Raw genomic sequence first — 72,089 nt, forward strand, 5'->3', positions numbered from 1 at the left:
TATTGATGGGACGTTGGTCAGGAAGATGCCAAGCCTTCATGGGACAAAGGTAATGGTTTGCCCATGTGAAGGTCTCTCTTCGTGGGGTCTCCAAACACATGAGGATCTATGGAAGTAAATCCGTTGCTGTGCACACTCCACAAAATGACAGTTTAAAATGCAGAATGTACATACATCCTGATTTTATGGGGATCTGACAAGTTCCTCCTGTGTACCTCCTGGAGAGCGTTCTCAGTGGAGGCAGAGGGTAGAGGATTAACACCTGAGTTCATATCATTTCCTCAGCATCCTGTCCAGTCAAAGAAAGAGATAAGCACAGATTCAAGCCAGACAGAGTCAGGATTTTAAGACACCGCTTGCCCACCTGTCAATCACAGAGATGGGAAATCAATGTTGGCAGGTCATTGTAAAAAAAAACAAACACTGATCTTTGTTTGCTTTGCAGAAATGACCCTGACAGTCTTCTAGTGAAGACTGTGCTTTCTCCCACTGCCAAAATCACCACTTTTGCCAGCTGCAGAATATGTGAAGGGAGCTGAGTGAATTGGGCTCTGTAGTCAGCAATGGCAGAGAGAAATTCACCTCTACGCTTGAGGAGAAGAGTCATTGCCACACTTTGTTGAAATGAGTGCTTGATTGCAGCAGACTGTGACTTACCCCGTCGCATGCCTGACGCTGTGCATGTGCAGGGAGCGGAGAGTGCACCACTTCTTCCAGAGCGACATAAGCCGAGTTTCCATTGAACTTTCTTGCCTTTAATTTTTATCGATGCACAGACTTTTCCATCTCAGCCAAATGTGTTCTAATTTTTGTTGAAAATTGAAAATAAAATGACACTTTTTGTCAGAAAGACTGTCTGTGGTTATTGATTGACACCACTCAGCCACCCTGTCCCCCGTGTAGCCTACTTAAGTCCCAGAAAACAGGCTCAGTGAGTGTATTCAAAGCAAAACTCAAAATATGTTGAATAATTGCTTAGAGAGAGATCATTAGTTTGCTGGATGAGTCCTGTTGTGGAGAGCAGAATACTTAACATGACGAACATGCTCGGCATTCTGCCTGCACTACCTGACAGAATGACAAAGAAAATGGTATCCATTATGTATGACTTCATCTGGAGAAATAAAGGCATAATCAGCGTGACAGTGAAGTCCTTCACAGAGGGAGGCGTGAATGGAGCCGGCGTACCAACAATGACTGGTGAAGTCTAATTAAGTTGAACCGGTCACAGACTAATAATAATAATAGAAGCATCTTGGTTAAGAGGCATTCTTTTTTCTTTGTCTTTGTCTTGCCTTTATTTCATAGTGCAGCTGTAGAGAGCCAGGAGGCGCTGTTTTGCTATGGACTCTTCAAATGGTTGTTTTTATTCTGCATGTTTTCATAGACGTTGTTCAGTCAGATTTCATGTGGCTGTCAGGGCTGATATGGAGGAAATGATCATGAGAGGAAGAAATACAAGTCAAAGTCCAGATGTGCAGAAAAAGTAATCATTCTTCAGAAAAATGGTCCCTGTGACTGACACATTTTTATGAAATTATTAGATTGTTAATGTTGATGCAATGTGGAAGTAGCGCTTTACTGTTGCAGCTGGTTGAGGCGGAGCGAGTTTGAACTACTTTATAGTTGGGTTGCTTAGTTCAGTGGTTCCAAACCTGGAGGTCAAACCCCCTCCTCAGGCTCATGACATTAATCTATGGGGCCATGACATGATTAATAGAGCTGGAATGAAGAAGAAGAAGAAGAAGAAGAAGAAGAAGAAGAAGAAGAAGAAGAAAGCATTTACAGCACACATCTGTATGAATTAGGTAATTAATTAGTTTTTGCTTTTTGTGAAATATTGTGTATTTTAGCTCTTTGGGCCTCAAACAGTTATTTAAATGAAACCACATGACATCTGAAATGTGAAATGAGGACCAGACACTGCTTTATTGTAATGATTCACAAGCCAAAAAGGTTTGGAAACTGCTAGTTTAATCTTCAACCATGTGTTGTATTTTATGAGTGTATCATACATGTATGTTTTTTATGTAGGATCTTAACAAGCACAGTAAACAATGACAACAGCAGTGAGCGGCATTTGTGTCAGACTGAAAAGCTTATTGCTGATATATTTTATTTCACAGACCTAAAATGTCCCTTTGTATTATTAGTAATGAAATACCTCTCAGGCTGTCAAAGGAAGCAGTTCAGAAGAGAAGATGGCCCAGCTCTGTACACTTAAAACGAAAGACTCTGATGCAGTGTAAGGAGCTGTTAAATCCACACACAGCATTTTGACCTGTCGCAGTAAGAAAAGCACAGGTGTGAATAATAAAACACATGACGTTTGAATTCCATCTAGCTGCTTCATTTTCTGGCTCCTGCTGCCATGGCTTACTGGGACACCTGAATAGAACAAGCTCCTTAATGTCATTAGTAATACTGGTGCTTTTTCTGCTATAACAAGTCACATACTCTGCTGTCAAAGAGGTCCTGTCCATATAGGATTATCATGGGATTTTAGAACAGTGTTTATGTTTAGGCAAAGAAGAAAATTTCATTAAAAAATGATCAAATATAATTGTACTATGATGCATAAGGCTTATAGCTAATCATAACAGAAGCTGAAACTGGATGATGTCTTCTTTGTGCTTTTCAGAAGTTGATCCTCTATAAAACAAGACTGCAGACTGACTGAAAAAGGAGCACGCAAACAATAACCAGGAGGAGAGAAGACATGTTTTGGTGTCAAAATCAGCTTCTAAGTATTCAAAAGCAGTGCAAAAACAACAGGCTACTAAGCAAAACCAGACCTGCAAAGGCTTGCTTTAACAACATATGACACTGACTACTGTAATGGAATAAAACCCTCATATCAATCCTCAGATCACATCATTGGTTTTAAGAGGATCTAAATGGAAATCGAAATCACAGCAAAGTGACATTACTGTTTATTCACCATTTTTCCCTCTTAATCTTTATGGAAACTGAGATTTTCTCTGGCTATGAAATGTACCTATAAATAAAGCTCTGCCAGAGGTAATTTACACTTTCGAAATAAGAGCGCTGTCCATAATATAAAGCCTGGTTCTGACCCAGTGGAGAGGAAGCTCAAAACAGAGAGGAGGATGCAAGTCTGAGCACCTAATGATATAAAAGTGGAAATGAAAACAGAGGATCCTCCTGCTATAAAAATTCTGTTTGAAAGTCTTTATTTTATTGGGGGATAAACTTTGGTTTTTAATTCGGCTCCAAACTGCTTTTCTTTGCAGGATCACGTGAGACCTATCACCCACCATAACATGATGTCTCCACTGGCTGCTACAACCAAACTTTCAGCCTCTCTTGCATCACTTTCTTGTCAAACTCCATTTTAAGTGACGCATTGTGTTTTGGAGAGGGTGCAAACAGGCTGTGTCCAGCTCTCTGGCGCCATCTAGTGTTGTACGATGTCTTACAAGGATTTTTGTTCGCATGATACGTAACTATGAGATCTAACCACAAGGTGGCAGTAGTGTATAAGAATGAAACACCCCTTCATAGCTGCGACTACCTTGTAAAGACCTGTTTTTATAATCTAGGTACGTTGTTGAGGCTCCTGTAAGTTATGCAGATATTCTTTTATTTATACTTTTCACAGTTTTACTCTGGCATTCCAACAAAGAGCTGCTGCTCTCTGTCTTCCTTTCTATCTGTGTAGATAGAAACAGTTAAATAGACTTACTATTAAATAGTGGTTTTGCCCCTGAAGACATCCCCACCTCACAACTCAACACAAGTTATGACTGATATTAGTCAAACAAATGTGCATCAGGCCTCAATGGTAAAAGGGAACAGTATGTGCAACATTGCACTCTCAAATATTATGAACTGCATGACATGGCGTGTGTGTGTGTGTCTCTCTCTCTCTCTCTCTCTCTCTGTGTGTGTGCACGGTGTATTAAGTCATCATGGTGACTGCTAGCACAAAACATTGAGGAAAAAAGGGGTTTTTCGTTCTTTAGTTCTGAGATGTGGCCACAGCGGTTACACAGTGTCTAATCTCTAAATATTTAACCCGGAAACATACTTAGAAAAATAACAGCACACAAGCAGACATTCAAAGTTCAAATATCTGCTGATGCAACTTTGGGGGGAAAACAGGGAAATGGCCAGCTTCATGTATGTACGTTTCTGGTGTTATAACAGTTATTCTATGAAGAATGTATTATGATAACCACAGGTTTGGAGATGTCAATCACTCAGTGTGAGTGTATGCCCAAACTTCTTACTCCCACTACACTAATGATACGCCACCCACCACTGAGCTGTGAGTCACTCCAACAGAAGGACTCATTATTTTGTACATAACTAGTTACAACCACATAGATACATTTTTGATCCATTACTCAGCTGTATCAAGTTCAAAGCTGTGCTGCCTGCTCACGTGACCTGATACAATCTGCAAATCATTGACTTTTATATGGTAGTGATGAATGGTGAGGTGTCGTAAGTTTTCCCGAAGTTCAATTTTCCTCTTTAATAATAAGATAGTGGGACAAGTCCATGCAGTGTGAGGACAAGCTGTCTGTCTGCCCCATGCATGTGAGTGATTACTTGGCCAGGGCAGTTCTGAGGGAAGCTGATGTTTAGCTAAGATAAGCTGTAAAAGCACCTGGCACAGCCACAAATGCCCCTACTTAGAATCTAAAAAGGGAAGTTCCATAACTTCCTGGATATGGCTGCCATACTGAGGGACGTCTCAATGGCTTCAAGAGATTATGGCATTTTTCCTTTTTTAAAGTCATTTTTGTACTAGATGTTTTGGTTTTAATATATATAGTTTAACAGAGACTTGGTGATCCTCCTGCTGCACCTCCACACTGACAGCAGCCTGTTGAGCTGGTTTGGGCACCTGGTAAGGATGCCACACAGCTGCAGACGTGATCAGAGGCAGAGTCAGGACCAGGACCAGGACCAGTGCTGGATGATGTATTCTGATACTTAACTGTCGCAAAAGTGGCAAAACCGGAGAGTAAATATACTCCATGATGAATAAAACGCCTGAAATCAAAATGTTACTCCAGTAATAGTATCTAAGTAGTAATAAAATGTACTAAGCTTCTAAAATGGGTTTGTAATTCAATCACAGATGAATGTGCAAGTAGCATTTTACTGTTGTATCTGGTCAAGTTGGAGATACTTTTGACAATAATACATGTATTTTTATATATCATTTATATTGAATTATAATATTTTGTGCTTTTGAATATATTATATTAGTTGTTGGGGAGTTCAGTCTTTAACTACATGCATTATTTCATGAGATCACTTTATGTTTTGTAGGTAAAGCATGAACACATTCCTCCCAGACATTTGGTGAAGTCGAAGTAAAGTAACATCAAATGGAAATACTCAAGTAAAGTTCAAGTCTGTCAGAATTGTACTTCAGGACAGTACTTGAGAAAATGTACTTAGTTACATTCTACTGTCCAGGACATGCAGAGGGTGTTATTTCTCCCCATGACTCACACCATGAATGCCATATGTTTATTAGATAAGTGGATTTTTATTCCAGATGAGATAACTTTCCCGTATTTGATTTGATCTGATAAAACTCACCTGCTCGTAGCAGAGTCCACATTTTTTGTAATACTTTTTTTGTTTTTGCTACATTGCTGTGTTATTATATGCTGCTTTTTGTTCCGCCACATATCAACTTGAAACAGAAAAGGCAACATTCACGAATGATTGAAGGACCTTCCATCAAAAATTGGCAATCAGATTTGAACATCTCACTATCTTTAAGTAGTTCCACTGCATGGGAGGTAATTATTAACCTAAACAATACTCTGAAGGGACTTTCCTGATTTGTTTCATATTGTTCTTTGAGCTGATATAGTTTTTTACACTGCACTGAGTGTTGGATTACATCTCAACTTGTAAGGTTAAGATAAACTTGCACAATCAGAGCAAGGCTGTGATGACAGAATACTAAGACTGGCTGCTGGAGAGTCTTTCTTCCCCTCTTACTTATTCCATTTGCCACTTATTCAACAATAGCAGCTGTGCAAGCACTTTGCAGCTCTTTCCTCTCTGTTTGTTTCAGGCCCTCTCAGCTCAAGTCTGGATCCTCTTCATGGGGTCCGTACAGCCAGCGCTGTCCTCCCAGAGAGACAGAGAGGGAAGGAGAAAGAGAGAGAGACAGAGAGAGAGAGTCATTAAGTGAAAGGTGAAAGTGAAGCCACAGCCTCCAGAGCTGATTTATTTTCTCTGCAGGTCCAGGCGTGTTTCAGGTCTTTAAGGCTTGGCATGTATACACAGGTCAAGACCCAACAGCACTGGAGCCTGGCACGCATGCATCCACACACACACACACACACACACACACACACACACACACACACACACACACACACACACACACACACACACACGATGTTTTCATCACTTGTGGGGACATTACATAGACTTACATTCATTTCCTGGAGACTTACCCTAACCCTAACCTTAACCACTACCTACCTGTTCCTAACCCTATACCTAACCTAACCTTACCTAACCTGCAACCCTATCCTCAGCCTTTACCCTAAAATGAATGATTTAAATTGTGGGGACCTGTATTTTGTCCCCACAAGTAAGGTGAGTCCCCACATGTGACTGTGTAAACAAGTTTTTGTCCCCACAACGTGAGTAATACATGGGGACACATACACACACACACACACACACACACACACACACACACACACACACACACACACACACACAATTCACTCCTTCCCCCCAATCACTTCACTTTCAGCTACTTTCACCCCCTCTGGCCGACTACCTCCTATAACGACTGCTACCTACAATCGCATTCCTTCGTTTGACTCTCGCCTTTAATGCTGGCACAGTGTTTTGAATACGAGTTTATTTGGAAATGCCATCACACACAAACACACACACACCCACATACCACACAACACCCAACATGGCCCATGAGAGGTCACACATAAAGGACTTTGAAGTTGTGGAGGTCACCAGAAAGAAGTTTTTCCCGTCTTACCACTTCTCATAGAAAACACAGAGGGCATGGTCATGTTTAGTGCCCCGAGCAGTACAGCTCTGCAGGTCAAGTCACCAAAATATGCTGAACATACACCAGCTGCCACACTTTGACATAAAAAGGGTTTCAGCGCAAAGGCCACTGCATCAAATGTTGGGATTAAGTGCCTCACTGAAGTAACATTATGATTAAAGTGACAGAAGGCAAACTTTCTGCTGAGCAGCTCACAGTTTATTTCATTGGTTCCCACATGTTTTGGAACTAGGGCACTCCTTGAAGAGACTGACGTTTTCATGGCAACCCTCATTCTTCATGTCAGTTTCAGTATTTTTTGTCTTTCATCCTTTAACTTTTGCATTAAAGTTTGTGCCTGAGGTTGCCAATGTGCAACATGTTGTAATACAGGTATACTGTTAGGTCACACCAGGGGTGTTTAGGTCACATAAGTTATTGAAGTGTTGGATGATTGATTGTCTGTATCTGTGATTCACTTCCTGTTTGTGTTGGATCAGAAAACACATTTTGAGTGCACCTTTTTAAATATAGTTATTTTGATCTTTTCTTGTCTATTTCTTTCATTTAAATATGTTTGATGATTGCTGCCTTGGTTTTATGTGGTCAATCCAAAAATGTCAATAAAAAATGGAGTAGTTCATCCTTCAGTCACCTGCTGTGAGAGGCAATGCTGTCAGCACAGTGGTCATTCAGACACATTGTGGCCTTGACCTGACATCCCCCTTCTCTGTCTCTGTCTCTCTGTTCAAATCCCTTCAGCTGAATGAATTGTTGTTTGCATGACGTTTTGAGTTTAAAAATATGATGCCGAAGCACGGCCATCATTTTTAACTGCTGACAGAAAGATGAGTGTCTGATGAAAATATTTAGAGTCAATGGCTGCAAAAAATATCCACAACTATTTAAATAAGGCCAAAAAACAGGGCATATTCAGCATATGGGAAACAAATAACATCTAAACTGAGAGTTAACATTTGCTCGTCTGAAAAAGAGATGGATGAAATATTTGAACTAAATATATGTGTAATGGCATTTTCCCTGCCTGTGGCTATACTATCATTAGTGTAATCATCATAATCCCAGATTTGAGTGTTGTGGCCTTGCCAAAAGTGAACTTGTTGGGAAGCCATAAACGATGGGACATAGTGCTTAAAGGGAAATTTAATACCTAATTTTTGAGATATAATCTGTCTGTGTTTTGCAGGAATTAATTTCTATTGAAAGTGTGTAAACTGACTGTTTGTCTACCAACTGAGTCTGCCCCATCTGCTCCTGCCTCATTTAACAAGTACAGCCCACCCTCTTCACTGATATGTAACTGTAGTCTATGAGGAATATCTAGCTGAACGAACATAGTTAGCGTTTCTATTCTCTAAGACTTTTCCTGAACCTGGCGACATGCCAGCAGGTTAAGCCCTGGGGACCTCTAGAGGAAAGTGTGTGTACCATAGTGTCCTCTGTGAAAGGCCTCAGGCACCCTCTCCTGTTATGCGCACAGTGAGATACAATCTGACTTGACATGTTTAGAGTTAGAGGACTTTAGCGCTGCCGCGTGTCTCTTCTAATGTGGCCTTTAAAAGCAATAATAGCATAATTAGAAATGGAATGTCACTTGTTCAAATGCAGATGTGACCACGAATTCACACATCTCAGGGGATCCACAGATGAATCACCCATGCCCCAAGTGGAGTGGAGTGAAGCTACTGAGGGCAACAGCAGCCGAAGCCCTTGAAGTGTAGTGAAAGCAGTGGAGATAGGATCAGCTCTGAAACCCAGCCCACAGGCTAAACTGACGAATGAGCCTCGCAGTGAGAAATAACTGTTGCCCTCATGGACAGATGGCTCCATCTTTCTCTTTCGCCCCCCCCCCCCCCCCCCCGTTTCACACAGTCTTTGAGGCCACTTATCTGACTCCACAGTACAGTTACGGCACCAATGTGCCCAAGTGCCTCATTATGAACAATCTCGAGCCTGAGCTCTCCCCTCTTTTGAAAACCTCTTTGCATCAGCTATCTACATTAAGCCACACTTTGCATCACTCACAACACACATTCACAGATCAGCAGCACACAAAAGTCTAGTCTCATAGTGGAGTGAAGGACATGTTGGAGCTGCCATGAAGCCTGGTGTGATGATGTGAGTGTGGGCTTTTTCTCTGCTCTGCGTCTTCCACTGCTTAACGTTTAGCATGATGCTCAGGCCAGTGTTAGGGTTTTAGGGAAACAAGGTTAACCCACATTTCATCTGCAGTCAGAAGCTTCTAAATGCATTTTGGGCTCATACAAACCTTTATGTTTCCAACTTGTCAAAGATACCATCCAACTTTGGAATGTTTTTCTCTGTATTGGCAGTTGTTTGCTTCCTCACCATCATTGACTGTGGAAATGGAAATGTATAGATGGAAAAATGGGCTTAATTCCACCAACGGACAACTAGTTTGAATTGTTTGTCACTGACAAATAACGTGTCATTTGCTATCATTGTAATCCAGAAAAAATAAAAGATATGCGCATCAGTATATATGAAAAAAAAATAAGGGAATAATTCATTTCGGCACTGAAACATGCAGACGTGTCTGAGTTTCTGCTTGTGGTTTCTGTGCGTTGCTGGTCACTGAACCCTGAAGAACATGCAGGTGTTTCCCTCCTGCACTACCAGATAGACCAACCAGGCCAGACAGTTTCAGGTTCAACATTAGCCCGCGATTGACTTTAGTCTGCAGATTTTTGCAGCTGCTCACTGTGCGAATATGATGCTGGTGGAAACAATTCATTTGTCTTAAGTAAAATATTAAATTAGGAGTAAACATCCTGCAGAGTGCTTGTATGTCCTCAGAAAGAGGGAGAACTCAGCTGAGCTGCACGCTGTAGCTGCGACCTGTCTCACAAGTTGAACTGAATGGCAGACTTTTGACCTAAGGCTAAGGTTACGTGTCACTGTTTCAACTGTCTACAGCATCATAATAAGTTGTGTTTGCAGGCTAGAAGAATATGATATGGTGATGATGGTCTAAAAGGATTTTAGTGGTTTTCTCTGCACCCTGATGAGAAGCTTGTGTTTCTGACACAGTTAGTCAAATTGAGAGATCCCTGGCAAGAGCCAAGAAATGTCAGCTGTGAGTTTTCAAAGTCACATTCTGGTGAACCCTAATGTCATTTTTTTGTACAGAGTAATAAACATGTAAGTTACGTCTTAAATGAGCTTGTTTCAAATTCAATTCAGTTTATTTATGTTTGTTGTAGTAAAACATTCATCTGTAGTCAGTGGTGGAAAACAGCTCAGTACATTTACTCAAGTTCTACAATGCTGAAGTACTTTACTTGATTTACTTTTCAGATTTATTTAATTAATACAAATTATAATCAATAAATAAATGATGGAGTAATATTTTAGAGATAAAACTTTACTGACTTTATTGGACTTTATTCCTACGGAGACATTCACAAGTCACCCAACAGTAAATAAGATAATTAAAATTGAAACCTTTGCCAGCTGCAACATTTAAGCAATGAAGTAGGAATAATTTTAACGTGAAACTTTAATACAGATTATTCTGAATGGGACTACTCTGTGTAATGAGTACTTTTGCTTCATAAGTACATTTTGATGCTCTACTTTTGTACTTCTACTGAAGCAAACCTTTTGAATGCAGGCTTTTACTTGTAATAGTGCAGCTCTAAACTGTGGTATTGCTACCTTTACTTCAGTACAAGATGTGAATACTTCTTCCAGCAGTGTCTGTAGTTAACTGTCTAAAGAGCCTCTTTCCAGTCTCAGGAAGAACACTTTAACTACTGAAGTGACTGGAAACACAACTACGTGCTGCATCAGACCACGCTCGATTTGAACATTGTGATTTTTTTGTTTTTTACTTTTAATTTGCAGCTGCCTGGAACACATTTCAATACAGTGTATGGAAATTAGGTAAACAATCCATTGAATGTTCAGCTCCAGCACCTCACAGGACAGGATACTCGAGAATAACAGTGTGCTCAAACAAAGAATGAAAGTGCTTTGTGTACCTTTGCTCTGTGTGTAGATGTGTGCAACCACAGTCATTTTGAGACATTAACACAATTACTGCAAACAAATGAAACCGCTGGCAAGAAGCCTGGCAGCTTATACCGGTCTATGCTCTGCATTCAACAGGATGGTGCCACCCGGTCACATCTGGGGGGACACATGTCTGATAGCTTTTTGGCCAGTGTTGCTCTGTGTTTTCCAAGGAAAGGAATTATCCATCCGCTGCATGGGGGAGGGGAGGGGGAGGATAGGCCGAGCTGATGTTTTAGAGTCACACATTAACTCAGCCATCACGATTCATAACAGAAAGGTGTTTTTGCTGCTCAAACAAAGCTAAAGCTTTCATTGTTGAGCAGCAGATAGGGACAGGAGTAAAAGCAGGGCTGGATTTAGCCTGTTTGGCCTGGGGCTGAGGGGCATGTTGTTACAGTAAAAATGCACTTTTCTCTTTAGCCTTTTATACATGTGAATAATTGTTGTTGCCAACCCTCCTCCCTCCAAACTTCTGTGAACTTTTTCCTCTCTCATTTCATGCTTGTTGTTGCTGCCTTTGTCATCCTGTCTCCTTTTTTATTTTCATTATTTTAGGGGAACTTTTGCCTGAATGAGTAAGTGGCTGGATTCAAACCAGCAACCGCTGCAATCATACTGCCCTGTGTAGCTGCTAATGCTATTTGGCCACCGAGACCAATCCTGATGCCTTTTTTCATTCAGATGTTTAAGACATCAGAGCAACAGTCAGTTTTATGCACAAGGACAGTGGCTAAACATCTATACTGGATACATGATCAACATCAACCACAGTGGGGTCTCCCTGCAGCAGAGCTTTGCAGTTGTTGGGAGGATCTTGATCATCTGATGCTACTCACATGCCTTAACAGGTCAGCACTGGCAAAACCCTCTTGTTTAAAATGCCACAGCCGGATACGGCAGACAGATCGGGCTAAAAGCAATAGGTTTTATATGAAATCTGGTGTTACGTAAGAGAAATAGTAATGACACACCTGTGGAATGAGATAAGCAATGAATTTGGTGATAATAATTAATAATGAGTTTCAGAAAACTCTCCTGGGTGCTAATTTTGATACAAGAGAAAGAGGATTGATACCAGTGATACCAACAAAGTCAGCCTAAGTTAGCATGTAGACTGGAAGCCTCTAAAGCTGACTAATCAACACATTGTCACCCGTTGATTTAACCTATGCAAAGAGAGAAATCAAAAACAATAATAATAAATAAGGTAAAATAACTCTGTTTTTAGGGACAGCTGTTTCGTGATAAACAACAGTTTAGTCCTATACTCATCACCACTGTGCAGCATGTCTGACAATAGCGCTGCCACATTGGTGTGAGCCCAGCCCAGTGTGAAGGCTGTTGAGGAAGTCTGTCATACACACACAAAAACATTATTTGCATCAATGGTTTTTAAATGATTTTCCTTTTATTTGTCTGTGATGTTTTTGAATGTATACATGCAATTCTCCTTAATGTTCTCTCGCCTTTCCTTCGCCTTCATGTTGGCATTATGTAGCCTTTGGGTTTCTCTTTTTTAAATGTTTTACGTCTCATACTCGTGATTCAACATTGTATCAACATTGAAACTAGATGCATGAGGGAGATTTGTGGTTAGAGAAGCTGACATCCCAGGGGGATTGTTAGCCATCTTCAGGCTGTTATAAAGCACGTCCGTCAACCCGCCACTTTGATTTTCTTCAGTTTAACTTTATGAGATAATCCAGTTAAGCAGTATGCACTGGGAGAAATGTAAGTACCATCCATCATTGCTCTTTTTTTACAATCCTACAAAGTAACTGTGAATTCTCATTTCGTGATTGTCAGATATTATCTTACATATAATCTATCGATTAATAATTGATAATAATTGATTAAGAAAGGTAAAAGAGCAGCAGGCATTCTTTGAAATTTACAACAAATACTGAATTGTTCAAATATGGGTTTCACCTTTGTGTGCACTGCATTTATCGTCATTTAGAAAAGATAAACACAATAATATGAAGACGATATCATGTTCAATATCCAGTAATGCCGTCCAGTACACCTGCCTTGCAATGAATACAGCCTTCGTGAAGTCTAATTGTTCTTTTGAATAGTAGTCTGGTTGAATGTTGCAGATCAGGGTTTGTTGGGAGACAGAATGTGATTGAGCCTAACCTGTTTGAATTTCTGCTGTCACAATTTGGCCCAATTGCAGTAAATTTTCAGAAAAAAATTGACTGTTTGCTAATCAGAAACATAAAACCCAAACTAGTGGATGGCTGTGCTCTGCGCTCAGCCAGTTCTCCGCTGATAATGTGCAGCATATTAAAGAAAGATTAAAGTGAGTGAATTTTAAGTTTTGGGAATGTTTGGTGAACAGAGGGAAAGAACGACAACCATTCCTCTTGTGATCTGTGCCAGGATCAGTGTTGAAACTGTTACATCGGGCTCCTTTGGAAAGAGGAAGGTGGTCATTTGGAAGTTGGCTGCGTGTTGCTAGTGGGCTGTAATCTTGATATGCAAAATGGTAGCTGGCCTCCATCATAGTAAAATACTGCACAGCTGTGGGGCTTCCTCTTTTTTTGTTGGTTGAGTCCCTGTGTATGTGCCACGGTGATTGTTTGTCTGTCTGTGTGTGTTCATGTGTAATTGTTTCAGACAGAAAGAAATGAAAAACATCTCCTGTTCATGTGAGTTTCACTTCAAAGATCCGTACTGTAGCATTTTATTTCAAGCTTGCATTTCTGCTATCTACTGCACTGGAGCATTTCAGGCACACTTTTCAGAATAAAAGACTTTTGAAAAATAGATACAGACAGATAAAATGTGCAAGATTATGATATTTTTAAACCCAAAAGAGGTCTTATCTAACAGCTGTCATAAAAATCTTGATTGATCTTTGGTTTTGCTACACTTTCTCAGGCTATCAAAATGTGTAACCAGGAGGATCAAAGCATAGCGTCGATTGTTCACATCTCCACAGAATGCTTTAGTTTAAATGATGACTCATAAAGTATGTAGCTGATTTCATTTAAAGGCACCATGAATGCTCTGTACATCTGCTGTTGTAAATCACTTGCCGTGATAAGCACCACACCCCTGTTTGCAGCACACTCCTCACACTCCTTACTCCTTTGCCAGGAAACTTTGTTACTGTTGGCTGTGTGACAACTGTACTTCCCGACCTCTCGCAGCTCTAGAGTTGCTCCCGTATGTTCAGGATGGCACACCAGCCCTTCTGTACAGCAGCTCGACAGTTAGTACTTGATCAAATGAAACCGTGATGTGCAAACCTTGCTGCATGCTATCCAGAAGGGACATCTTGCCGACTTACAAATAGTTTGTTTACAAGACAGAGTTTCTCGTGAATTTCTGGGAGTGGATAGGGTGAAAACTATTAACATTCACTAAACCCCTTCCCCAAATGGCAAGTGCACTAAATTGTGTTTATCTGTTATAACTTAGCATGTTATAACTAGCATTCTTAGCTCACCGCCTTCAGTAGTAAGAGCATTTCATTAGTTATGAACATTTGTTGGGTCACAGGTCATGTTAAATGAGAGAGCCCCCACTGTGTAAGCTGGTCCTGGGTGCTGCTATATGTTGTAAATAATTCCAATAAAACACAAAACAGGACCTCTGTGTTGCTATTTAAAGTATATTAGTGAATATGTATTTTCTTATTTTTTTAAAGGTAGGATATTTCCCCCTTTTATATTTGTAATACCGGGACTTAATTTACACTGCACTAGAAGAACAGTGTAGTTTTTTCTATATGGATCATCAAGCGAGGATGCTGACTTTTCACCTGTTACCTGTTAGCTTTAGCACAATGTAAAGCCACAATATAGGAGCCTTTTACATTCAATACTGAAAACAAGAAAAAACCCGCTGGTGACAATGTTTCCTGCCAAGTCATGGAGCTGAACTTAATTAGCTAGATAGCTGAATTTGATAAAATCTGCAAACCACAGTTGTTATTTCAGCTGTCAAAGTTGATGGTTGCCGACTAATGAGAAGCCCGCTTCAGTCTGCATCTGTTTTACATAAGGACCCACTGTTTTTTGAACTGCTATGAGTTTTGAGTAATGAATCTCCCACCATCATTGTAAAATACATGTATAGAAAGAGAGCAGAAAGCTTGACAGGCGCAGCATCAGTAACAAAGGGGTTGAGCTTGGTGGACTGTCAATTGTCTTTCCAGTTCCTGCTTCTGTTAAGCAACATAGACTTGTCTGTACATGGCACATTGTTACACTTCAGTCAACTGCAGATAGGAATCTGGACTAGATACTGACAGGACACCCACAGACTAACAGAAGTTTTTGCTCTGAGAGACAAGGTGTCACTCCTGCTGTCTACCCAAAATACACAACAAGATGTGGATGTCCTGGTAATTTGGAATATCTGACAATATTGTACTAATATTTTAACCCAAAAACCAGCACAGCCAGCTTGTGAGTGTTTAATTTGGGTTTTCTCAAGTAAGTAACTACACACCAAGTTTAACTGCACACCACCACAGGCTCACACTGGCTTAACTACATGCCGCCGCCACTGCCCCTTTAATTCCTCCCCAACACGCAGCAAGGCACACTAAGCATCAAATTGAACTTGTTGATGTAATCACCTCAGGACGTTTGCAAATCTACCAAAAGAGAAACCTCCAGGACTGTTTGTTTTGTTTATGTCAGTTTCTGTTGGCAGAGATTTCTCATCAGTGATTACATTAAACACCATGGCACGTTTAAATCAGGCGGTAGGGGACACTCCTCTCCGAGGCACTCTGGCTTTGGGATTTGGACAAGAAATTTGTTTGAGACAAGAACTCTGTCTTCAGAAAAACCTCCTGCAGCTTGGCCTCAGAGAAACTAAAATGCCGAAGGGGTTCGTAATTACAGATGGCTTTTTACAAAGACTGCCAAAATACTGAACTTTTCACCCATTATTACAATCCATCACTTTAAGACTGATGTGTGTGTGTGTGTGTGTGTGTGTGTGTGTGTGTGTGTGTGTGTGTGTGTGGCACCAGGATGACAGCTTAATTTTGATTTCAACATTGGTGGAGACGTCTATCAGGAATTATTTATGTCTCTGTCAGAAACCACAGACAACATGTTCATGTTGAAATCAAGCTACTTTGAATAAGACTAAATGCTAAATTTTTTTATGTCAAACTGTGAACTACTATTACTCAAAGCAAATAATCTACAAAGAAGTAACTTTACAATTTGTGCTAATCTGTGTCAATGACCTGTATCACATCTCATGATACATCCAGGTTGACATTATTGTCATGTCTATGCAAATAATTTCTTTATTCCAGGGCCACATGCACGGCTGTTGATCATGTGTTGTATCACTCAATTTCCTAGTTACAAATTAAACTATTGTACAAATTCAGTAACTATTGTACATCTGGCAATGTTGGTGTAAACAAGGATGATGTATGTGTGACAGACCGGATGAGTCTGTGTAACAAAATTAGTGGGGTCAAATGTCCCCTCTCTCTCATTTTTGGAAGGTTGAGTGACAGCAAGAATGCTCATCACTTTTCTTAGTGCTTAAACTGTCATTTCATTCAGCCCCTCAGCCTTTCTCAGGTGCCTTCATGGTTCTGTTCATGATTGGCGGACATCAAACACAATCCATTTCACACAGACTGCCACATATCAAATGAACAAACATCTGAACTAACTGAGGGATGAAGTTTTGCACCAAAATTTGAGCTTTAGAGCACAGTCCATGTTCAAGTTTTACACATGGTGTCTAATGCATTGTTGGGAGATCAGGGACCTGTAGCCTTTTTATTTAACTGGTATCACGAGGGCCGTTGTGGTGCAAGCAATGCAGTATAGATCATATCTGCAGGGTTAGCAGTCTGTACACTGCTGTAAAATGCCATTACTCTCAGTGACTTTGTGGCCTCAGGGTGCACTGACTCATGGCACTGTCTGCTGTTGCAGATGCACATGTGCAGTGTTAATAATAATAATAATAATAATAATAATAATAATAATAATAATAATAATAATAATAATAATAATAATTTATTTGTAGAGTGCTTTTAACAATGCTCAAAGATGCTTTACAGGAGAAGGGTCAGATAAAAACAATAAGACCATACAGGATAATTAAAAGACAGTCAATAAAAGCAAAGCAGAAAAGAAGAAACCTCTGATCTACAGAGGTGGGCCTTGAGGAGTGATTTGAATATGTTGAGGTCATTACAGTCATGCAGGGATTTGGGGAGTGAGTTCCAGAGAGTGGGGCCAGAAACTGAGAAGGCTCTGTCCCCCCAGCTCTGGCACTTGGTCCTGAGAGGGGTAGAAAGGAGGTTGTTGCTTTGGGCTCCCTGTCCATCAGATGGACTTGCTTACACATGCTGGAAGTCATGGGTTGGAAGCATTTCAATGCATAAGGAGACCATTTTGACTCAAGAAGATACTGAAACCCAACATTTTTCAGTGAAATATTCAAATGAATATGAGTGCATCAGTACAGAAAATCCTTACTGTGGTTTCATTGGCTGGAAAAGACAATAAACCCACAGATTCACAAATCAAGAGCAGCCACAGCTGGTGTCACCATGGACATTAAAATAGCACCAACTAAATATTACTGACATATTTTTATTGTGTTAGATTTAAGTCAATGAATAATGTTAGAATAATTTATGATTATGTTTTGATTTTGACCACTTTTAAAATGAAACCCATGTCCACAGTGCATCACATATCGACATTAAACATTCTAGAGTCCATCCAGAGTCGCACTAAGCCCTCTTAATATACTATGTGCTTTGCAAGAACAGTCATACAACGTAGTACGACAGTAGAATGCATGACAATAATCATTTCTGAGAATCACAATTGGTCAAAACCATTTTACCCATGTTTCTTAAAGGTCATAAAATCTAAAAATAGCTAATAATCACCATACTTATGTCAATATAGGTATCTCACCACAGCATCCATTAGTACAGTAGCTGCCCTGCAGCTTATTATAATCAAGGACATAACGAGTGATGGGGGTCAAGTCCTCTTCATTGAAGTATGAAAATTCCGGCCGCCCCCACCATCACTGATGCACATCTTAAATAGAACCCAGTGTGAGACAACTGGTCACTTCCATATTGTGTCTTCTGAGGAATCCTTGAAGTGATCACAAAAAATGGAAATTTGAACATCTTTCATATGAAAACTTGGCAAACTCCATCTGCTGAGGAAAATTGTGTGATCCAATCAAAAGCCCAAAAACTGCTACTGATGGACTTTATCACCAGCTGCTTCCCAGATCAAGACTGCACGACATGACGGTGTTGGGAAAGATGTTTCCCAACCTTTTTCTTTGGCTCGTGTCTCCTTGAAAGCTTAAGCAATGTGTCCAACCTTATCATAGGTTTAGGATCTCACTGAGTCATGAGCAGTTTAAAAGTGATTTGCCCGTCCCTAAAATATTTTACTGTGAATAGTCTGAAAAGGTTTAACCTTGTATTTTAAAAGAAAAAGGAATAATTAAGAAATAACGACATCACAATCCTCTCTGGAACTGTTAACAATCTTGTGTCACATTTATTCTGTGATCCATTTGGGATTCCAATACAAAGCAGTCTTTGTATTGTAGCAGCAGGTTTGTGGCACAGTGAAGGTATAAAAGCATCCACAGAACATCATTTCTCACAGTCTGTTCATAAACAAGATACAGATTAGAGGGTGTTTGCATTGTATTTTTTCTTATCATGATGAAGATGATTGAAAGATTACAGTACAAGCTCATGTAGTAATTCTGACATATGAGATGAGTACACAGCATTTCTCATGCTGTCAGTCTCTGTTTTAATGAGCATGGTGCATAATAATGGTGCATATAATTAGCAGTTCAAAGTGAATTTACTGTGACATGAACTCGCTATAATGTAAGATTTTACTACTTACTGTGTTGCAGTTTGAGACACTATTTTTGTGTATATGACGAATGTTTATTGTCACAATTTATATATGTCATCCTCAAATCTTGTAATACTAATACATGGATAAATTAAATGAGTTCATTTTCACTGTCCTGCCTTATTTCAAAACTCTTTTTGGTGTCAGAGGACATTAACGTTAGTGAGCCTGCTGAGCCGCCATCGCTGATGTTCATCACAGAGACTGCATCCAGACAGCTGAAGGAGAACTGAAGTCATATGCTTCCCTCTCTCTCTCTCTTTCTCTGTTTCTGGCCTCTCTAGCGCCACCGTCAGCACTGGCCAGGCCCAAACCATACCAAGGTGTTCGAGTCAGAGACCCGGTCAAAGAGCTGCTGAGAAGGAAGAGAAGTCTGGAGCCGCACAACACCAAGACAGTGCCCCCTACTGTGGTGAGGACACCATGACATGCAGCTTTAACATGCACTTTATTATGCACTTTGAATCATTACTGCAATTTGCTTATTGATTTTGTGAAATTTAAAATAAGAAATGACATTTGATCCTCACTCTGAACTCTTTAGCACAGGCTTACACACTGACACATTGTATAACTTAGTTTCATACAGGTTTGGAGAATTTACTTTGGCCCTCCACCCTTTCCAAAGAAAATCACGCTCCAAAGTGCAAACACTGAAAGCACATTCCTTCCTGTGCCTTTATCACAGTGTCATTAGTCATAAGAAACACAGGATTTGCTGTAGCAGCAGGTACAGTATGGAGCAATGATTGCTCAGGATTATGTGCTGCAGGGCTAATCAAATATTTCAAATATCTCAGCTTTGTGAAATTTTCAAACACTGAAAATGTACTAAAAATGTAGAATTTGTGAAAATAATAAAAAACACAGCAGCAGAATTGCTTCTATATGTATTTCTCTGCAAAACAAAACCACAAACATTTGTTTTCAGTAACAGCTAGCTTTTTATGTTGTCCTACACTGGCTTCCATGACAAACACATGAACATTTTTGTTCACCCGTTTTCTCTTTGCTACACAGTCAAATAATGAGTAAATAACATGGTGCATCCATAATAATGCTCCCTTTACTGTCTTCTGATGATTTATCCCTGTTAGTCTCCAGGCTGACATTGTTCACTCATCAGAATTGTCATGTAGATGAACAGAGTCAACGATATCGATACTTTCTGCTGCAAGGAGAGACAAGCGGAGATCAAAAGGAAATGCACGTGGCTGAACCTCCAGATTCATACCGTGCTTGTAAAAGTGAACTCTGTAGCTCTGAAGCAGCAACTAGACAATGGCATGACAAACTCAAGATTGTTCTGTGGGGAGTAATTTTTCCAAACTGAAGAGCTAACAGATAGGGCCCCTGTGGGGCCATCAGGACCCAGGGCCTATCCCAGAGCAAATGGGGGAATTTTGTTCTTATATAATCCAGGTGTTTTTCCATGACAGTTACAGCCATTCCCTGCATGGCTCCAGGGCTGGGCACACAGCCCTATGCAAAATAACTTGCAGCCTTGCCAAAGATCCCTCCCACTTGCTATTTGTTAGACCTACCAGAGCAAGAGGGGATAGACAGCATGTGCACACAGACACACAGACACACAGACACACACACACACCCCTTCACATTCTTTGATAAGACAGAAAAAAATAAAGGATCACTTGATGCAAAGTGCAGTTGCACGTCTCAAAATGTACTCAGAAATACTCATCTTTCACTGTGAGAGCACTTCTCTGGAAACTCATACTGGTTATCATTTACGGGTTCATCAACTCCAGTTTACACCATTTTTTATGAGCAGTTTTCATTCCTTTTGTGTACTTTTGACCTTTGAGGGTCCTCCCCATGTACTTTATCACTATAATACTGTGTTCACACTCGTCATGCTGTGTTCCTTGTCAAGAGTTACATGAGAAAATGATTACCTCTCTCATCGTGTACACTACAAAAGCAGTGGTTTTACAGGGAGTTATATGCTGGAGTTATTTATCGGCACAACCAACCAACTTACCAAGCTCAGAGTGATGGCAAAACTCCTGCCCTGACTCAGAGTTGGACATTTGACCAGACCGTTGTTTGGGGTGAAGTGCCCCTTTAAAGGCTGACAAGTTCCAGCTTTAAATCAGAGGATGGCCCTTTTTTTTTCCAGATTGGCTGAGCCTGATGTGAAGGGCAGCAGGTTGATGATGGACAAAGCACTTGACACAGTGCCTTGATAAAGTGCTCTCAGTTTACAGTTAAACACACCCAGCATGGACCTGACAACAACTGGTATCATTGATATTAGTACTCATTGCTTAATGTTATGACAGAGCAATGTAACACTCTACTGCTGTCAAAGCTGTAAAACTAACCAGCTGACCTTTGTGCTGCTGTTGTCCCTTAGGCATCTGACAGCACAGGTCAGGTGACAGGAAGCTCTCTTTCACTGCTCATGCCAACATTGACACTAGCTGTCAGTACTGTCACTGCTGCCTCTCTCATTCCTTTTTATTGTTCTTATTACACATTATGTACTGTATCATTGCTTATTCTGCACTCACCCTTATAGGGACTGACAGAGCAACGCATGCACATGTCTTTCCCAAGAGAGGGAAATATTTTACTCTATTATATTATTCTGACAGCTGTAGTCTATACCCAGCAGTATACAATCAGTTGGCACAGAAATCTGAAATGGACTCTGCATTGAAGGACTACAACATTAAAATTCTCTCACATGTATTTATTGCTCGTCAAATCTGAATAATAGACTATAACAACATAACATAACATGAGACATTGTGCATGGTGAAAACATATTCTTCCAATCCTAAAAACACCAAGAGAAAAACATGAAACATTGGAAGTGTCTGGCTGCATCTCTGCTCAGTGCTGGACATGATAGACTGGTGCCCTTCAGTGCACAAGTAATGAATAATGATCTCACCTAAAACAAGGTACCTTACCTTGAAAGGATCTTCATGGATTTTTGGCTTTTAGCTCTATGGTTCATTGCTCAGTGTTTCTGGCCCAGATATCTTGAGCACTACTAAGATTTGTCACATCATATTCATTCATCTATGCTTTTTGGACCCTTTAAAACATTTTTTAAACACAAGGTATACCTAGAGTATGTTTTGTGATTTCTTCTGCTTTGACTGGTAATTGAAACATGAGATGATGAATGATGCCAACAAAGGAACACAAATTGATGACAGAATATATAAGTTGGGAAATGTACAGTTGAACAAACAAATACATTCAAGAGGAAAATTGTCAAAACAACAACAACAACAACAACAACAACAACAACAACAACAAAAGATAAAGTTTGTTTCTGTAGTCTTGGAACTCCGGAAGAAAAATAGCATTTTGCCTTACCCTGATGCGTTTACAGCTACATTTATTGTGTGTCTTATTCATCTGTAGCTAATGTCTGTTTTAGTCATGTGACATGGAGGAAAGTTCCAGAACAGTTACTGATGGACAAATGTGTTGAAACTGTCTGAACATAAGCTTCTGTCATCACCACCTCAGAAGCAGAGAGGGGGCTTTAATCTAAAGCCACCGTTTTGATCTGATGCTTAACAATCCTACGGGATGAATTTAGGAAGTTCTAAAGGCAGAACCATCTCCTGAATTAAGTAATATAATATAATATAATATAATATAATATAATATAATATAATATAATATAATATAATATAATATAATATAATATATAAGTCACAAGAATAAACTACTTATAGGTGAGTTGAGACTCACAGCCTGAAGAAAGAAGCTGCTCTGTAGTCTGGTGGTACAGCAGGCGATACTTCTGGATTGCTTGTGAGACGGCAGCAGGGTGAACATGCTATGGCTGGGGGGGACTGTATTTCAGTATCCTTCAGGTTCTGCACCTCACTTCACTGATATCACTGCTGATCCATAGATGGGCTCTGCAGAAACTGCAGGCCTCCTGCGCAGGACATTGCACAAACATGCCAGTGTGTAATGTTTCCAGTCAGGAGGCTTTCGATTCCTCCTCTGGGTCAGGAATTTTGCCTTCTCAAGTTTCCTTAAGAAGTACAGTTGTTTCTGAGTTTCCTTTACTAGGGTGGAGATGTGCGAGGCTATGACAGGTTCTCTGTGATGCTGATTCCCAGGAATTGCCTGAATCCACCTCAGCCCCACTGATGTAGACAAGGGGTGTGTCTTTGCCACCTTTTTTCTAAAATCGACATGACGTTGAGCAGTAGGTTGTTCTCTGTGCACCACCCATCAAAACTGTTGATTTCCTCCCCAAATTGAATTCTCATTATTGCTTGAAATCCGCCACAAACTTCAGAGCAGAGTTCTCTCATGTCGAGGATGCAGTCATGGGTGTGCAGCATGAACCATTTCTAGACGCAGCACTTTCAAATCCAGAGTTTTAAACGTGCACATGTGCCACCAGTTTTTCTTTCTCCCTTTTAACGCTTTATTACACATGCATGAGGGGCTTCTACTTTGGTAGCCAGTGATGTGCTGGATCACCTGCTCCATATCTTCTTTGTTATTGCTGTTCTCTCTCTCTGCTTGGTGCCAGCTTTCAGTCTTGCTCTGGCATTGTTGCTTCCTCTTCAAAGACAGCTTTTTTGACTCCGCACAGGCCTCCCCTCTCTCCATTCGTCCAGGCTTTCTGGTCATGGATTACATCAGTAATGTGATCGCCACATCATCAACACATTTGTGTATGATGTCACTAACGATGTATATTCCCCAAGATTGATGTGGTTTTCCTGGGTGACAGCATCTCTGAACATCTGCCTGTCTGTGCACTCAAAACGACATTTATTTCAACGACATCTGGCGGTTTTCCTCACCAGATGGAGTTTGCTCAATTGAGACCTAGTAATGAAGCAAAACCACAATATTTTCTTGTCATTTTTGGATTAACCCCTAACCTTCAGGTGCCCTGTGCAATCAACATCTTATGTAAAGAGTTGCTTTGTACATCTGACCATTTTCCACCTGCAGTCCGATATAAGGTCAAAATGAAACTTTCACTCTCAACCCCTGAATTACATTAGAAGGACATAACAAATGTGGACACGTGATACAATAGATTACAGGATAAGTTCCATCTTGAAACAATAATCACATCGCACAAAAACCACAGTAAGATTCCTACATGATTTGAATAACTCAGACAGCTGAAGCCTCATATCAGTTTCAGCTGACAGTATATTCAGGGTTGAAATTGCACTGAAATTGCTTCAATAATGGATGTCATTGCAGCCAGCATTGAAGAAACAGAAGAAACAATTACAGTGACCAATAACTCTGTGCAAGCATTGTATTACAATATAAGATCGAGTTGAGAAAGTGTGAACCTGCTGTGTTTTCAGAGGTTTGAGAGGTCATCTTGATTAAAGCTCTTTTAATACAATTGATACAACTTCTGAGAAGAGCCTTCTGAGAATTGTTAATGGTCTTCCTAATCTACTTCCATATGGGTGTAGCCAGACTCCAGCCTGTCTCTTTGCACAACCTCCACTGGTGTAAAACAAGTGTGTCTGTTGCACCCTTAGGCAGTATGGTATCCACCTACACAATCTGATCAGTTGTATAGTGGCAGCTTACAGGTATTCAGCAAACTATGGTATGTGGAGCACATGCATCCACTGTTGTTTTCCACCGTTTGCCAGAAAGATACAGATCTATTTATCACATATTTTTAAGAATGTTTTATCATGCATAAAACCTCACAAATTTCAGCTTTAGTCAGACATAAATTCATTTTAAAAAGCAGATTTTGCACAACACAAAGTGTTCAAGACCATACCAGTATGTGTCGATAGTAACAAATTCTTATTTGTATCTCTAACACAACACACGCACACACACACACACACACTTAAATTATAATCTCGGCTCAGCTGCTGCTCACACCTGGACTTGATCAGTTCAAGTGTAAATACCACATATTTATATATCAACATTAGAGTGTGACGAGTCCTACAGCAGGGACATACGATTATGGTTCTACTGCAAATTATTGACATGCACACCTGACTTCTTTAATTGTTGTTATCTGTTTTTTTTTAGGATGTGGTCGCACACAACAGCCAGTCTGCATACACACAAGGTACATGTTCATCCGTAACAGCTGCGTCTCTGAGTTACCGCACACATTGACCAAATTGATTACTGTAAGTAAAGCACATGTCTCTGCTTGTTCCTGAAGACTCGCTCAAACTTCTCTTTGAAATTCAGGCATCTTTGGCTCTGATGTTGTCGGCGGCTCCCCTGCTGAGCCATCGAATTCAGTCAGTGATGGAGGGCTTCAGTGTGCAGCATGGAAAGCTGCGCCCCCTGCCACCAGCGCTGGCCTGCAGCCTGCTGTAACACCCTGGTCTTCATCTGACTACAACCAGCAGGACCGTTCCGTTCAGACTCTGGCCTACTCAGCCACCCCCTCCCTCACTGCTGATGTGTACATGCAGACTCTGTGCCCCAGCTACACCATGCTTACCTACACACACGCGCCACTGCTCACTAACTTTGGGGTGAGTAGGAGGCAACTGCAGAACAAAAACATGTTTAAAGTTTTGGTGCAGACTAAGAATCCTGGTGGCCAGCACCATTGCTTCTCCAGGAAGTAATGCGACTTTAAATAATTCAGGGAATTCAGGGAAAAGAAAACTCTGCATTACTCACCGTGTCAGCCATAGTTTCCCTGCACAAACCGGCTTCCTGTCATTTCATGAACTTCTGATATGCTGTATTGTTTGCATTGTGTAAGCAGAAACAATCTCAACCCGAACAAGACGATTGCAGTTTTGAGCAAATGTTTGTGTCTCTGCTAGTTTTAGTTCCTTTGTGATCAGCGTTAACATTTAGTCATATTTGTTGCTGTTGTTCCAGACCATACCTATGACCCCCGCACCAGCCTCCCTCCCCCAGATGGAGCTCCCAGACTCAGGGTTGACGTACCTCCCCTGGGCCCAGCCCCTCACCACCATATCTACCATGCCCAGTCCGGGGGTCCAGTTCGCCCCTGGCTCTGCAGCCCTGCCTGGGTCACCTCTGGTCCACATGCCCTTGTCCATGTCTTTGACCACCATGATCCCTCAGCTGGAGGCTCAGAGTGTCGATCCTCAGCCACAGATACTTGACCTCCCGCAGCGCTCAGACCACCAGCTGGACCCTGAACCACAAAGTCAGTCTCTGGATGAAGATCCGGGGGTAGAGCCAGAGTCACCGAGCCTCCTAGATAAACTTCTGGAAGATCAAAAGAATGATGGCACCAAGGAGGACAAAGACTCATACAGCAACTCTCTCTTCATTCCAAGTGTGTGAAAACAGGAGAGTTCTAGTGTCCATGGAGAGCAGTCATTTTTCTGTTTGTTTTACAGGATGATTAAATGATAATTTGGGTTTATTACAACTTGGGTCCTCAATTTCTGGCTGTGGGCATATTCTCTATATTATGATAGCACTGCACTCGTAATCATTAATTGTTAATTGTTAATTGCTGAGATCAGTGTTAAAAGATTAATAACCTGGGAAAATGGGTAAATCCTCTCAGATCCAAGACACTCAGGGGCCAGGCAGGGCCCCCAGGTTGTCTCCTGACATCTTACTAATGATGTTGCCACATTACCAGATCTTAGCAGTTAATTGTGCATAGGTAAGACCTAAGTTGTAGTAAAGCAGAATTAACTATTATTAGTTCCGCCTGTTTTTCCTGCAATGAACAAAATACCATCTTTTCATTTTTTTGTTTTTTGTTTTACATGCATATGATATGTAGCAGAGGGAAAAGCAATCTCTTTCTCTGTTTTTGCAGAACACAGTTTAGTATTATTTTATGCTTACATATTGCAATATAATGAGAATTTATGTGCTTTTTGGATGTTGAGTTGAGTATACACGATATTAATGCTTTTTATGCTTTTTCTTAACCTATATTTCATTTAAATTTAATTTTGCAGCAAATACTGTCATCAGAAAATAGGAAAAAGTTGAAGTTCTGTCAGAGACAACAGCCGTTTTCTGAGACAGTATTACAAGATTATTAAGTGCTGGCCATCTGCTTACCTTTGCTTCATTAACACTGTCAGTTGACAGTAGCCTGGATCAATATCATGAGTCCTGCACTGCTAATTTAATTTAAACGGATGATTTGTATCAAACCAAAGCAGAGTTGGGCTCATGCTTGTGGGAGTGAGTCGATCAAAGAGGAACAAAATTAAGTTGTATGTTAGGTACTGACTGTCGGTATCTGTCTGTATCATCTAAGACACTGTGAAGCATAACAGTATGCTGTTTTCAAATGGAAGGAGGAAGATTTCATAGCTGATAAGCATATTGTACATGAAAACATACCATGGATATGGGATTGTTATTTGAGTCCTGCAAGACTGTATTAAAAAGAAGGTCAGAGGTGCAGCGTGAAAACTGTATTCTGTTAGAAACAAAAACAGTCTGAAAAGTTCATGCTTCCCTGGGGTGTCGGCCAAGGCCAATGAGCACGTGTCGAGTCCTTTAACTGACCTTAAAATGAAAATACATCAGGCAAGATCTTTGTGTCAAATCTCACAGATCTTATAAATCACAGATGAGTTTCCAACAGAAAAGCTTCCCCCAGCCCTGATCAGCCCCCCCGACCAAGGCAAGCTGAAACAAGAGTGACATGCAATGCATTATATTTCCATGAGAAATATACAGCACATGACATGTTAATACAGAGATACAGCAATGTGAGCCTGGTAAAGAGCAATAAAGCTGTAAAGTTTAATGAAGAGGGATGAAAATGTTCTAAATCAGTAAATATGATAAAGATTAGTCACTCAAGACAAACAAATAATTATGGTAAAAATTAAGTTGCAATATGTTGCATGCTTTTTTGGCACTGAACATTTTTTAATGGAATTTCTAAGCTGCAGTTTTATCTTTCTGCCATTTAGAGCCGCCAATGTGCTAAACCGTCTGCTGCACCAGGAACTGTTTCTGCCTAAATGAGCCTTTAATGTATGACCCTGAGTAGAAATATGCAAGATAGTTTCATTTCCTTAACTACAGCAGGGTGCACTGAAGCGTCTTGCACTGTCCTGTACAAGGAGGACTTTGACCGAGTGCTCATGCTCACACTTGGCAGTGAAGGCCTCTGAGTCTTCGGGGTTTTCCCTTTGTTGAAACTGACATTGTGAGAGGGGCTTCAGCTAAGCTGTTAAATACCCCACCTGGAAACACCTGAGATCGTATCACAGGGGAGAAAATGTGCCAGTCCTCCTCGTGTGATGGGGATATACAAAGAGTCGACCGTGGCTCTGTTTGCTCATGCAGAATTCAGAGGTGTGAAACAGGGACAATGAATCAACAAGAAATCAAAACGACAGACACGTGAACAGTGCAGCTGAAACAGGAGATACCGCGTGATTCTCATTTATAAGAGGGTTTGTATGAATTCCTAGAGCTCTTTTTTTTTGAATATCAGCATAAATGTGATTGTACCTGTATACTGAACATGAGGGTTTTGGCTGAGAAGATAATTTGAATGTTCAGTCCAGCTGCTATCTGTTTTTACAGTCTTTTTGCCATTTTATTGCAAAATTTGCACCTCAGCTGCCCCGTGGAGCAAAAAGGGGCCGTTGGTCTCATGTTGACTTGTTGACACAGCTTATGTTCACGTGTCCTGAGGGAGCTTCAAGAAGACAAACGGTGCTGAAAGGGTAATGCCGTGTGTCACACTTTGCTTATAATTGCCTGTAGGTGCTCAGTCAAGTATTTCTCCTCCCCCTTTCTGAATCAGCCTAACAGTTTACTTTATCTGAAAGACCGTCAGGGCTGGAGTGTGTGATGAGAGCTGCGTATGTTGAATCACAGAGAGTCCCTTTAAAGAGCTCCGTCTTTGGACCATGAGGTATTGCAGAGACATGCCTGTGCAGTACCTTTGATAGCATGCAGGGGCGGGACACATGGAGCAATCACGAGAGCTTGTCCTGAAAAGGTTGCGCTCTGGGTTCTCAGAAATTTGGCTGAGAATACACCTTTCATAATTTGTCCCAATTAGAGTTCCTTTATATTCATTCTATTGTTGCACAGTAGTGTTGCTTTATAGATAAGTTTCGTAAGCATAACTTTGGGGTTGCCAGGTTGGAAAAAAAGAATCCTTTGTGTATCCTTTCTATTTGGAAATAGTGCAGTTATTAATGTGTTTTTCATTATCTAATAAGCCATCAAGTCTGCAGTTACTAAGTCATTTTTAAAGAGTCTGCAGTCTGCAGTGATACATGTTAGTAAGTGGTTAATAAATGACTTTCGGTCGAGGTAGATGGTCAGTGCAAACAGTGAAAGGGATTCATAAACTGATATATAAAGCATGAGTGACTGATTTATTCACCATTAATACTGGCATCAGTTATAAACCTGCTATCTTTTTTGAATGAGCCTCTCTTGAATGATATGTACATAGAGAGGTGTTCTTTGAATGTTAAATACTGACAGATTTTATCATTTGCATCACACAGTGGATTAGCTGTCGACAAGCCAGCAAAGTCAGTAGCAGGCTTTTTGAATGGGACATCTGGAGAAGGAAAGCAAAATACATGAGCCTCATTTTGTAATATTTTATTAAAAGTCATTTAATTGTAAGGCGCGATAGACGCTGGGTTTATTTATTTATGAGGCTGTTACTGTTTTTTTTTTTTGCCACCTTAGATTACTTTGTCCTTCTGAAGCTTTTTAATGTATCACATGATTGTAGATGCTCAAAATTATTCAGAGCACATTATAGGGGCTGTCAGGGATGAGTGCTCATCCACACTTCCATGACAAGCGGGCAATTTCCGATTTTTAAAATTTGAATTCCAGAATCAGTCAACTATATCAGATATGAATGAATCCAGCCATTATTGTTGTAGCCATGATCTTAGTTAATAAAAGTCTGAGTTCAATGCAGGCTCCGTGAACTGTGACCGGTTGCCATAGAGATCAAATTTATGTCTCAGGAGTGACTCAGGAGAAAAACAGTGTGACTCACCTTGTCAACACTTCCTCACTTAAATGGCAAAGAGTCTGTTTATCTTTTTAAGTGGCTGAAGTGGCCTGTAAATGTGCTATCAAATCCTATCAAACACTTCAGAAGTGAGTGAGTAAGAAGAAAGATTTGAGTCCTTCTACAAGCTGTGTGGCACCAGCTGCAGCGCTTCGTTTAAACGCACTGGTGATGTTACAGCAGTCGTCTCAGTAGATGACAGCATCTCACTGGTTCGGGGGGATGAAGTGTGATTAGTTTTCAAGTGTGTGTGTGTGTGTGCGCACTTGTGTCAGTGTGTCTGACAGAAAAGCAGTGACACCGCGTCAGACTGGATTTTAGCAGTTCTGTCTATGTACACATGGATCTGCTCTGAAATGACCTAAAAAAAGTGGCAAGATTGATATATCACTCTCATTTCTGACTGTCACATATTAAGCCACAGCCAGGAGTGTGTTAGCTTAGCACAAAGGTAAAAACAACAACAAAAACAACAAACAAAAACTCATTAATTATTTGATTAATCCATGGAAAAAGTATAAGTGTAGAAAATTCTGCACGTTATACAGATATATATACTTATACTTTCATTACTGCTTTGACTACTTGCACATTTGACTCTTCTTGATTTTTATCTGTGAAGAAAAACAGCAGGAGGCACAGCCTCGACAGCAGGAGAGCTACAGGAACCAGCGCGGTCATGCCGAAGCCTGTTCCTCCTACTCGGCTGTCAGAGAACACTTCATGTGAAGGTTATCCATGAATAGCTCAAGACGCCACAGATAGCAAGTTCGCAGGCCACAAATAAGACGTGGAGGAGATTCAAAGGCGCCTGTAGCTTTTTCCTCATGATGTCATTTTCTCAACTGCTCTCACATATACGTTGATATCTCAACAGTTATCTCATAAGAGGTGCAATGCAGGTGTTGATGCCAGGAATGTTGTGGTTAAATAAAGATTATCTCCCATTAGTCTGCGTATATTGTGAAATACCAGCCAGATAAACTCTGTTCAGATGGCTTTTCCTGGGATGTTCCATAGAAATGTCTACAGGTGGTGCTCCTCTTTCTACCTGCTCAGCTGCAGTGCAATCGCTGATCAGGCCAGGTAAGTAAATACAGCAATAATGTAAAAAGCATCACCTCCTTTGCAGAGGCTTGTTTCTTGGAGCTACCAGACACCAAACAAAAGAGGTTTGATGAACTGGATACACCTTGAATCACTTCATTGTTCTTTTTGCAGCAGCAATTTATTTATATGAAATCTATGACTTTAATAGTGTTGACGAAAGTGCTTGACAAATAGAAACACAGAGCACACGTCAGTGAGTTCACCGCACTTGTGTTTGGTGTGCAAACAGAACTTTCCTGTCACTTTCACAGTGCGGCACAGTGTGTAACCTGCCAGTGTTTCTGTTATCAAGCCTGGGTGTGTGTTAGGGTCATGAATGGATGTCAACAGCTACAGATTTACTCAATAAAGAAACACCCTCTGATATGACTACAAACAGGTTCAGCTCATGTATCAGTCATTGTGAAATACAGTGAAATGATGTTTTCACCATCCGTCTCTTCCCCAGGCCTGTCGACATCTTATTTAAAGTTTTATGCTGCCCCACGATGACAAATGTTTTCATATCTATCCTGCCCAGCATGCGGAGGATAGCTGTTACCTGGCACTCTTGTTTGGGAATCAATAGAAAATCTCTGATGCTGCCTTTTAAATATTAACAAAGACAAAAGCAGCAGTGTGCCTGGACACAAAGGATTTGATTCAATGTAACTGGCCATAAAACTTCAAAGGAGTGTCATAAAGGTTGATTCGGAGCTCCTAATCAAACTGATAGCTGGTATTGTGTATTGTACTGTCTACATGTCTACAGTTGGAGCCTCATGGTGGCTGAGCTGGTTAAACTGACTCATCTCCCTTTCTGCTGTACAAAATCTACAATAAAAAAAAAAACTTTTCAATATTTGTAAAGCCTTATTTTTCAGTAGGCTTGTCAATTTCTGACACAACCATTTTTTTTTTTTAAGATTTTAGGATAGTGTAACCATAGTTACTAAACCATGACACCTTGGTTTGTGTTAAAAGAGTCCCCCCGTCGATTTAGCTTTTTGCACTCCTACAATATTGTTGGACTCGATGCAGCAGAAGCAGAGAGATTACCTGTTTTATTCCACCCCTTCTTCTTCTTAGTCAAACCCTTGCAACTATATTACCCATAATGCGACTCGACTGCTCGATTATGTATATTCATTTTGAATATTTCCATCTTATTTTGGAGAAAAAAACCTTAAAAGTAATAGAAAGAGATAATACACGGTATGATAGAGAAGGAACTGTTTGAATTGTGGGTGTTTCTTCACACTGAACAGGTGCTGCCAAGCCTCTGCCTCTGCAGGGGGATTTCCACAAGTGGAACCAGCAGGAGCATGAGGGGAGCTTGTCAACAACACACACACACACACACACACACACACACACACACACACATACACACACACACACATAAAACACACTTGGTGCTCATTAGTGTTTAACTTTGCCTCACTGCATCCAGTTTCAGGACTGGAAGCTTGGTGTGAAGTGCAGCCAGGACTTGAAAAGCCTGTCCAATATCCTGGAGCCAGGTGCACTCACCTGGCTCCAGGGTTTCCACTACACACTCGGCCCTTCAAGTAGCTGAAGAGACTAAACACGCTCCATTTTTCAGAACTTGATTCAGCGTGGCATTTTAATTAGGTAAGACACCAACGGAAAAAACATTTCACATACTTCTTTATCTATGTAATAATGAGTCAAGATATTGAGCCAAGTTTCACCCTCAAACACGCCAAGATAAGAGTTTCCTGGAAAACTACTATTAATGGAATCTGAGTTAATTTTCATGTGGTCGACTCTTACAATCAGCCAAAGTAAAATCATGTGACCATGAGGTGGTAGGAGTTGATAGTGATCTGAAGGAGGAGCGTATTTACTATATCAGCTTAACTATATAAATTAACAATAATTGTGTTGTTTTGAAATATATGAAGTTCCTCAGTAATCCACAGTGCAGAACAGACACACACAGGCTGTGGTCATTGAGGGAGGGCAAGAAGAGTTCTGCTGGGGGGGCTAATCCACCCTCAACTAACACATATGTGAACTTTACATTTCAGTTAAATCAGTAGCAAAAGTACAACACATAAGGAGGCTGTGATGGAAGAGGAAGCTGTGGCTGAATGATCACAGCAAAGTAACATGTAAAGCCTTTGTTTTTGCCTGTGTTGTGGAAATTTCCTAGAAGCACTCAAAAACACATCAAATAATGCACAAACACACTGATAGTTGTAAATTAAAGGGATGATTGTAGCTACAATAAGGAGACGCACCTTAGCAAAAACTAAGGTCCGAAAAAATCAATCACAGCCATTCATTCATTCATTCATCTTCTTTACCCACGCATCCCATTTCGGGGTTGCGGGGGGCTGGAGCCTATCCCAGCTAGCAATGGGCGAGAGGCGGGGTACACCCTGAACCGGTCGCCAGCCGATCGCAGACACACAGACAGACAACACACACTCACACTTACACCTACGGACAATTTAGAAACCAATTAACCTAATGAGCATGTTTTTGGTCTGTGGGAGGAAGCCGGAGTGCCCGGAGAGAACCCACGCATGCACGGGAAGAACATGCAAACTTCACACAGAAAGGCCCTGCCCGACCCCGGGTTCGAACCAGCAACCTTCTTGCTGTGAGGCACGCGCACTACCTGCTGCGCCACCGTGCCGCCCTCAATCACAGCCAGAGACCACAAATTACAGTTTTTAGAGTCTTCTTCCAGACAAAGAACTTTCTTCTGATTTGCTAACTTTCCAAAATTACCCAACATTTGACCAACTGACATGGAGCCATGAGGTTTGCATGCACTGACCATAACGTCACTGATTTATTAATAACTCTACCTCAAAATCTGGCCAATGCCATGTTCTGAACATGCAGTGATCACAATATCTCATATTTCTTAACATATAAACATTAACACAAGGGACATATAGGCCCCCCATCCTGTGTTCATCCTTCAAAGAATATCTGTTTTTCATCTGGCCTCACTTCACACTTGCTGAAATCATTCCTCCTGTTCAAACTGGCCCTTCCTAACACGCTTCCATTATACGTGACAGGAACTAAATCTACATTCCTCCCTCCATGAAAAAAAGCTTTCCAAAGTTTATCTGAAGCTAGTGTGAGGCTTCAGCAGTCTGCATTAGGCAAATCAAGTGGATATCATCCAAAGTTACAGAGCTGTTTTTTGTGCAGGATTCCTGGTTTGTGTGCAGCTCCTCCACTGCTGTTCAACAAGGATTGACTGTCTCTCTGTGGAACACAAAGTGCCAATTTGATACCAAACAAAAAACAAAACAAAACAAAAAACAACAACAACTACAACAACAGACTGCGGAAGCCTCGTAGTCGCTTCAGAAAAGTTTGCATTACATTTTAGCACAGACTGAGGATTTTGTCCTCCATCACTTACAGTGAAAGCATTCTGTCAAGTTAAAACAGGGGAATGATTACAAAACTGTTTCAGTGTTCATGTAGGTGCCTATTGTTTTAAGACAAATTGTAAAGCTATCCTTGAATTAACTGCAAATGCATGCAGAGCTAAAGCACACTGTAAACTGGAATGATATGGGCCTTAATGCAACACCGCATGTTTTACCTATGAACTTTCATACTTGTTTGTTTTGCTGTGTTGACATATGTCAGCTATTAGCTTTATGAGAACATTGCTGTCATGATAAAGAGTCAATATGATCAGGCTAATTGTAGCCTTATCAGAGCAAGGCCCCACACATTGCTTAATGAGTGCAGATGACATCATTTCACAATGTAAGGTTCACAGTTGTTCAAATTACGATACATGCATACATGGAGCGATGAGGAGACTGTAACCTTCCTCAGATGAAGACATGAAATGATCCTAAATGTCATTAACTGGAACTTTTTTACATCATCTATCATCTTGCTGCCCCTGTTCTCCTTCAAATGGCACCAGACTGGAGAATCAGCGCCACCAACTGTTCATCTACACTCATCTAATATTTGCATTAACAACTGTGGATTGAAATGTGTGCTAATTCACATTTTCTTTTGCTGAATTTCTGGAAATTCCATTCCATTTTTCAACCATTTGGATCAAGCGTTCATGATGTTAACAGATACAGAGAGACTTTCAGTGAACCTGTGCATCTTCTGACATCACTCACTTACTACTCCATGCATAATGCAAAAATTAAAGCTATGTCAAAGGCGTGTCAGCAAAATGGAGGCCTAATGCATAAGATATGGAACCTCTCTGTAAAACCCCAAAAATCAAGGGTTCCCCAAGCATTGCTTTAAACAGACTGGCTTCATTTACAACCCAAACTCCAAAGGTTGGGACACTGTATAAAAGATAAATACAACAGAATGTAATCACTTGCTAACCCTTTTTAACATATACTCAATTGAAAACAGTACTAAGACAAACATATTTTGTAAACATATTCTTAATCTGCATCTGATGCCAGCAACACGTTTCAAACAGGTTGGGACAGGAGCAGGAGAACACTGGGAAAGTTGTTATCACAGGCGTGTCTGTCATGGCCCCTGGCTGCCTCATCACTCCACCAATGAGCCTGCAGCGTGAAGACACTGGAGTGCTGCATACTGTTCATTGGCTGTGGTGTCCAGCATATTCCTCTTTGTTCTTTATTTCCAGAATGGTTCATCTCTGGAGCTGGAAACACGTTCTGTCACAGTAGAGTAATGGCACAGCCAAGAAAAATGGCGTATCTTTTGAACCAGGACTGTTTTTATTAACTCGTAAAACACTATAGCTTGGAGATACATCATTGTGTCTTGGCTGAACAGGAAAAAAAGACAAGAAAAAAATAAAAAAAACAAACAAAGCTGCTCACGCTCCAGCTCCCAGGCAGGAGCCGGCTCCGATCGTTCACTGCAGAGAGCCAGTTCTAAGAGCCGTGTTCGTTCGTGACCGACACATCACTAATTTGAAAGAGTTGATTTGTATGTACTCACGTTAATATGAGCAGCTCTATCATTGCTGATAGTTGATTGTGGTAGTTAACAGGGTGGGATGCAGGCCTGTTGCAGCAACATGTCAGGTTTGCTGCTTGGAGGTAAATATGTGAAAGGTTATAATCATCCCAGTTTATTCTGGAAAATGTTGAATGAATAAGATCTTACAGTAAAAAGTTCAAATCTCACAGCAACTGTTCCTGTGATCTCAGTCAATGCTCAGACACTGACTGATGGACTGACTTTGATTTTGTAACATCTTTTTTTCTTTCAGTCTTTGTTTTATATTTTTCTGTATTTCCTGATCACCTTCATATAGACAGGAGGGAAATAAAAGGAAATGAACTGAAATAAATAAGATGACAGGCACGCTCGTCACTCAGTTATGGGGAAATGCAGTACAATAAAGATGAATGTGATATGGAAATACGAGCACAGAGCACAATTATTATTTCAACAAACTCAGAGAGATTGGTTAAACTCTTTAATATTCTGAATACTTTTCAAATGATACTGCCAGAGTAGTATCAGCAGTACCCCATTAAAATAAAAATTATATTTTTTGGCATAAGTTAGTCAGAATCAGTTTAACATTAAAAAATCCAAAATGTGGAATATGTGTGCAATAATAAAATGTAAACCCCACTTAAACCTGTCAAATGTAAAGAGAAATACTGCCGCAGACATGTCCTCAGTGTCAGTGATTGCCCTGCCAGAATATGATATTGGCTTCTCTATATGTTTATTTGCACTGCTCTTCCATCGATTTTTGATGTCGCAACAATCATCACATCATAAGAAACAGCACCTCACTGAAGGCTGAACGGGGAAACATTTTGACACTTTGATGAATGAATCAAAATCACTCTTCTGATCTGTTCATCCAAAATGATATACGATGCATATATCACGTGGTAGTCTGTTCATCACGTCAACATGATTCAGATCCAACCTGCTCTTCATGTACTTCATTGCCTCCTTTGGCTTCTGCTGAGCTTCCTCCCTGCATGTAAAGTCAAATCTTACAGGATTCCTTCACTTCAGTGCAAAGTTTTGAATTACAGCACAGTTGAGCCCCAACATGTTTATGCCTTGTTTATTTTCACTCTCCTCCCACATTTTTGCAGCGTCCTGTGTTAAGCAACATGGAAGAGAAGCGCAGTGGCTTGTTCAGGGAGTGAACTGTGAATCTAACTACTAATAAAACCAATCGAGACTGACCCGTCTTCACCTCCAACTTACACTACACTTGTATCCTTTTTGACTTTTTAAAATGTGAGGGCAAATAAAGAGGAATAAATTTAAGCACATTGGTGAGTTTGACTTTTTTTTTTTATTTAATACAGCAACAAGCTATGTGTATGAAAATAAATTTAAGTGGTGAAAAAAAGCCATTGATACAAAAATATGAGCATTTCCATCCATTCACCATTCATCATATTAACTCCACCAAAGCAAAAAGCCAGCCACACACTGAAATGCAAAGTGGACCATCATGCAAACACCCTTATTGCGGACTCGAAGAGAATTATATGTACAGCCAAAAGACAAAACAATACTGCTGAAGGTCTCATCATAGTACATTGTAACACATTTCGGAGCTCATCTGCAAATCCCTCTTAAAATAGTTCTCTTCCACAGGACAGGCGTATGGATAGTCTGTGGGGTTGTAGTAAGGTGCATATTCAGGGGCAGGGAAGCTCTCCTGCTGGCCTGGCCAACAGTGGGGTAGGCAGTAACAGTCCTGGAGGTTGCAGTGCTGGTAGTGGAAGTGCTCTGAGGTGAAGCCGTGGTAGCTGGACTCCATCCTGGTGGGTGAGTCATAGCAGGAGGAGGAGGAGGAGGAAGAAAAAGAGTCCTGTGGCGAGTAGCTGTTGTAATCCATGGGGTTGCAGAGCTTCAGTGACTCTGGTGAGGAGCAGGAAGCCTGAAAGGGAAGAAGACATGTAGGATGGTGAGGATTATGTTGAATAGGGGTGTGATGACTGCTGGTCACGTGTTTGCCAGGGAGGTCTGTGAGTGGTGTTTTGTTTTAGTTTTCAGTGTGACTCAGTCGAATTATTCTTTGATTAAAGATAGTGAAATTATAACGGTCCTCTTGTGATGTGTATTATACAGGGGGCATAAGACTTGGTGGTCAGGGAAAGGGGCTGAGTATAAAGGGCCCTCATGTGAGAAAGGCCCTCAAAGATACTAGAATGAATAGCCATGGATGCAGGCAGGGGTGCATACAGAATGCCTATGTACAGGGTCCAACATGTGCTATGCCCCTGAGTTAATGTCTAATTTCACTTTACTTAGGCTGTGTTTAAATGTTGCTGCTGGGCTGCATCCACCCATTGGATTATTTTATCAAGCAAAAACACATCTAACTACAAACAGACCAACATTAGCTGCTCTAAAGGTACCTCGGGGCACACAATTCTGAATTCATGCCCCAGCAGGTCTCTGCTGAGGAGAAACAGCTATGCCAAACCTCTATTTCAAAACTACACTATTTGATGTTGCCTGAGGTGTGCAAAGAGTTCACTACTGTGAGACCAATAATTCATGCATTCACCGGTGGACTGATAACACTCTCAAATCAAAGCTTTATTGCAATAATCATAGAATGATATGTGCCAAATAAACAAAAAGGCTCTAGATAAGGATATGGGTCATCTTCCTGCATGTTCATAACCGACCTGAAATGATGATTTCTTTAAAACGCTGTTAAATCAGTGCATCAGTGGGAGAAACCTACCATCCCATGGCCATAGTAGTCCGCGTCAGAGGAGAGCCCATGGCACCAGGGCAGCGGGAGAGCTGGAGGGGGCGGCAGGGAGGCGCTGTAGCTGCCGCCGCAGCTGTTATTGTTGTTGTTGTTGTTGTTATTGTTGTTGTTACCGCTGTAGCCGTGGATAGGCAACATCATGTCCCCGAACTGCTGCTGGATGTCGTTTGAGGTGCTCTCTTGCATCTGGATGTTGCACGGGACGTCAGGGAGGGAGAACGAAGCGGCGCGCAGCTGGAGGGGTCGTGCGCCACAGCTGCTCGCGTCGGCTGGAGGAACGGCGGTAGGAGGGACAACATAGCGTCCTGACGGAATTAAAAACGAAAATTATATTAAAACTAGATCCATCCAAACTGTAAATGAATAGGGTGAGTCGTATCACAGGCTGCAGATTCAGCATTGCATGGCTGTAATATGGATGTTAACCTAGTTGCACTCCAAAACTTGAAAACAGATCCGCTCAGGATTTATGATGTAAATTAAATAATTAAATGTTGTTAATATTTTCTAGGCCTAATCTATCGATACAGAGGAGACATGTTTAAGGGGAAACACATCCTAAAAGGCGCATTCAGCAAAGGTGCGCGTTAGTCTTTGCAAGGTAACAGACCACAGGATGACATTTAAATACACCTATAAGTTCAGAGAGTGATGTCATGACACCATCAGCCACCACATTTGAATGTAGCCCTGGTTTATAAGAGGAGACCCTGCACGCTTGGAATGGATGGAATGGAGCTGTCAGTAGTACAGTGCAATTAGATTACAGGGAAACTATGCTGAGTAGTTAGATATGGCTGAGGCGTTCATGTGAGTATTTTGTTCCTGTTCAGGTCAGGTTGTCATCAGGGGGTGTAGTATACTTTTCACTTGGCTTTTTATTTCTTTTAGATTAATCCAACAGCAATGTCAAATTTCTGTTTTTCAAAGGATTACTGAACAGTGGGGTTTATAGGTGTGGTGATGGCTGGATTCTTCATTTGGATGACTGACTGCATGCAAATTTGGATTTCAATTTTTGAGTAGCACATCGCCAATGTAGGTGTAGCCGATGATCACTTTTTTTTTTTTTTTTTTTTTTTAATATCAGGTTGGACTCAAACGCTGCAGTACAGCTGTAGCTTTACTTGTTTGACTTAACATCTGACGCTGGACTTCTGGTTCTGCTGTTGGGTAAATTTACCTGGAAAAGTGGACGCGCAAAGCTCCTGGAGGTCCAAGCAAGCCTGGGATATCTGTTCATAGGAGGAGGAGGGACAGAGGCGAGGTTATTAGATACTTTCTGTCACGACATCTGGATTGGAATTAGAAAAGGATTTTTTTTCTTCCGGTGTCTATTTTTTTTCCCTTTTATTTGCCCACAAATATTTGTGTGTGTGTGTGTGTGTGTGTGTGTGTGTACTTGTATTTGTGTGTTCGTGCGTAATGGCTTTGTTTTCCACTGGAAGAGTAGTCAGTCATTTACAGGAGCAGTTTATTGCTTTGTTGAGGGAGTGTTTTCTGTTTGTCAGCCAGTGGAGAGGGCAGAGTGACAGAGAGAGAGAGAGAGAGAGAAAGAGTGGGGGGGGGGGGGGGGGGGGGGGGGGGGGGGGAGGAGGGAGAGAGAGAATAAAGAGGAAAGGGAGGGAAAGTTACCGTTTTGACTTTTTTGCTGCTGGCCTCCCGGGCTCTGTGCCTCTGCAGCAGCTCTTTGACTGTGGTCTTCACTCGGACGCCCTGGTACACCCTCGGCTTATCTGCATGAAGAGAACAGCATGTCATTCATGTTTACGAAACACCCTCCTTGGAGCAGACAATACCAAACACTAACTCCTCTCCTCTCCTCTCCCCAACCCCAACCCCCAAACTACCTCTCCTTTCTCCCGCAGGTCTAAGCCCAGCATGTGTTTTCTAGCCTCAAATAAACTTATTTTAAATTTAATACATTTCCCCCCAAATAAACTGCGATCTCTTGTCAGACACCATACAAATTATTGAATGCACTTCTTTGTGATAGTTAACACATATAGCGTGCTATAATAATTAACGAACTGTGTTTTTAAACTCAGCGTTGAATGTGAAAAGATTTGTCCGAATCCGCGGTGCGTAAAAGTGCATTAGTAGCGCTCTGTGCGCACTGTGGCTCTGGGTGTGTCCCGACCCCAGAGACCCCAGTGCTCCCGGTCAGGGCTCCCTCTGTACTGCACCACACGGCTCGGTCTATTATTGCACGGCCAGCAGACTCTCACCGCGGTGTGTGTGTGTAATCTGCGCTGCCGAGACCAAGAGCAAAAGAAAGCGGCACAAAATGCATTCCGGTAAGTATAGATTTCTTATCATAGATGCATATACGATAGAATGAATGTTGAAAACCTGGATCGGCCTAGAGGTAAAAACACGTGTAAGATCGTTTGATAAAGTTGCATAAAGACGCTCGGGGCGATCGCGTAAAACGCACGAACAAAGAGCTGCAACGAGTCGGTAAATCCACTGGAAATAAGACTTAAAACGTTTCTCGGCAAAAGCGATGAAGTTGTTGGTGTGAGCTGCAGTTGTGTTTAAGCGTGGACACTAATGTGAAGTTTGTTTCGGTAAAGCAGCGCCGCAACTATCCCTGAAAACAGTGTTCACTCCTGACGCGTTTCAGCTCCATGATACCTGAGTCGCACGCTGTTTTAGTGGAAGTTCAATCTGGGCTTCAGTTCAGTCACATTGTTGCTGGATGTTTTATGGAAAAGTTCAAGAGCAATTTCAGCCTGGTGCTGTTTACAATTCAAACTTAAACTCTGCTCCAATCTCTGTTACTTTATTCAAATCACCCCTGCCCCCAATTTGTGTGACAGTGGCTTTGCCGCTTCCACCGAAAATAATTGGCCGTAATTTTCCGATGGGTGAAGCTTGATTAAGGAACCAAGAAAGAACGCCTTGCATAGGTGCGCGTAAATTAGGCCTAAAGGCGTAATTTAATGCACACAGGAGTGGCGAGCCTTTTGGAAAAAAGCGATTTGATAACGAAACGAAGCATCGGCTGCGGAACCTCATCTGATAAATATTCATACAGCTCAATGCTACTTCACGATTTGTATTAAATGTGTCAAATAGTGGCTCGAAATTACAGAGCAGACACATCCCACTCTAACACGGCTACTCAAAACGTCCCATTACGCACAAGCAGCCCGGGCAGAGAGGCAACGGCTGAAATGTCATTAGTAATTAATGTTGTAATAATGAAATGTCTTTGGAGAACATAATCTCCACGTCCCGGCGTAGGTCCACAGGCGGTGGTCATAGATGAAACATATAAGATTCTTTAAAGTCGATAGAGCTGAACAGGACTGTTGGAAAAGTCAGGATCCACCCATCAGCTAGGAAACAGGTGGCATTAAAGTACAAAGATTTGCCACTTAAAGTGTAATTTCACTGTTGGTCATCTTCTTTATGATTTCACCTTGTGATAAAATGAAAATCTGTGGGGAAACTGTTTCCCTTTTTGCACGTGACTGTCCCTGACTGCTTTTAATTTTGCCACTAATCATTCCCTCTTTTCCTTTTTCTCTTTTCTCAATTTTCTCAACAGGAAAAATGCACCAAAATCATTTCCAGATGAAAATTCAACGTAAAACTCACCAGACATGATGACTGAGATTGGAAAGAGGCTCCCTGGAGAAGACCCGTGGGACTCCACAACGTCCTTTTCTGCCTCAGCAAAATGGCCAAGAACGAAATTTGCGCAAAAGTCTCCAAAAATCTCAACAGAAATGTCTCACAGCAGAGTCAGAGCATACAACAATATTGTAATATAGCTGGGGACATATTAGTTTGAGATTTTCTCCCTCCATGCCTACTATTTAAAACCCCTAGAACTCAATGATTTGACAATGATTTGATTGCGCGTTACTTTCAATTTGAATATTCAGAGGCAACTGAGTTCTATCGATTTTTCAATAAAAATCACTACGCGTGGAGATTGTATAAGCTCCACTGTAATGTAATATAATAGTGTTTTACACTTTGACCAAAAAGAAACCATACTTTTATTAATTTTATCCTCCTTTTACAATACCAGAGCATCACACCCCCTTATTAAGCCCTACAGCAGTGGGTGCTTGTTGTGCGCAATTTTAACACCCCAATTCACTTTATATCGGCGTTCACAGGTTTACTGCGGCCACTCTGCATGAAAACTATATATTCAAACATATATTTAAGCTTTATTACTGAGAAAAACGCACAAAAGTGGGAAAGAAGTGGGCGTGGCAAAGGGCAGTAGCCATCTTTGCCATCGCAGGCCTGAAGCTCCTCTAGCAGCAGAGTGCAGTCACCTGCTGAAGGCTGCAGGAGACTCAGCAACTCCTAGCTTTTATATTATTATCTTTTAGAGCTTTTAGTTATTAAAAAACTAAAAATCTTGCAGAGTAAGGAAAATTCTGCCTGTGAAGATTCCCTATTTAGCAATGTCTTTTCATATTTGCTATACTTAATTCGGCACCAAATCACTTTTTCACAGTTCATTAAAGCTTTTGTTTCTCAATATTTTATAGGCAGTTGCATTAAGAGCTTTGGTAGATCTTTCTGTACACCAGGAAGCAACCACACTGTATGTTCACACAAGCCTGTATAATAGTGTTTGATAGACTTTTGCTTTCTTAGGATGTTGGGCGCACATGATAAGTAACTCGGTTATTAGAAATAACATCAAAATACAAACATTTTGCATGATGTCCTATTTAGCCAGCTGTAAACATCTGGAGAAAATTGGTCCCTCAAACAGGTCAAACGTTAGTCATCAAACCCTGGTAGTATCATTACTATACATTCCATGACTGTCATTATTACTACAACCATGGTTATTATTATTTGTCGTATTATTATTAGAATCCACACTCCATGAACAAAATGTAAGATTTTGGCCAATATCACGTGGTTGTCTTTCATATTTGCCCCTCTAAAGCCCTCTCTGGTGGCCTCAAGCACTTTTCATGAAGTTTGCTCCATACTGCATTACGCACATAAAGACTTGTTCATCCCTGCAGCCTCTTTACATTCATAGACTTTCTCCCTCTTGCTGCAGCGCCGCGGCTCTTCGTCTCGTGCAGGCTGCAGCTGTGGTGTCGGGGCGCCACCTAGTGGTTACAAATCAGAACTTCTTCCAGCTGTCCCGCCTCCACATCTGTGTGCAGCAGCAGTGGCCAAAATTTAAGTCTCTTCAGGTTTACCAAAACAATTTCAAATACATTTGGAAAGCGGTACACAGACACAGACACACACACACACACACACACACACACACACACACACACACACACACACACACACCATACACACACACACACACACACACACATAAAGGAAGGTGTGTAATTGAATAGAAGATCTACTGGTAAAATTCTTTTGGAAGATATGGAGCTCACTGACCATCACAACTCCCCACATGCTGAGTGTTTAGTTAATAAATTTGAACCAATCCTGCTTTCTTGTCTGCTGCTTGATTGAAAGGAAAAGAAAAGATCAGATATAAGGTCATTTGTGTTTCTTAATGTTTTTGTTAACAACTATAACTCCTTCCAGGAAGCATTTATAACCAAATGTTTGATAACACACTACAACATATATATTGCAATACATTGTTAAATTGTCACCATCCAGGGAATAAATACTGAATTTGTCGTGCACAGAAAGTTACATCATCAAAGCATTTTTCATTTCACTTAATGCTTAACACACATTTATTTTGATATTGACTTAACTAATTGATTAACACGTGCCACTGAGTCTTGAATGATTTACAACACACTGTGAACACAAATACAGACACATACAGATATTTATCGACAATGAACCACGCTGACTCATCAGAGTTTTAGAGGAACATTTATGGTTTACTGTTCCTTCTATGTCTTCTGTATTCAAAGGTTATGGCGGCTTTACTTGTTTTCTTATAGCTGAGTCATAGTTGTTAACAAAGACAAACACTAAAAAACGTCATTAAATCTGTCCACAACTGCGATATAGTCAGTAAAAGTGTGTTATGAACCATTTGTTAACTGCTGCTCCCATGGGGAATCAGCAGACAGCACAGTTGCTTCATTTTATTCCACCACAACGAGGTATGACACGAGACAGCTGAAGAAAAATCCTCATCAGGCTTTTCAGACTCTGAATTTTTTCATTGTTTGATTTTCTTCACCTAGATTATACACACTTATCTAAATATGTACCAGGTCATATCTCACGATGTCCTGTAAACTGGGTCACTGGTAAAAAATCTCCATGAAAGGGATTTTGTCTGCTGTACCTCCTTCATTAACACCACCGGTCATGTTCCAAACTGTGTATTCCAGTAAAGTGGATGCTGTTTTCCTTATATGACATCGCATATTTAAACATTGTCAACGTTTAGGCTTGGTCTCTTTTTTATCAGTGGGTTTGGTCAAGTTTGCCTTCATGATGTAGTGTTAAAAAGAGAAGCTGGACCAATCAGCCATTTATCCACAACTTTCCACTGTGCAGCTCGACTTCTCTGCTCGTCTACCTACTAGCTTTCATAAATTCTCAGGCGCAGCTCTTGGCATTCAAGTGTTACAGCTGACTCAGGTTGGTTGGAGATTTGTCCTGCGCAGTCGACTATTGACTATTGTTTATCAGTTATTCTGGCAATAACTACACTAAAGATCAGCCTCACACCATTTTGAAATGCTACTTGTATGTTTATTTCGCCTAAAGACAAACATGTGGACATATGTACCATGCATATGTATTTATTAGTTGAGCTACTCCACAGTCTCACCCTCTGACCACGAGCAACCACACAAGTGCACTGATCACTTTTCTCATACAAATCAAACAAGAAAGACACACTTAAATATATATAGAAGCAATTTCCTCCCAGATCACGCTGTAATATGGGCACCTTGGTCAACATACCACACTCCTACCAACATATTCGTCTCTTTGTATATGCATTGAAATTGTCTTATCAACAAAACACTTCACAGCTGTCTGACTGGCTGAATTTTCTCTGTACTGTCAAGTGCTTGTTGAGATCACTGTTTAATTGTCTGTGAAACCTCCACCTTCTTATAAACTCTGAACATCATGTCCATCCTCCAGTCAGTAGGCCCTCCTGATCTCATAGGCTGACCAGGAGCTCACTCCGTCCTCCTTGGGCCAGCAGGAGTGAGCGTCATTGTTGGAGTGGAGGCTGACATGGCTGTCGGCCGCCTCCTCTGACACTATCTTGGACACCAGGTCGCTGACGGGGCTGCTCATGTAGGGAGGGCCAGGGAAGGAGGTGGACGAGACCGGGTAGGAGCTGCTGGTCAGGGGGTGGTAGTGGGCGTCCTCCAGGGAGTGCAGGGTGTAGGGCTGGCTGCTGGGGACGGGACCCATGGAGGAGCTGCGGCTGGGTGAGCGGTACTGGGAGGGGCTCCCTGGTGGCTCTGGGCTGGGCATGGAGGGTGGGACGCTGACGGAGGCCAGGCTGTCTGGACACAGAGCCTCCACCTGGGATACTGACTCTGGAACGGACTGCTCCCATGAATCTCTCTGAGGCAAACACGAGAGGAGAGGATAAATCATTCATTCATTCATTCATTCATTTCTGAAGGAAGCGTAGATACCATCAGGCTGCCTGTTCGGATCAGAGCAGGAGCGCTTCTCTAATGATGTGATATCATTTATATTGTCCCCTCAACTCCTGTACACCGTTCTGAGCTGAGAGAGGGGCAATTAAGGCCAGTCCAGCTGCCTCTGATTATGTCTCAGAATTCAGGATCTTAAATGGTTGGCCAGGTTGACTCTAATTTAGAGAGGAAAAAAAAAAATATCCAAATTACCCCTGATTGTGTCTTGACTTGACTTGTCCAGATGTTAATGCATACATCTTTGACATTTCTTCTTCCACCCCCAGTAAAGTTTCAGTTTATTTATTAATAAATGATCCTAATAGACCAACCCTGATCATAAAAAACATAAACAAGTGTGTATGAAACGTTAAAATGTGTGTATGTAATATGAAAGTGAACATTTTAATTGCTTCAGGAAAGGCAAACTTCATTTTAAAAAATGAAAAAAATGTTTTTCATCACTTTAAACACTGCAAACTAATTCCATTCACATGTATCGTATTAGACTGGAAGAACTCAAAAGCGTCATTTGTTAGACATGATGATGATGATGATAATGATGATGATGACTTCTTCAGGGTGAATTTCTAACAATTGACAGAGCTGTGTCAGAGTCACAGACGACATTAAACATCTGTTTTCACAGGCTGAGCAGTAGTCCCCATGATAAGTAAGCTCAGCTTTTTCATTTGGGAGAACTGACCCTGAAGAAACTAATTGTAACAAATAATTGTAATAAAACCATACAAATCCCTCATCCAAATGTTTTCTCAAACTATAGTTCATAATGCAACAGTTCTAAGAGAGATTTTCAGATCAGCATGCTCTTTAATCAAAGTTCAAAGCTCATGTGTGTCAGACAGTATCTCTGCATAGGTTCCAGATGCCTGTAAGAAGCCAAATAAACAGATATTTTTGTTCATCTCATTGGCTCAAACTTAGAGTTTTCACTTTCCTCTCAAACACAGCATCCCTTTGTCTACCAGAGTTGGGAGGCTGGGCTTAGACATACAATATATAGAGCAGATTATTAATGCACAGTGCCCAGCCGGACATCTACCACTGATGTGAGGTGTACAATGATCTGCTGTGAGAACATTTGTCCATAAAAATCAACAGCTGGACTATTGGTTCAGACAAGGGATCTTTGTTATACACCTCTGCATCGCTATGTGTGTGTGTGTGTGTGTGTGTGTGTGTGTGTGTGTGTGTGTGTGTATTAAACACTACAGAACAACATGGACCCAGACATGTGAAGTGATACATGATAAACAACTGTTTTCAGCAGTTAAAAAACACACACCACATTTAAAGAATAGCTTCATTCATTTCCCAAATGGACATTGAGGTGGACATTCTTCATGGTCATTCTGGCCATGTTGAGGTCTTCTAATAAAGTATTTTCAATGGAAGTGACGGGGGGACGAATCAAAAGCGTTTACCTAATCTTCTCTTATCTTTAACATAAGGCTTCGGCAGGCTTAGTTAAAGGAGTTAAGGAGATGTCTTCAGTTACAGCAGTTTTAGTGTAAAATGTCCTCTTTTTGTTAACCCTGAGTGTCTCCCTGTCAGTCAGCAGTGGAGGAACAACATCTAAAACAGACACTTTTACTTACTGTGGAAGACTTGACTTCCTCGAATGGCTGAATCTTCATTTTAACTTCAGATAAATGCTTGAATACATTTTTGCACAAGACAAGGTCAGTGGCGTCATCAGGAAGGGATCTCTTAGTGGCCAGTAGACTTTGAGCTTTGTGAGGACAGAGGATGGCCCACTGGACAGCCTGACTTATCCCAAGACTGTACATGTTTTACTTTATATCCTAAACTTCCTGTCATGTAGGACTTTTTTCTTTGCACACATATTTTTCCGACTTATACCACGAGGATGTGGTGAATGTTAATGAGCTATCAATAGCAGTATAATAATAAAAAAAAACTATTGAATGTTTAGGAAAAGCTAAAAATGTGCATTAAACTGACTTTATTTTGGATTTATGATTAAATCCCTAATGATGATTCTGAACCTCCATCCCCTCTTCACTCCTGTCTGTCATAGACATCCTACCAGAAATAAATGCGAGGACTCTCCACCAAAGGGGGGCAGCAAGGAAGAGAGGGCTGATGAAGGCAGGAAGGATCCTCCAGAGCTGGAAAAGGCGGCGGCACTGCGGTAATCACCGAAGGTCTCTGGGTAGTAGCTGTCAATGAGGGAGGAGTAGCTGGCCATGGTGGAGGGCTCGCAGCCCAGAGCTTTACCACCCAGTGTGGACGAATAGACGTCAGGGGAGAACTGCTTGGTGGACGGGCAGAAGTCTGAGTCTGAGATGAAGGGACGTCTCATGCTGTAGTAGCTGGGTAGCACGTGAGACCCTGCAGACAAAAATATTGGAAAAATGATATCCTGATCTTCATCACGGCAGCAGTGGAAGCCTGCATGTCTAACCGCAATGTTTACACTTCTCGAATTCTTGAAATTTGCAGACAACTGAGCCAAAATGCCACTTGGGGCTCTCTAAATATTAAATGTAGCAATAATGAGAGTGCTGACTGAAGCTGTGCTGACAGATTTGTCTTGCAGGCAGTAAAGAGTGAGTGGAGAAGGCATTGTATTTGACTTGCAGAGCCTCACCTGGCATCTGCACAAATGACGGCGGAGTGGTCGATCCTCCCTGCGGCAGAGAAATAAGACTTGAATTAGTCTGGAAAACTAGAGAACATTTTAATGACATGTGAAGGTGAGGATTTTGTGACAGGAACATTAGACTGAACCAGTGAGATAGATTATTTCTTTCACACATGCCAGACTTTGTATTGACTGTTGTTTCAGGCAAATTCACTTGAAGCATGCTCTTGGCTTGGCTTTACTCCTGAGCAAACAGGCCGTCACATGAAAGCAGCAGCGCTCTTGTCTGTGTCTCTTCTTAGTCTCCAAGTTGGACAGCAATTCTTTCAGCTGTATTTAAATGTGTCTATTACATCAGTATTAAGTTGAATTTCACAGCTTTTTCACACTAACAAACAATTTTAAGTTGCAAACTTATTTTCTATATCCAGGAGTTTGTATACATGTAATCCACATCTCTTTGCTCATGGGCTCAGTGAGGGATTCACGTCACAGAGTGTCTCCTTCTCCCTCAAAATGTAAATTAATCCCACACTGACCACAGTACTTCGACACTTCCTGTGCACACAGCATGTAGCCTTTATCTGGCTAAACAAAGACACAGAGAATCATACACAGAAAATATAATAACAGAGAGAGTAATAGGTAATGAGCAGCATATTACTTCAGGACCAGAGGTCCCAGCTCTCAGAGGATATATTTGCTGGCTTACATCATTAAAGCCTCTGAGCATTACACTCTCAGGATGCATGGAAAGGAAAAATCACAATGTAGTTTGTATTTTCTGACTTGTTATGAATAAATGAATGCGTATAACTCTTGTCACATGACAAGCGTTTCCCTGTGTAAAGTTAAAATGAAAAGCAAAATTCAAGATATACAACACTTTAAGGACAACAGCATAAAAAAAGAGTAAAAAACAATCATTTTGACAAAGAAAGAACATGAGAATGATCAGTCTCTAAAAATAAGGTCAAAGGTGTCAAATGAAAAAGAAACGTTTAGTATGGTGATGACATGACGGAGGTGTGCTGTGAACACAACGTGCAGCCTGCAGTGGTCTGAAAAGGAGTGGATAAGGATGTGTTGACAGGGAGAAGAGAAGAGCTGTGGCACGCAGCAAAACCTCGAATGTAACAAGTGAGATTTTCAATGGATTCTAGAAGAAACTGGCATGGTGACGACTGGATAATCTAATTTCTCCAAACCACTAAACAATTTGCAATGAATAGGGGTTGCAAGCAGACCTTGATTTGACTTAAGGAGTCAAAAGCCAAGAAGGTTGGGAACTAACTACAGAGCCCACTCAGACTGGCTTACAGTAAATGCAGACAGAGCTGAAAATTTCCATTTGCACAGTGGTGAAAAAAGCACACGGATGTTTCACCTGAACCTGCAGCAACTGATTTCTTTTCTTTTTTTGTCCACTGGGGGCAGCAGAAACAAGCTGTGAACACCACAATGACATTTCATCACCTTTTAGTTAATATGGCGAACTTACTGCCAAACAGGTGCTTGTTTACTCATCCAGCAGCGTAACATCATCAGTGAATTGCAGTCATATTCCTGGCCAAGTGATTTGGCTCTACCAACTCCAGAGGGAAATATCTGGCTCTTTAGCAGCTACATGCTAAACTGTGTGTCTACCACCTGTTTGGTGCCGAGCAGGTGGTGTACCATGGCTTTACCAGAGCTTTTTCAGCTGCCTGATGCTGCTGAAAATGTGGTGAGAGGGAACCAAAACAGTACAGTTGTGGGCTGAACAGTTAAATGGTGAGCTGAAAGTCATTATGAAGCTCTGTAGAGTTGAGGGGAGCTGCAGATTTGTGTGATAATTCTCTGTATGTTCATCACTACAACCAACCCCTCTCACATTTGATGCATTGTGACGGCAAAAATATTGATTATAGCTGCTTTAACTACAAGTACCTATACATTAACATAAAAATACTCTTTTGTTCAAAACCTTCCTTAACTAAAACTACAAAGTGTTACCAGCAAGATGTATTTTGCAGAAAAAAGCCCCTGTGACTGACACACTATGGATCACATTATCCATGACATTATTCAGTCGATAACAATGATAAATCACTGTTTAAGCAGTGTTTTGCTGTTGCAGCAGCTGAAGATGAAGGTAGTTTTATATATTTTAAATAAAGTTATGCAGTTTAGTGCTTTGGTTCCCAACCTAGAGGTCAGGCCCCTCAAAAGGGTCCCCAATAAATCAAAGAGATCATGAGATGATCAAACTTGTAGGAATTTTGTTTTCAGACTTTTGTTTTTGCTTTTTATCATGAAATATTGGATAATTTTACACCTTCGGATCTCAAACAGCTCATAGAAACCTGTGCCAAGGGGCCCCACCGAGACACTACACACATTTTTTGACCTTCAATTCATTCTATTTTACAAGCTTATCAGATAAATATTGTGCAGTAAAAAGTACATTTCCCTCTGACATGCAGTGGACTGAAAGTAGGGATGGAGGAGGGAGTAGTATTTTTCCAAATTCTTTTCAGCTTATCTGTTTAAAAGATCAAAAACAGGAGCAAATATTCATAAAAGGACAAACGATGTCCAGACAGACACAAAAAGCGTCTGTCTGGACCTATCGCGTGGCTTCCCTGGCAGAGTATAATATTTTTCCATCACAATAACATCAACATCATCATGTTTCACCACAATTTCTACAATCAACATTCATGTGCGCAAAGCAGAATTTACAATATTGTACAAAATAGAAAGGGACTAGCTGGCAATGAGGTAATCATATTAAACAAGAAAAAAAAAAAAAACCTCTGGAGAAGTTTCGAATTGATTCTCCTGTTAATGATTCTGAATTAGGCCTGTGAAGCTGATGAAAATGTAGGCAGCGGCTGATGACTGGTTTCTCTGGAAACTTCGGATCTCCATTAGAACAATGTTTGGCTGCACGGCATGAATTTACAGGTGCAGCAACGAACAGTTTATGCAGCCTCATCCTGTTACTGTCATTGTCATTTGGTCAATAAAATATTTCACATGGGATTAATATCAAATGTTAGATTTTCTTATTGCTGAGAAACAACGTGAATAAATTGCGGATATGTCCGTTTCTATTCTAGCAGCAGTTGGAGATTCGTGCAGAGTGAGAGTTCAGGGTGCAGAGACACACAGACAGGGTTTGACGGGATAGGCTGTCGTTTGCATATTGCTAACATGAAAGAGTTGATATTAAGCCCATGTTGGCTGGGAAGCAAGCAAATTTTGAGGGCAGAATTTGAATGCGATTTGCAAGTGCCAAGACTTCCTCATGTGGCCCAGGTACAGCTCAGTGCATCCCTGAAGGCTGCGTATGAAAATCAGCTCGCTGAAGCTCAGGAAGTGTGTGTGTGTGTGTGTGTGTGTGTGTGTGTGTGTGTGTGTTTGTGGTGGAGGATAATGATGATGGATTTATTTCATATTGTTTCACAGAAAAACAATTCCTTCCTTGCTCATATTTCCGCTGTCTGTTGCGTGCTGCTGCTGCAAATATTTTGTTCTGTAATGAGTGAACACACACACAATATTGACGCATTACAAATCCAGGTCCTGTTTTCTTTGTTGGTCCATTGCTGCATTCCAGTTGCTTTACTTATTTTGTGATCCAGTATTTGGCTTCGTGTTAGAATCAGTCCAATTATTTGTTTCCATTGTATTATTTGTTTTTTTTTTTTTCTGGTCATGATTTGCCATTGAAGCATGACAGTATCCATACGGGGATCATTCAAATTGGCTCTAATCTTAAATTGTGAGTTCTTGTTGGTGAGACAGAACACAGTGTCTTCAGTCTGGACTTCATTTCTCACTGTCCGTGATCATTTATGTAACAGCAGCATGTTTGGGCACACAGCCTCAATGGAAATGTTCTCAGAAAGGAGAAGCAGATGAAGTGAAATGATGTAAGAGCTTTATGTTTTCTCTGTGGCTCTCCGTGTTCGAACATGAGGAGACTGACTGTGGTCAGAGTTTCCTTTTCACTCTCAATGGCCCTTTATTGCCAAAGATAAAAGGCAGCATTAGCTAACATAAGGACATGGATGCCTTTAGTTACTGTGTGTCTCTGTGCATCTTTAGGCCTTCATGTGTCATTTCTAAACATACGAGTAAGCCTATAATAGAAAAGGTGCTGAATTGCAGGTCAGATCCCTGCTTATACAACCCAGTGAACTGGAAGTATGGCTTTCATATACTTATACTGATCTGACTTGATATAGGAAATCAGAAAATATTATAATAAAATCTACTATATACACACACATATACACATGTACATATACACGTATATACATGTATGTATGTATGTATATGTGTGTGTATGTTCCTGAGTCCATGTAGTAACATCCTTTATACAATCATTAGTTCACAAAGCGGTGAACCTCTCTCCATTCAATATTCCTTTATTAGTCCCAAGAGGGGAAATTCCAAATTCTCCATCCTTGCTTGTGAGCGACTGAGCCTTTTCATACCCAATCATGATACTATCACCTGTTACCAATGAACCTGTTTACCTGTGGAATGTTCCAAACAGGTGTTTTTGGAACATTCCACAACTTTCCCAGTCTTTAGTTGCTCCTGTCCAAACTTGTTTGAAACGTGTTTCTACATCAAATTCAGGACAAGCACATATTTACAAAAATCAATGAAGCTGATGCTTCTTAATTCAACTTTTAATTTGTAAAATGAGGAAGAAGTATTTCTTCTTTTAAAGGTTTCAAAGTCTAACTTTAATGCTGGATTCTTCTTTTTGTTCTAAGTCACTTTATTTTGAAAATACCTTAAATTTGAAATGAAAATTACACATAACAGAATCAATGCAAATTCAACTTTGACAAACAAAAACATTTCTATCCATAAGAGTAGGCTGATGAACTAAAAGTGAACCTAACTTTCAGCCTTTAATTACAACAGTTATTCTTCTTCTTCTTATTATTATTATTATAAGTTATTATTCTTCTTATTCTTATTTGGAAGAATAATAAACCCGGGAGCTATAGCCTCTTGAGCTGCTGTTACTGTGTCCTCTGTGGACTCACTGACCCCTGACTGAGACACTCTGCTTCAACAAACTGCTGCCTCCACATGTTGGAAGTCATGGTTTTAAGTCAGGTTTGCACAATGTCTTTTGTTTTTTCAACATCCATTTGTGGCTTCACTGAATGATGTTAGGACTCAGAACTGTGTAAACACCTTACAATCAGATGTACCTCAGCCCCACTCAAACAACTCAGGCTGTAGTTTGGCTCACATAAATATTTTTCAGAAGCAGAGCTGTTCTAGAGGCAGAGTTAAAACATACAGGGTTTTTCTTTTTGTTTTTTTGTGATACAGATGGTATGAAAAACCAAAACCAACAAGGCATTAATCAAACGATACTTTATGACATCTCTACCCTGTCTGTACCTGAAAATGTCACTCAACTATGAGAAAATGGTGCATTTTTAAGGGACTATTTTCAGCTGTGGATGAAATCATATTTAGGCTGTTCGTAAGTAATTAAGGCAGCAGGACGGAGTTTGTGGCTTTGACAGTACCTTTTTGGTTTTGGTCTTTTAATGAGACTGAAAAGGTGGGATGTCACGTAAAACCCAAATAAAACAGAATATGATCATTTGTTAATCCTTTTTGATATGTACCCAATTGAAAACAATATAAACACAATATATTTAATGTTCAGCTTCACTGATTTTTTTTTATTTTTTATATGCTTCATGCAAAACTGCACCTGAACACTAATTGCAGAGATATACAGAGCAGGACAGTAATTTGGCTGGCTGTCTTGCAGGCTCAAAGCTGCCATTTAGCCACCTGCGCCCTGAAACTGTGTTTGTTTGGCTTTGCCAAGTGAAGCTAAACTCAACCGCATGTATATTTCATCTTCCAGAGCAGCTCTGCCTCCAGAGTTTAAATTTGTGTTTAAATAAAAACCTCCATCTGTCACCAACACAGCAAAGATTTACTGTCTTACTGTCCTCTCATTCAGATCTCCCCCATATCACAGAACGCCGGCCCAGCAGTTGAGGTCTCTTTGCTACATGCACTAAAGTTACAAAACTCTAAAGAAAAGCCCAAGCTGAAAAAGTGTTGTATTAGAGGAGGGTACACTTCGGACCCGTCTTTCTTTGTTGCATCTGATGATATCTTCTCTTTTGTCTCTCACACAATCCCCTCATTACGCCAGTCGTTAGCGGCCTGCATATCTATAGAGTGGACATGCCAATGCTGAACAGAAAACAAACAGTGAATGCTGTCCTGTAAAAGCCTTTTGACAGGCGGTTTGTGGAAAATGAAAAGCCAGTCCTGCTTGTACATGCAGACGTCTAAAGCAGAGCCTGATTTCTCTGATTGTGTGAGTGTGTTGCCGTGTGTTTCTGAGACAACAATAGGAGGCTTGTCTGCGGCCTGTACACTGCAGAGGACAATGTCGGCTGGCAGGTGTGTGTGGATCAAACTTTGCATAGGCAGCCTCCTTCACTGCCCTTTCTGTGTCTCTCTATGCCACCCATCCACCTCGGTCTTCCCACCCCGCCCCCGCCTCCACCTCGGGGGAGTTGTCAGGAGATCATGGGAGATCACCTTTGCGAGCATTGTGTCAGTGTTCTTTTGTGAGGTCGGGATGGGACTCGGCGCTTTGTGTCTCTCTCCACACACGCCGTGCTCAGCTATTTACAGACCGACTTTGCAAGCGCTCGAGGGGAGCAGAGACAGAGGGGGGAGGTACAGGTGGTCAATGGATCAACCATGGATCGTTGGTCCACAAAACAAGCCAAAATGTAAACAAGGAGAGGAGATTTTGAAAGTCCACCTTAATTGTGCCACCAACAGAATGTCAACTGTGGCTGCACTGTTTGGTTTGGGAGAAAAATGAAGTGGGGAGAGACAGGACAGGACAAAAGCAGAATGGTTTAGAGGAGATAGTGCTTACACTGTATCTGGGCCCATTTGTCTGCCGTGATCGCCTCTCCGCCAGCAGGTCTTTGACTGTGTGCTTGACTCGAACGCCTTGGTACACTCTTTTAGAATATTCTAGACGGAACAGAAAAACAGCTTGTGACTCTCCATTTGATACAAATCCAGAAACCGTTTGACTTCATACAAATTTTCATCCATCCCCACAAATGCGTGTTCATTTGAATCTTTCACAGTTTTATTCATATAGGCGAATGACTCCTGAATGACTGGTGTGTAAATGTCATGGAAATTGCCTTTGGTTTGGTCAATGCAAATGGACTGCTAAAAAGAGGCAATATACTACAAACACTCCCAGTGAGGGAAGACTGGAGGAGTTTGGATGGTTTAAAGAAACTAAGATATTCCAAAAGACTCAAACAGTTAACTTCAGCTGAGACATGCATGCATCGTAGAGTCCATTCGTTTTAACAAATCTCAAATGTGTGCAGGTGTGATCTGGGGACATTCCTGGGAAGCAGAAGCATAAACTCTGTGAAAATGCAAACTTTATTATGCAAACGGTATTGCATGCAAAAAACTTTATGTAAAGGATCACAGCTTTTTGAATGAATATTTTAGATAAGCCCCAAGTCGATGAAAATATGAAGCGTTCTTTGGATTAGATCAAAATATAACGACAAAAAAGAACCCTGAACCTCCTCCTATCAGGGATACTTCCATATTTAAATGTGTGTTACAATATGAATCTGATTAACATACGATAAGCTGCCAGCGCTTGATATTAAAAGCATCTTTCAAATATCGAACACTGATTTCTGTGAATTGTATGAAGAGAGCGTCACACTTTCTGTGGACGGATACATTTCTTATATTCTTATTTCTTATATACATTGCTGCTAAATCAACATATTTCTTATGAGAATCAGAATAAGAGAAGGAAAGGATTTAAGCAAGTGTCATCAAAAAGTAGCCAGAATCCAAATTACATTGTCACACATAAAAAAACCCCATCTGACTTAATGTCTTTCCACGCATTTTTTTAAAAGCATTGAAAAATTTCAGGAAATTGTAAAAAATCTGATTTTTCACCTAGTTATGCAGAAAAAATTCCATTAGACATTTACAACAACAATAATGACAGCAGGAGCAGCTGTCAGCCTGTACATGAATGACTGTGTCTTACCTGTGTCCATGATGCTGTTGAGCTGTCTGGCACACACACACACACACACACATGCACACACACATACACAGAGGCCTCTCTGTTCTCCCTCTGCTGTATTTGCCTACAGAAGCTAAATCCCAGTGTGCAGCACCATACTGAGTGTTGTGCCACGGTGGGAGCTTTAACTATGTTGTCAGGAGGGCAGGGACACATGGGACATGCCACCTCACACTGCAGTCATGAGGAGGCAGCTTTTCAAAATGACCTTTATCTATTTGTTTAAATGCAAATGTTTGGTAGGGACGTTTTTCAGACTATTTGCATCTGCAGTCAAGATTAGGAGCTGGAAGCATCGGGAGCATGAAGACAGACTGGAAGGCAGCATGTCACGCCTCCCCTGAACCCCCAGTCAACGTCATCATCCAAATTTTAAAGGACATATTGTGTCCACATTTTGATTTGTAGTGGCATGAGTTCTTTATGCTGGCTTGTGGGAAAGAGGCTGTTTTTGCTTCAGTTTGAGCTTTGGTGTCTCTGGAATAAATAAAGAAGAAACAGGTCAGAATGTGCCAAAGCATCTCCTTGTGGTCGCAGCGTTGGCATCTCAAGTCAAGCGACTCAAACAGACTTTGATGCTTCTAGCCAGAAACTATTCTTTTGAAAAAAGAGTCATTTTTGCATAAAGGGACACTATTGTGCAATTTTGTACTCAAATTGATGTGCTGAAATTTGTATAAAGCTCTTTGAACAAATTACAAATCCTCTCAACCTCTTGTTTTAAACCTGAGGGGAGAAAAGCTGGAGGCATGCTTTGCTCAACAGTTTGCGTCTGGCGTTAAAACGAGGCTTGCATCCGACTTTTTAATTGTTTCCTGGTTGAACCTCACAGTGTTTTGCCTTCCAGTTGTGACCCCTGTAGTCTGTTAAATGTGAATATTGTCAATGAAAATGTATATGAGTTTCCAATATGGCGTGATGCTGACATGATAAAGATTGAACCCAGTTACATTCTACACATTTCATAATGGCAGTGACGCAGGTATGATAAACTAGTTAAAGATTAAAGTGGCACGGTTTATGCCTATTGGATTTGCATGCAGTTTGTTGTGATGCTTTCAAGATGAGATCCTAACACTATTACTGCATGCTGAACATACTCCCAGTTAAAAACCTGCAAATTTCAGATGCTGATGATCTGAATCACAGTGATGCTCACTTTATTCACCTCGTGCATACTGCTGATGTATGTACCTGCTGAAAACACACTGAAAACATTACACAGCCTCAGAATGTAAAATGATTTAATAATTAACAAACCATATGCTGCTACTATGCCAGTTTTGTGTTAGTCTGCGTGTTCACTGATTAACAATAACGAACAGTCAGTAATATAGCCAGCTTATTTTGTATATGTCTTTTGTATAGGTGACTGTGACTCAACAGGCGAAGCACTCGGTCTTTTGTTCTATTGATAACAGGGGCAGACTTGAATACGTTGAGTCGAGAAAGTTGGACAGATGACCCTGTTTTCAGAGCCTCAGCAACTGAGAGAAACACAGAGCTGTTTAAATGTTTCCATCTATGACCATGAATTTAGTGCCTCCACATGGTCACTTGAGGTTTTACTGAAGGACTACAGCCATTCAGCTGTTTTTTGTTTGTTTGTTTTGCTCCTGACTAACTAGGAATAAACCAGGACAATAAAGACAATATAGAGTAGTTTCTATACAAAATAAAAGCACTCAAAGTGTAGACTTTTAAAGCCTGAACCTCTAAATTTATAAGATTATATATAAGAATTTTGTGAATTTGAAGTTGAATCTTGTGCAACAAGCACCAGACTGTAGTAAAATAACCACAGAAACAGCTGTGCAGCATATCAAATGTGTTGTTTGGACGAATTATTGTCCAGCCTCTGCTGTGCATCTGTGGATGGTTTAAAAGTCCTCTCTATGATAATAACTCCCTCAGGACCACTCGTTCCTCACAGTGTCTCTCCCAGGCTGTGACGAGCAGTTTGATGTGATAGAGACTGTTCAGCTTAGATTTTATAGTGGAGTTCTAGAAACAAGAGAGTGCTATTTTTTATTGTTAGTTGTGGACCATAATCAGGTTCAGATCTATGTCACAAAATGAAGATTTAAGAGGCAACAATTTTGTTCCCAGACTGTGATCACATCTTGTTTTTAAAAGTAGAAAAATATTTTCAGACAGAGAATATTTTGCATTTTGTGAAAGGTTGTTGTGTTTCGACCCTGAAGGCCACCATACTTGTGCACACAAAGCAGCAACTTAACCCATCACGTTATGGTAAAGATTTGAAAAAACTGCACAGAGAAACAACAGACAGGTGCTGGTTATGAGGACAGACAGTATCTGAAACATGACTCATCGTTAATAACATGGTAATGGTAACATGGTTAGCAAGTGGTGAAAGTATAATACTTACATTATACAAATTAAAGTATACTTTGTGCTGTTTTTGTTGTTTTAAGTATATTTAAGTGTTCTCAAGTAGTTCTTGAGTACCACTTGAGTAATACTTGAGCATACTTGAAAAGTAAATGTATGCTAAAGTGGCTTTTACAAACTTTAAGTTTACTGAAGTACACCAGTGGAAATAAGTATACCTCTCATAAGTACGCATTATTACTATTAGAAGTATTTGTAATTCAGGACAAAAGTACACTTCCCAAACACACCGCCCATACACAAGTATTGGGATACTTGTGCTTATTTTCAGCATTGTATGCAGTAAATTAATCAGAACTTGATTTACATTTCATGATGGGAATAGGAAGGGAATTTTCTCTGGAATATCCAGCAGGGGTGTCTGCTCTTACCTTCCACCACAGAGTTTCTGACTCAACAGGGCCGCTTTGAGTCACTCCTGGTGGTTGCTGTGAATTAGGCTGAGAGAGCTGACTTCCTTGTCAATAGCAGCATTGTGGCTCCCTGTACTTTTGTTACCTGGTGATGTTATGTGTGCTGAATTCTGTGTGGAGTTTTTATCGGTTAATGACTCAGAGATAAGAGGGATGCACAGCTCTCCTCTGCAACGGACACCTGCAACAGAAGAGGAAGGAAGAGATCCAACTGTGCTGCACTGCACAGTGTTTCATTCTGCCAGTGAGGTCATGTGGCTGCATAGTATGTCTCTCCATAACATGACTAACAACATGTCTCAACATTTCCAAATACTTCAGTTACTGTAACACAATGGTGATTCTATGATCAAGCTTTTCCATTTGATCTGCTGCAAACAAGGCTCATTCTCTCTGACATCTTTTCCTGAGAAACTCCTCTGGTGACATTAAATGACTTACCTGCTGTTTGGTACAGAAGGCAGCACAAAGGCACACTGTTCTGTGGGCAGCATATGGAAAATTCAAATGCCAAAAACAATGTGCTACAAAGAGGCTCATCAGCCTACTGTGTTTTACCTTGTGAAATAAAAGACATGTGGTAAATTAATGCTTTAAAGGTCCAAACTTTAAAAAGTGAATACCAGTATGGTTTGAAACACTTGCATCTTGCACTTGGTGTGTTGAACACAACACTGTTGAACACTGTGGTGCTCTGCAGGGGCAGTGGCATCTCACCTGCTGACAGGAAGAGACTAAACAGACGGGTTAAGAGAGCCAGCTCTGCCCTTCTCAACCCCGTGGAGCTGGTGGGAGAAAAGACGATGATGGCTATGGTGTCATGGCTTCTTCAGTGACAGGCTGCTTCACCTGTGGTGTGTGAATAAGAGACGCTGCAGGTCCTTCCTTCCAGCTGCTGTCAGACTTTACAATCAACACTGCTCCAGTTTGACCAGACAGTCGACATGTGTTTTATGGACTTGGGGAGGCTGGGCTCATCCCTAGCGATAGCTGAAGGAGCTCAGACATCTGGAGGAGGGAGCATAGAGTCGAGTTGCTGCTCCTTCACATCAAAAGAAGCCACTTGAGGTGGTTCTGGCATTTGACTACGATGCCTCCTTTCTAACCGTATACAACTGGGAGGAAAACCCGTGGTATACCCAGAACTCTCTGGAGGGATTACATGTGTCATACCTCAAATGTTGAGGGACGTCTAGCCTGCTGCCAAGCAGCTGGAAGGTGAAATGCCATCATGTTTCATAGAGTTGCTGGGTGTTCATAAGGCATGCCTGTGCCACTTTTCCCTCCAGCCTCTGTTTATGTTGTGATTTTCTCTTATGTCTAACCAAAAAATGGAAAAATCTGCAAAAATGGTATCATATTTTCATATTCTAAGTCTTTACTCAACATCTGTATGTCATCAACAATGCATCATTGTCAGTGAGTATCTTCATGTGTATAACTGTGTCCCTGTTAACAGCCTCATCCCAGTTTTAGTCATGTTAAGGATATGATATGGTTATTCTTATCCTGTTATTCTAACAATATCTAGTGTCTCAACATCCCAGAATGTTAAGGAGCTGCTCCTTGTTGTTTTGTTAATTTGGTGGAGGTTTTACCATGATAATGGCTCACCAAAGCTGGTGACCGCATAAAATCCATTTAACTCATTATATGATATCTATTTCTATTTGGATGCACCAATGATAATTTACATGTCCTATTAAAGGGGTAAATGCGAATGCAAACATGACCTCTATATTTCATGTATGTAATGAATTTAGATCTTTGTATGGATTTTGTTGTTGATTACTGTCAAACATCCAAATGAAAGATTTTGATTTAAGTTGTGGATAAGATAAAACATGAAACAAGACCACTTCAAGTGTAAAGGTAGCACAGGATATACAACACAGTACAGTCATACAGTCATTGTTTGGCATGTCTGTGTGTTGATGGTCATTTTTAGAAAACAATGTGCCCACTTGGAATAATGTCTGAGTAACCATTAACAAACGTGTGTTTTTAAGGTGACCTCCAGTGGAATTCTTTAGTCATAACAGCTGAAGCAGTCTGCAGTTTTCCCACTAGAGGGCAGTAAGAGACAACTCAAGACAGAAAACAGTCTGACAGCAAAAGAGAAATGACAGTCAGGTGGTCAGGTGGACTGAAAATACAAGTAAACACAGGACAATAAGACAAAATCAAAGACAACTGTAAGGCAAATGGAGCGGCAGACATCGAGGGATATAAACAGTGAACACACACATTAGACTGGACCGTCAATAGAAAGAGAGCACCATGCGGGCAGACAGGAGGAGCAGAAATACAGTTTCTCTCATCTCTCTGTCATCTGGGCTTGTTCGAACAGCTTTTGCTTATCATGCTGCACTGCTGAGTCATGATTTATCACAGGCTGAGTGTGATCTCACATCTCTGCTGCTGTTAGTCTCCACTGTCAACAAAGAACAGACTGTGCCCAGGTCAGGCTGATAGATCAGGCTGAGCTTTTTATTGGAAACTGGATATCAGCCAGCCACGCTGCTCATACAACAGCTGTGACTACTGCAACTGCTGCTGCTCCCACCACTGCTATTATTATGATATTCTGATCGCCTCTGCTGCTACGAATAATACAACAATGATGTCCAATGATGGTCCACACATGATGATTCTTTTAGGTGCTTTAGGACCATAAATCATCACACCACTGAATACAACAGTGGCCAAAAGGGATAAAGTTACTCAAACACTGTACTGAAGTATAAATCTTGAATATTTGTACTGTACTTTGAACCTGCAATAAGTTTTTGGGCCACTTGGGGGCAGCAGAAACATGTTGTGGACACAGCATTGACATATCGTAACTTTTTAAGATGACATGCTGTTTGCTTTATGTAAAGTAAAAAATAACAATCTGAGAGAAGCAACTCTGCATAAAGACATACTTTCACTTTTGATACTTTTAGGTAAGTAATGCACATTTTAACTGCTATCTAAGTATTTGTACATCACAGTATTGCTATTTAAACCTGCAATAACTGACTTTTTCGCCACAGCTGTAAACACGCCAGACATACGGTATATAACCATGTAAAGACACCTTTTACATACACGTGATCAACTGCTAATAGCTAATATTGATTATAGTTGCATTTAGCGACATTTTGAATGCAGAAGCACAGCCTTTCTGAGCACTTCCTCCTCCACTGGAATATAAACACTGATATGATAAGATTTTCCAAAAATATTCATACCATCTTCATAAATCCATAATATTTGAGTCTTAGACTGTCTACATTCTTTAGTGCCTTGTTAGAAAGAGAGTGTACTCCCTTTTCCACTGCTACCTGTTACATAACAATGAGTTGAAGTTCAGGAGTAACAGGCCTGCCTTCTCTCTCCAAAAGTCTGACTTCTTTGTTTCTTTATGAAAATAAAACATATCATTTTCCTATTACGCAATCAACCAGTTTGAAAACTTTGACCACCTATGAAGACAACAATCAAGACTGAACTTGACCAGAGAGGGGGGGGGTCTGTCACTTTTAATGTGTGTTTGTTTGGAGTCTGTGACCTCAAAAGTCAAGGCTGCAGCTGGACAGACGCATTTTATACTAAAACCAACAGAAGCTTGTAAACTTTATAACTCATTTTGGATTTTCAGCCTCTTAAAAAATCCCAAACTGTTATTTTCTCTGTCACCATCAGGAATAACATGTTTCTTATCACAGGACATGGTCTTGGATCCCTGAGTGGAATTTTCCAGAGGACGGAGTATTCTGTCTCGGACAGAGGGGGAAGCTGTATTGGAGAGGATTCTTCGTGGGTTCCTGTGCGTATCATGCACATATAGGGATTATTCTCATAAAACTAAATTCCAGCTTGTAAAGTTTTGGTATGTCTCTGAGCCCCGGCCACTTGCGCTTTCTTGGAAATTATAGTGCTTCGTCACACTCGAGAGAAATACTTTAAATTCTTCAGAGAGTCTGGAAGATGTGTTTTGCTGAGTGGGGTAATATAAATGTTTATTCAAGCCCAGCCTGCACAGATACTCACATCACTCTGGCACAAGAAGGACAACTCACATGAATCTGTCCTCAGAGAAATACTTGATCTTTGGATGCGTTATTCTTTCCACAGTCGATCATTTGGAGAGACTATATAGATCAAAAGGGCCAGTTGCACCAAATATGGCTAAGAGTAAGAGTCCACCAGTCATTCTTATCAAAATGCAGACATACTGAGCCACTGATCTAACTCCACAGACACGACTCAGCGAGCCACGATTAGCTGAAGTTAGACTTCTCAATCAATAACACAGGTCCCATTACAGTGAAATGGAAATGTACCCATGAAACAAAACCAATGGACTGAAGTAACCAAAGACAGCCGGTGTACTCTTACATAAAAGTAGTGATATATTACAGTACCCGGCTCTTGGACAAGTGCATGGAAACATATTAAGTTGAAGGGAAACTAATCCTTTTCTTCAGCACTTTATAAACAATTTCTCTTCTTAAAGGTGCGGGAGTGAGGGTGACTAGGACACGCTATTTAAGCAGAGCTCTCTGTGGATGAAGCAAGAGTTGGAAATATGAGGTAAACCTGACTGCAGGACAGAACGCTGTCAGCCTGGTGAGGTTATACAGACAATACTGAGAAAGCTGCACCATAAAATTTGCTGAGATTACATGATGGAGACATGAATGACATTACAAGATACTGTGAATTTAATGCCAACAGTAAAGCAGCTACCTGACCCTCTGCAGTCCACTTGCAGGTGCATTGGTCACACAAACAAATAAAAAAAAACACTGCACAATGCTTTCATACGTCAAGAGGAAGAGTCTGGAGCACAACGCAGACAAGCTGGCATGTCTTTCAATCTAATGCGATCCACCTTTGCAGCGGTGTTTTTTAGAGGTGATTTAGTTACTTTAAAGTAAAAATCCTCTCCTGTGGTTTTCCTCTGGGTGGGTTAAGCCTGGCCTTGTATGCTTCCTGTAGAAAAGCTCAGGGAATAGTTCACATTGCTCTTTAGTGGAGTTGGAAAAGTTCATCAGACTTGTATTTACCAGTTATTCTTCATCATTGAAGCCTGCTCTCCTTTAAAATGGAAACTTGGTGCTGGAAAACTCTTCTGGTGTAACATAAACCTTAGTGCTGCTTGTCCAGGTGAGATTTCTCAGGTGGCATCTTCTAGTGCCCCCTGTGGCCAGACAGCAGAAAACACCCACTGCTACAGCAGTGCCATGGGTTTTATTCTCCCAACAGCCCCACGAAGCAACAGTGAGCCCATTTCACACTCAAAAACAAACTTGAGGTGGTGACACAAAGGTGAAATTTATGCTTCATTAACAATGTTTTGGTATTGGCTTTACGAGAGAAGGCTACTAGGACCGACTGGTTGGTTTAGCAAATGCACATCTGGTAAGCCTTCCTTCTGATGGAGAGCAGCTCACAGCTGTTTCCCTAAGCTTTGTATGGGCAGAGTCTACGAACAGGCCTGGGCTAAGACTAGTTTTAAAGTAGTATTTTAAACTAGATTCAGTCAAATTGAATTTCTCAACCATGGTTTGGAGTGAATTAAATTAAATAATTTGCCCAAGGAATTCAAAGAGTTTAACCTCAGATTAGGGGTCTCAGTATGCTTCAAACTGGCTTGACAGTTGTGCTTCAAACCAACACAACCATTGATTCAAAGACTTATTGACAGGAACAACCATTGGCATTGTCGTCTTTGATGTCTTACAGTTAAGACAGACAGGAAATGTTGGAGGACAGAAGGCTATTAACAACAGGCCCCAGCTGGAGACAAACAGGGCATGTTCCCATGCATAGTATGCATCTTAAACCACTTGGCTGTAAGGACACCAAATTTGATGTTTCTGAGAAACTTTCCACATTAATAACGAAAACGCAGGGGAGCTCATTTTGCTGGTGTGGTTCAGATTAGCATTCTTTAAACAGATGAAAGCCTGTTGCCTCTTCTCTTCAAGTTCGGATCACTTAAGGTTTTTGCTTTTGTCTTTGTGCACTTCTTTTTTCCTGCATTCATTACTTTGTCTGTTTTCACTTGTCCAGTGCCACCAAACCATGGGATTTTTATGATCTGCTACAGCTTCAGTGGGCATCCTCGGGCAAGCAAAGTGGTGTGTGCACACACTCTCGCTAAGAAGTAAAATAGCTGGTATGAATATTGTTTGACTTTGTCCAGAACTCTACAAATGTGAAGCTTCACTACACAGTATTTTGGATGATAATGCTAAATGCAATGAAGTGGCAATGTGAAAGGGTCACACCCAAGAGGAGAGTGAATACTGGACTGTTCGGGTGGACAGAAACAAAACTGCAATGAAATGCCAAATCAATAATCATGGTCAGTGATGAAGAAGTGTGGTTGATTAGCATACTTGCCAACCTCCAGACATCATAGCCTAAATCAGGAGCCCAAACCTAACCAGGATATCTGTCTGGGGATCTTCAGACAGAAAACTGTTCATTTCTGAAACTGTTTTCCTGCATTCTAGTGAATTTATGGAGTAATTTTGTTGTTGAAATGCGGAGTTGGGAGGACGGGGGTGGGGGTGGGGGGACTCTCAGGAGAATCTGGAGGTTTGGCGAGTAGCTTTGTCTACAAACAGTAACATTGTATGCGACGCAAATGAAGAAGACAGACACATTGTTCAAAGACAGCGGAGCCAGCAGAATAATTTTGAAAACAAACAAACTAGGTATGATTAAACAGGAAAGCCAGTCTAGAAATAGAAATGAAGGATAGAGTTCTTAGCTGAACTATTTTGTTTGGATTTGTCACATTTTCCTTCTATTTTTATCTTCCTTCTGTTGATTCTTGCCTCTTGCACACATAAATTCTGCTGAATTACTGGGATAACCTCTCAGGCACTGCTAGTGATTTATTTTCAGGTATATGCAACAACGTTTTTTGTTTTGTGCCTTTTCGCACCATGCCATGGTAATGCCGGAACAGACGGGCCAAAGGACAGTCCAGCAGGTGGCGATAATGCAACCGTGATGCCAACTGTCACAAAACTCAACAGAAGAGGAAGAAGATCGGGAAAGGCCAGATTTAAGCGTATGCGGCGGAACCAGTGTTTGTATATAAATACAAGGACATGTACTGCTTGTTAGTTATCAAATCATCTGCAAAAACACTGGCAAGCCAGCCAATCAAATACATCATCAGAGGAGTCTTGTGATTGGTTCGCTCGCTCCATGTGAAAGTGTCTTTTGGCAGATGGGTGTAACCTTTTATGTGCTCCTCTCTGCATTGGAACCGCTTCCATCCATAACACAGGCTGAACGCATTTACTCTGAAAGGTCCTGAGATGGAAAATTGTCTATTTATACATATGATCATATTTCTTTCATGAGAAGGTGGGTTTGAGGCTTCCTCTTAGTTGTGATGAGATTTGTTTGAGTGTGTCATGTTAACCAAAAATGTAAAATGATGTTATATCACTAGATTTCAGTATTGAAGTACAATTACATTAATGATTTGACATCATGCTAGCATAAAAACATGTTTTTGGGAATCATGAGAAAGTGTCAGAGCAACAGAGACACAGAGTGTCCCCATAACCATAGAAACTCACTGTCACTGCTGCCTGCATGAACACGCTGCGAGAGCAGAGGTAGATACACTGTGCTGCTGCCAGAAGAGCTGCTGACTGAGATTACTCTGAGCAGCATGCATGGGAACAAATTACAGTAGGCTATAAGTGATTTGTGTAGACTTCTCACTTTCCACCTGATGATCTGAATAAGTTGCTGCTGCACGGTGCTGCTGTTGCTCTGTCCTGCTCTGTCTCGTCTGTCCATGTGCTGTCAGAGTCCTCTTATTCTGCCACAACGTTATCAGTTATGAAGATCTTTTTCACTGCGTGAGTAAATCACGTGTGGCTTGAGAGCGTGGGAAAAGTGTATGCGTCTCACAGTCAATGCGTGAGAGTTGGCAGCCCTGTATTAATGTTGCTCTGTCTCCTCGTTGTATGTAAGTTATTGTTTGCTAATTACCCACATTACCTTTAACAACACAAGGTTATAGCTGCTCTTTAAACTGGGATTAAAAACTACTGGTTTAATATCCACCCTATGAAGAAAAATGACCTCTGGAATGTATGTTACTTTGTTCGCCCTCAATGTATTTTTCACATGTGTTACAACACTTTACTCATCTCATGAAAATTCCTGTGGCTACTCTAATTTGGCCTAATTAGGGGATTAACAGCAGAAGCAAACGTTTACATTCAACCCGTGACTCCTCCAGTCTGGATCACACTGTACAGTACCAGCCGGGCCCAGCACACAGACAGAAGCTGCCCTCAGTTCACAGACAGGCCAATGTGCTGCCGGGAGCAGAGGTCGGCATGTGGTGAGGCTAGACGTCAGCAGATGCTGCAGGTCCAGCAAAAAGACACAAGCAGAATTAATATAAGAACTGTAGGAATGTGTTCATGGGCGAGAGGTTGTGTGTATTATGTCGGGAGTGTGTGCTTGTGTGTATCAAAGAGGGCAAGGGGGAAACACAGAGAGCGAGACGTGAAGTAAGCTGTGCGATCACACACCATAAATATTGCCTTTTCACTTGATGTGTGAATGTGTGCCTCTTTCACCCAGTTTCTGTGGCAAAGCAGCTTTGACAGCTTCAGTCTCCTTGAATGGAATTGCACACCCTTGGCGAAGGCCTTTGAAGTTCTGATGCACACACACACACACACACGCACATCACACACACATACAGCGCGATGATGTCCGACAGTAGCATGAGTAGTGGGTGCATTAATCCGTCAGGCCACCCAGTGTCCAGTGTTTAAGTAGACCCTGAAAACAAAGCCAACCCTGATCTGCTAACCAGGAGTAATTTCCACTCAGACAGAAAAGAAGCAGAAAAGAACTGAAGCAGCACTGAAGAAGCCTTCCTAATGAGCTGATCACAAGGTCTTTGCCAGACTGGAGTACTCAGTGGCAAAGTGGCCCTGTGTATTTTTGACTATTCAAAGTGCCAATGTGAATAATTGTACATGATTACAAGTTATTCCGCTGGCTTTCGGCTTCGTAGAAAAATAATTCAAGGTGAAGGTTGTGGTGAAAGCTGCTGCAGTCAAGAGCTACCAAGAGCTTCCAAAATCAGACATTTTCAAATTCTGCATAGTGGCTTTAAAGCTGCATTGGTCAGTATTTTATATTGAACTGAATATGTGTAATTTGATATGTGTAAAATGTGTAAATCGCTTATTGTGACAAATGCACAGAAAATTATCACCTAATTCTGAGTTTTCCTCAGTTCTAGGAAGAGTTTTAGTGTCTTTCAGCACATTATTTTGATTAAGTCTATCATCAAACTCATTTACAGATGCACCAAGCATCTTTATTCAGGGAAAAAACTGTTCACTCTCTGCCCAGCACCAAAGACAGAGTGAACAATTAGCTGACATAGCAGAATAGGAAATAAATAAAATGGAAATTTAGCTGCTGGAGGGCCAGATATTTGAATAAGAATGACTGCTGAACTTATATTCATCAGGTGGACATGAACACAACTTCAGATAAATGCTACTATTGCTCTGTGTCTGCTGGGTGTGTGAAGAAGCAATTTTTGACACATTTTCCACAGAAACTTTATAGGGTGCTAATATGCTGTGTTTATATGTTTTATTAACTCACGACACTCAAGTGGCCAAAAACATTTATTATTGCAGCTTTCAGTCACACCCAACTTGTTTGACTTTCACTGCTGTTTCTCGGTGCTTGTTGAATATTGCATGATGAATTCTGTTTTTTTTTTTGTTTTGTTTTTTTAAATTGCAGATGTTTCAGGCAGGAATGCAGCTATGCATACAACTATGCATGTTGTCAAACCTTTTAATTTGGTGCTGTACTGCTTTCAACATTTGGTCAGAGCCTCATATTTACTTTTATCCACCGTTTCCGGAATATCTTTAGCACTGCTAATATTCCAAAACTCATATGGGAAGACATTTAAGTCTTGATTTCTCTCTTAGTGTGGAATTTGAATGCTAAATGGTGGGACACTTGAGGCAGTATTAAAGCTAATAGTCTGTCATCAGCAGCTCTGCATCTGTAGATGAGGTTTTGTTCATTTGATGCTATGCAGAGCAGCTGGCCAGGAGAGAAATCAAATGTGGAAAGCAATGACATATGAAGTGAGGCCTGTAAGATTGAAAAAGAATATGTCCAAACCAAATTGATGTACAATGTGTGGTCCATTTGTGAAGCCTTTTGCCATGGGCACTCTGAGGTCTGATGTTGGACGAGTTGATTTCCAGATGTGTCTTCAGGCCCTGACTTATGTAAGGTAAGGAGTCTGCACAGTGGGGGCAGGCACTGGCTGTCTGCTCTCTTGATTGAAGAAGTACAAATGTTGATTCAGCCTCAGTATGCTAAGTATTTCTCTTTTCACTATAGCAGGCATCATCAACCCTCTCCTTAGTCATTGCTGTACATCATCTGTTTGCTTTCCAAACAGAACCCACAAATGAAAACATATAGGCCCATAATGACTGTATTTCATAACTTTTTGGGTGACAGAAGCAGGTCTGACAACTTCAGCTCATTTATTAGGCAGAGGCACAGAAAGGTGGGCCTGTCAATGACTTTTCTCTTCGCATGAACTGACAAGAAGGATTAAAGGAAAACAGAACCCAGCGTTTGCTTGAATCACTCCTGTGTGTACAGTGCCACCCCTCAGGCCCCAGATATGTGTTTGGTTTACTCACCTGTGTGGACCTGCAAGTGCTCCTCAACAGGTGCTTTTGTGAATCACGTTTGTGGTTGGTACAGTGTGTGTGTGTGTGTGTGTGTGTGTGTGGCTGTTTACTTAAATAACAGAAGTGTGTGTGTATGCGCGCGTGCATGCGTGTGTGTGTGTGCGTTAAGTGGGTGGGGCTGCTTGGCTGTTCTGCTCAGAGATGATATCATTGGTGCATTCACTGAAATGCTACGGACACGCTGCTCAGAGAGCTGCTCTTTGCTTAAATTCTCCTTGAATAGAGGCAAAATTAATGATGCAAAACAAGTTCAGCAAACACAGAAAAGTTTAAAATGGCTTTAAATAAATCTTAATAAGCTACTTAATCAAAAATGACATTGTTCCTTGTTAGATTTTCCACATGTAGACAAAGGCTCCTTTCTTCCACCTTGAAGAGCCAGTTACTGATTTTCAATCAACAGGCACACCTGTCTACCCCTGTTTTCTCCCATATTTTACCCGTCTCTCCCACTGTCCTCCCATTTACATATTTTCCCATGAGCCTCCTGTATTTTAAAACTTTCTAAACAGAAAACAAAAAGGTTGTCTGTAAAGTTGACAGGAGGCATAACCTTCAAGTCCTCTGGTAGCACAGGTGGTAGTATGAAGAACTTTAGCTGTAACGTCTAGTGACGAGAAGAAACTGGATGAACGTGAGAGGGGCGGAGGAGCCTACCTGGCAAAGAGGCTAAAAGTCTGTGCAACTATCTCACCAAATGGGTGGAGGATTACCTGTAATGAAGAGCAACATCGGTCAAAGTCATGCTTTTTGTAAAATATACCACATGGACTTTAGTGGAGCACACAAACGTGCTCCACCAATGACTGTATTTCTACCATCTCTCCACCCATTTTCTCCATCACCCTCTCCTACCAACTGTCTCACCTGCCAGTAGCTTCTCTCACAATCACAACTGAAGCATAATGTGTGAGTGATGAGTACATATCCTTCAAGTAATACATAGATAAACTCATTTCTATAACCTTTGTGTTTGCTATCATGCAGGAATGTTCACAGCGTTTCACTTTCAACCTGCTGTCTGACTCTGAACACCCAACTGTAGTCACTTAAAGGAGGAACTGGTTGACCCAATCCTTGATGCTCTGATATTTTACAGCAAGGATTCACTGTGTGTACTCTTGTCTAAATGTAGTGGCGATGTGGACAGTGGTAAGGGTAGTAGGATGGCCTAGGGTGGGGCAATGGAAAATTTCCCTTATTTTCAAATCCCAGTCTTGACAGGTACGAACAGGTATATTTACACATCCAACACAAAACCTTGACTTAT

The 72,089-nt window shown here is 41.0% G+C and overlaps 3 protein-coding genes across 3 annotated transcripts; 1 reads left to right on the forward strand and 2 right to left on the reverse strand.

Annotated features, from left to right (window-relative positions):
• The first annotated feature begins 12,754 nt into the window (after window positions 1-12,754).
• On the forward strand, window positions 12,755-27,383 carry pou2af1 (POU class 2 homeobox associating factor 1). The gene is made up of 5 exons (XM_076735706.1): window positions 12,755-12,814; window positions 19,281-19,408; window positions 25,039-25,078; window positions 25,207-25,499; window positions 25,858-27,383. Exons 1-5 carry the CDS (start codon window positions 12,799-12,801, stop codon window positions 26,290-26,292), a joined length of 912 nt encoding a protein of 303 aa, XP_076591821.1. The 5' UTR covers window positions 12,755-12,798; the 3' UTR covers window positions 26,293-27,383.
• Window positions 27,384-37,540: 10,157 nt separating this feature from the next.
• linc.pou2af1 (lnc RNA pou2af1) lies at window positions 37,541-42,825 on the reverse strand. Its single transcript, XM_076735827.1, has 5 exons — window positions 42,423-42,825; window positions 40,452-40,552; window positions 40,000-40,051; window positions 38,787-39,121; window positions 37,541-37,970 (listed from the first exon to the last, which is right to left on the reverse strand). Exons 1-5 carry the CDS (start codon window positions 42,427-42,429, stop codon window positions 37,617-37,619), a joined length of 849 nt encoding a protein of 282 aa, XP_076591942.1. The 5' UTR covers window positions 42,430-42,825; the 3' UTR covers window positions 37,541-37,616.
• Window positions 42,826-45,905: 3,080 nt separating this feature from the next.
• pou2af2 (POU class 2 homeobox associating factor 2) lies at window positions 45,906-57,301 on the reverse strand. Its single transcript, XM_076735835.1, has 5 exons — window positions 57,160-57,301; window positions 55,990-56,090; window positions 49,053-49,092; window positions 48,489-48,793; window positions 45,906-46,340 (listed from the first exon to the last, which is right to left on the reverse strand). Exons 1-5 carry the CDS (start codon window positions 57,167-57,169, stop codon window positions 45,906-45,908), a joined length of 891 nt encoding a protein of 296 aa, XP_076591950.1. The 5' UTR covers window positions 57,170-57,301.
• Between the last annotated feature and the right edge of the window lie 14,788 nt (window positions 57,302-72,089).

Source organism: Chaetodon auriga, chromosome 7, assembly GCF_051107435.1.
Source record: "Chaetodon auriga isolate fChaAug3 chromosome 7, fChaAug3.hap1, whole genome shotgun sequence".
NCBI lineage: Eukaryota > Metazoa > Chordata > Actinopteri > Chaetodontiformes > Chaetodontidae > Chaetodon > Chaetodon auriga.

What these genes read in the sequence shown, in the direction of transcription:
- linc.pou2af1 (XM_076735827.1), bottom strand. An exon ending in GCAGCAAAAAAGTCAAAACG is followed by an intron (nt 40,052 to 40,451) that starts GTAACTTTCCCT and finishes TCCTATGAACAG; the next exon opens with ATATCCCAGGCTTGCTTGGA. An exon ending in TTGCGCGTCCACTTTTCCAG is followed by an intron (nt 39,122 to 39,999) that starts GTAAATTTACCC and finishes TAATTCCGTCAG; the next exon opens with GACGCTATGTTGTCCCTCCT.
- pou2af1 (XM_076735706.1), top strand. An exon ending in AGACAGTGCCCCCTACTGTG is followed by an intron (nt 19,409 to 25,038) that starts GTGAGGACACCA and finishes GTTTTTTTTTAG; the next exon opens with GATGTGGTCGCACACAACAG. An exon ending in CACTGCTCACTAACTTTGGG is followed by an intron (nt 25,500 to 25,857) that starts GTGAGTAGGAGG and finishes CTGTTGTTCCAG; the next exon opens with ACCATACCTATGACCCCCGC.
- pou2af2 (XM_076735835.1), bottom strand. An exon ending in CAAATGGGCCCAGATACAGT is followed by an intron (nt 49,093 to 55,989) that starts GTAAGCACTATC and finishes TCTCTGCCGCAG; the next exon opens with GGAGGATCGACCACTCCGCC. An exon ending in AGTCCTCGCATTTATTTCTG is followed by an intron (nt 46,341 to 48,488) that starts GTAGGATGTCTA and finishes TGTTTGCCTCAG; the next exon opens with AGAGATTCATGGGAGCAGTC.